The 71,820-nt window shown below is 44.6% G+C and overlaps 1 protein-coding gene and 2 long non-coding RNA genes across 5 annotated transcripts in view; 2 read left to right on the top strand and 1 right to left on the bottom strand.

The window, feature by feature from the left end:
• The first annotated feature begins 20,186 nt into the window (after positions 1–20,186).
• LOC310698105 lies at positions 20,187–45,207 on the top strand. Of its 2 annotated transcripts, XR_014521311.1 has the most exons (5): positions 20,187–20,305; positions 23,466–23,637; positions 41,352–41,573; positions 42,369–42,566; positions 44,810–45,207. It is a non-coding gene; the product is annotated as an uncharacterized lncRNA (long non-coding RNA). The 2 variants fall into 2 exon arrangements; XR_014521312.1 differs by lacking the exon at positions 44,810–45,207 and having other exon boundaries at positions 42,369–42,902.
• A 4,999-nt stretch (positions 45,208–50,206) lies between these two features.
• On the top strand, positions 50,207–61,282 carry LPAR4 (lysophosphatidic acid receptor 4). Of its 2 annotated transcripts, XM_083484798.1 has the most exons (3): positions 50,207–50,561; positions 54,750–54,767; positions 59,837–61,282. In XM_083484798.1, the coding sequence occupies exon 3, from the start codon at positions 59,977–59,979 to the stop codon at positions 61,021–61,023; it is 1,047 nt and encodes a 348-aa protein (XP_083340924.1). In that variant the 5' UTR covers positions 50,207–50,561; positions 54,750–54,767; positions 59,837–59,976; the 3' UTR covers positions 61,024–61,282. The 2 variants fall into 2 exon arrangements, with proteins under 2 accessions (XP_083340924.1, XP_083340923.1); XM_083484797.1 differs by lacking the exon at positions 54,750–54,767.
• Positions 61,283–67,713: 6,431 nt separating this feature from the next.
• LOC310698127 overlaps positions 67,714–71,820 on the bottom strand; it is an 8,411-nt gene continuing 4,304 nt past the window's right edge. Inside the window, exon 3 of the long non-coding RNA XR_014521346.1 lies at positions 67,714–68,446. This is a non-coding gene — a long non-coding RNA (uncharacterized lncRNA). The remainder of the gene's footprint in view (positions 68,447–71,820) is intronic.

Genomic DNA, 71,820 nt, shown 5'->3' with positions numbered 1-71,820 from the left:
AGGGAGACTGCAGGCGGACATCTGCTGCATTGCAAGTGATGGGGCAGTGGGGAGAGAGAAGAAAATGAGGGAGGGAACATTAGGCCACATTAGGTGCACCACTGAACTGCTATGAAGTCACTTTAAACAGGCATGGCTTCCCCTCAGGGATTCTGGGAACTGTAGGTGGTTAAGGGGACGGAGACTTGTTACAGTGGTTAAGTATTAGGATTAGGATTAGGGGTGGGGGTGGGGGTGGGGGTGTAGCTCTAGTTAAGGGTTAGGGTTAGGGTTAGCGTCAGGGGCAGGGGTAGGGTTGGGGTTCCCTTGGCAGGGAACTCTGGGAATTGTAGCTCTAGTTAGGGGGCAGGGTTAGGGTTAGGGTTCCCTTTTTGCCAGGGAACTCTGGGAATTGTAGCTCTAGTTAGGGGGCAGGGTTAGGGTTCCCTTCTTGCCAGGGAACTCTGGGAATTGTAGCTCTAGTTAGGGGGCAGGGTTAGGGTTAGGGTTAGGGTTCCCTTTTTGCCAGGGAACTCTGGGAATTGTAGCACTAGTTAAGGCTTAAGCATTAGCGTTAGAGTTAGGGTTATCGTCAGGGGTGGGGGTGGGGGTAGGGGTAGAGGTAGGGTTCCCTTCTTAGCAGGGAACGGGGTCCCCTAACAACTCTTGGCACCCTTTTCCAACTATAGCTCCCAGAGTCTTTGGGGGTGTTTAAGCCATGAGTGTTTAAAGCGGCTTCATAGCGCGTTAAATGGTGTGGATGTGGCCATGGCCCCCCTCACCCCACTGCCTCTTATTAATGAAGAATCGAAAGGATTTCCCAATTCAGATCTCTCGGAAACAGGATACAGAAATGGAATGGACAAGGCTGTGGCCAAACTTGAGAGAAGGAGCCTTGAAGGGAGACTGCAGGCGGACACCTGCTGCATTGCAAGTGATGGGGCAGTGGGAAAAAGAAGAAAATGAGGGAGGGAACATTAGGCAACATTAGGTGCACCACTGAACTGCTATGAAGTCACTTTAAACAGGCATGGCTTCCCCTCAGGGATTCTGGGAACTGTAGGTGGTTAAGGGGACGGAGACTTGTTACGGCGGTTAAGTATTAGGATTAGGATTAGGGGTAGGGTGGGGTGGGGGCAGGGTTAGGGTTCCCTTTTTGCCAGGGAACTCTGGGAATTGTAGCTGTAGTTAGGGGGCAGGGTTAGGGTTCCCTTTTTGCCAGGGAACTCTGGGAATTGTAGCTGTAGTTAGGGGGCAGGGTTAGGGTTCCCTTCATGCCAGGGAACTCTGGGAATTGTAGCTGTAGTTAGGGGGCAGGGTTAGGGTTCCCTTCTTGCCAGGGAACTCTGGGAATTGTAGCTCTAGTTAAGGCTTAAGGGTTAGCGTTAGGGTTAGGGTTAGCGTCAGGGGTAGGGGTGGGGGTGGGGGTAGGGGTAGAGGTAGGGTTCCCTTCTTGGCAGGGAACGGGGCCCCCTAACAACTCTTGGCACCCTTTTCCAACTATAGCTCCCAGAGTCTTTGGGGGTGTTTAAGCCATGAGTGTTTAAAGCGGCTTCATAGCGCATTAAATGGTGTGGATGTGGCCATGGCCTCCCTCACCCCACTGCCTCTTATTAATGAAGAATCGAAAGGATTTCCCAATTCAAATCTCTCGCAAACAGGAAACAGAAAGAAGAAAGACTTTGTATCTCAAGCCATTTTGGAAGGTCTTAACTTGAAATGCCAATAAACGTATTTTTATTGTATCGTGTTGTATAGTGTTGTGATTAACATGGGAGGAGGGTGGTAAAATGCGTTTGTCTTTCTGCATGCGTTTATAGTAGGCATTTTGCACTCACCTGAACCCTTGCAGGGAAAGGGACAGGGCACAATGGGAAAGGGTAGGGCAACCGGGCTGCTTAAACCACACCCCTTTTCCAAGGGAAGCACCATGGGGGTGGGCCGTCCGAGAGAGAACAACAGAACACAGAACAAAGAAGACGGAAGTGGCGCACAGTTCCTTCTGTTCCCTATCTTCCAAAGAATGGAACGTCAACACACAGAGTATGTGATCCAGTAGTCACACTCTGCAGCACGGGAAACACACACTCTGCAGCATGTTTTACTGGAAAACTTAAGGTCACTGTTAGCTGGTAGGCTTGGCCTTGGGGGGAAATCCCCCCCCCCTTGAATCTGACTTAGGATTTCAGCACTGCCACTACAGAGTAACAGTGTCATCATAATTTCACCATGGCAACCGGCTGCTTCATTTCCACTTACTTGAAAGGCAGGTCATTGAGTATTTATTTTATTTATTTATTTTTGTATGAAATATTTATTAAGTTTTTCCATAACTGAACACGTGGCCACTTTCTTTCCCTAGGAATTGCATCCCTAGCATTGCATCCTCCCCCCAGCCCCTCCCCAAAGCTTGCTGCACCCCAAGGCGTTTTGCACTCACCTGAACCCTTGCAGGGAAAGGAGCAGGGGGCAATGGGAAGGGGCGTGCTGACCAGGCTGTTTAAACCACACCCCTTTTCCAACAGAAGCGGCAGGGGGGGGGTCAGTATCCAGCACCCCCTGCTCTGCTTCTCTTGAATTCTTTGACTTTATGGGGACAAGCACAATTACTGGAAAGAGATTGTTGGTAAGACATGGCTCAAAGTAAGGCATTGGGCTGGCACTGAAGCCAGTTAGGCTGCTTTACACTGACATAATGCACACTTTAGAGTGAGTTCCAACAACAGTTTCCCTATTCTCATGAAGAAAAGATGCCCAAAGAGTTCAAATGATGCTTCTCCATAACAGGGCTGCGCATTGTTGGTTACATTTTGACAGCAATAATATGAAGATTTACAAAACATAAGAAAAGATCCCTGCCTGATCAGACTAGAGACCGATCTGGTTCAGTGTTCTGTTTCAACAACGGCCACCTAGATGCCTCTGGGAAGCCCACAAGTTGGGCATGCGCACAATAGTGCTCATTTCAATGCAGCCACTACATATGACTCCTCCACAGTATGTTAAAATTGTTACTAAAATCACCCCCTTACTGTACCTAAAGCAAAGTTGTGGAGGTGCACTTGTAAGTTCTGTGGGAGCGATTCCATTATTAAAGGAATATGTGTTCCTGAGTATGTTTGCCTGACTGAACGGTGTCCTGGAAGTCTGATTTAGGCCTCTTACTTGTCTGGATGGAGGACAGAGAAGGGTGAGTAAGCATGTGCAGAAATTAGCCTCCAATACACATTAAGATCTATGTTAGTAGTTCCACCCCCTTTTGCCTCGGCCCCACCCACTACTGTACAGGCATTTGTTTTGTGTTTTTATCTCTTATTTATATGCTATGAACCACCCTGAGAACTACAGATGAATACAGGTACACAAATTTGTTTGTTTGTTTGTTTGTTTGGTGGCTGTTTGAAGATTGCCTGAAAGGGAATGTGGCCCTGGTTTAAAACCAAAATAATATTAGGATCTGCAGTTAAAACAGAAGCAAATGTGGTCATTCGCTTGAGTGAAATAATCAAGAAACTTCAAACAATACCCCCTCCCTCTGAAATATTTCCATCTGTGCACTCCCTCTCTCTCTCTCTCTCTCTCTCTCATATGCACACACAAAGAAAGAGAGAGCGAGAGAGATGAAGGAAGGAAGGAAGGAAGGAAGGAAGGAAGGAAGGAAGGAAGGAAGGAAGGAAGGACCTACTCAAAAAGGTACCATCAAGCATATGAAAGCATAGGTGCCGACTCCATGGGGCCTGAGGGGGCCCGAGCCCCCTCAAAAATTCATTTGGGGGGGCTCTGCCCCCCCAATAATCTTGGGCGCCCCTCCAGCAGAGCGCCGCCGCCAGTTTGGACCACACCATGTTTCAGTGAAGGGGAGGAGGAAGAGGGAAAAAAGAGCTTTAGAAGGAGATCGCTCTGCACTCTCCCCCCCCATCATCATCATCATCATCATCATCACACCCCACGGCCATCCCCTTTTCTCCTCCTCCAGCCACTGTCTCTCCTCCCCTTCTGTTTCCATTCGAAACGTCAAAGAAGAAATTGCTAGGTGGAAAACACGCACCACCATCTGACCCGACCGTGCAGCCAATCAGGAAGCCGCTCGGCGTTTTTGTTTGTTTTAAACGGGGCTGCAGCTGAAGCCACTTCGCTTTCGGCCCGCTGCGCTGCCGGGGAACAGGCGCGCGTGGCGCAGAGGGAGCGGGCGGCTTCTTTTCGGCCCAAACCGGTCTCCGCCGGTGAAGGGGAGGGAAGGGAGGCGGGCCGAGAGTGGCCCTATCGGGGCAAGGCTGCGAGTAGCGGGCAGCCTGAACTGGAGAGCTCGCTTGCGCGTATCCGCTGCGCGCATTTCCGCGTTGAGGGCGGCGCTTGGAAGGGAGACGTTGCTGCTGTCAGGCGAGCGGCAGACGCGGCGCAACAGCCCCCCTTTCGCTTCCCCGGGTCGGATAAGAGTGAGATCTTCTCTTGGGGTGGGGGGCAGGGGTGCCAACTTGAATTAAACGTGGAGGGGGGGGAGAGCAGGAAAGTCCCGCTCCACATAACTGATCACAAGATGCAGTGCATGTACGCCATTTGAATGGCAATGCTCATCAACTTTGGGAGAGCCTCGCCACCTCAAATATGTTATGGGGGCGCAACAGGACTTCGGCCCCTAGAAGTTGGCTCCTTTGGTGGTGGGTGTGGAGAGCAGGAGCTGCGGAGGCGCTTGCCAAGCTGGGCTTGTCTAGCTTTCCGTTGGAAGCCGGCCTCCCCAGCCGTGTTTTCGTCACGGGGCGTTGTCAGCTTCTGCCCGCAGAGCCCGGAGGACGTCAGCATCCCACTAGCCGAAACGGAAAGCAAGGGAAGCTGGCCACGCTTTTTTCTGTTAAAAATAAACAAAAATAAAACGATTTTTACTTGGTGCTAAACTAGCAAGGAGCCCGAGAGAGATCTCTGGTCGCCTGAGGTTCAGCCTTCTTCACGGGAGACCTTACCTCGCCCGGGCTCCCCAAACCACACTGTCTCCTTGCACAGATCCGAAGGGGGATGCTGAAGGATCGCCAAGCCGTCTCGACTGCAACGTGAAGAAATCATTCCCCGCCTCCTCCCCACCTGCTCCCTCGCCAGCCAGCCAGCCAGCCAGCCAGCCGCGCGCCTTAGCCGGAGAGCCCCGGCCGTCCCCGTCGCACAATCGGCTGGATCTCCCTTCAGCAGGCCATGCTCACAACTCGGCCCAGGGACCCCCCAGCAGCGGATCTCCGGCCCAGCTGAAGAATCCGGCAACAAGCCCTCTCCTCCCCAATCGCTCCGCCAAAATACGCTCCAAAACCCCCCAGATAGGCCGCCGGCCGCCAAGTCTCGTGGCGCCCTTAGTGAGGGTCTCTCCCCAACACCGCCACCTCGAACTGCGTTCTCCCGGCTACCTGAGCGAACCAGCGGCAGGACCCCGGCATGGGCCCCCCCCAATATTTTTTATAAGTCGGCGCCCCTGAGGAAAACCCAATCTTTACAGCTAAATCAGAGCATACAGCAATCTAAGTTTTCTAAGGATTGCCCTTTGCTGCCATTCAGCAGTAATCAAGTTTTTTATGGACAAAGCAGCAAGGCAAAACAAAAACAAAAAACCAAAACCACAAAGCCCAGACCTGTGCCTAGAAATGCGGAGCAAAGCTAAGTGTGTATGAGCCTTACTGTGGCCTCCCAGATGTTGCTGGACTACAGCTCCAGTAGCCCCTGGCCATTAGCAATGGTAGCTGAGGCTGATGAAAGCTGAGAATCTGGAGGACTACAGGTTCCCCATCCCTGGAATATATATCTGAAGTCTCCCACGGTAGACATAAGGACCATAAATGTGCTTTCACTTCCACAAAGCAGTTGAAAATTGAGTGTGTGCCCATAACCACACATTGTGGTTTTCCTGCAATGACCCTTGATCTTAAAATACACCTAGTCAACAACAGTGCCTGAACAATCAGAAGTAAAGCCATGGCCAGTACTCCAGTGCTATAGAGCAGTGTACCAGGGGATATTTTATATTTGAGCCCAAAGGGGACAGGCCTTGCAGAGAAAGGATCTAGCACTTGACACAGGGCAAGCACAGGGATGTATTACACAAAACTTGAAGCAATGGGGAAGACTCAGAGATTTCCTTTCCTCACCCTCAGGGGAGGGAGCAGAATCACAATCGTAATACCTACTTTCTTGTTTTATGGCTCTAACAAGCCATTTGTAGCTTAATATACAAAACTGATGAAACTTACAGACCAATCTTAGGCATGTTTTCTCAGAAGTAACACATGCTCAGGGCTTGTCCACACTTTCTTTTACCCTGCTGCTTTACCCCTGGGAAAACACTCCTCAATCAGTGCAAATAGCCATTTGGGTTTTCTCCAGGTTGATGCTTGCAAGCGGGGAAACCACTCAGCCCCTTGCTTTCTAGGTACAGGACAAACAGAAGTATAGATGAGCCCTCTGTTGGGGAACTTACTCCCAGCTAAGCGTGCAAAGGATTGCAGCCCCAAACAGTTCTGGGCGTATAATTTTTGCTACAGGTGGCAAAAGTCTACACTGCCACTCCCCCTCTCCTTGGTTGTGAACTCCCCCTTTGTGAGCATTTCAGCCTCCAGTCTCCTGATTACCAAGACACCCCCTTCCCCAGTAATGGGCTTCCTTCCTAACGGGCACATGAAGACGTTTGCCTTCATCATGAGCCCCCCACCAACTTCAGGACAGGTGTTACTGCTTGCTGATCTGAACTGGATTCTCTTAAACATGGCCAAGCTGATGTGGCAGGAAAGAGGAAATGACACTGTAGGAAATGGGGCCAGGTAGTGATCCCCACTCCTGCAATTTTCTCAAGCTCTGTCTCCATAGCTCTGCTTCTTCCCCAAGCTCTGCCTCTTCAAGCTTGGTGCTAGAGCTGTTGGCATTAGTTAAATGCCCACCCACCCAGATGTTATATAGCAGATGGAGGCTCAACCCCTTCCTGGTCATGGCAGGTGATTCCATTCACTTCCCTCCTCCTCCTGGGTAACCTCATGATAGCTAGCTGAGCAGCTTGGTGGCATCTCTGAAACTCTAGCCTGGCTTAGCATCTTCACAGCTATTGTGGTCCTGAGAGAGATAGGAGGGTTGTGTGTGAGAGCCCAAGAGGAATCCAGGCAGCTGGTATGGGGACCTTCAGTTCTGGTGCAAAGATGTCTAGGTCTGATGACTTTTCAGGATCAGTGGGGATCTGTTGAAGGGACCTTCTGAAGAACCCTCAGGTTCAAAGTCTGGGCAGTACTGTATCCTGATGCAGAGTCAGGAGTCTTCAAGGGTTGGCCGTTGTCCTCCTGCAGGGGCGTGGGCCTTGGCAAGTGCCCAAGAAAACCTACCCCTGACGCCAGCCCTGCTGTTAAATAATAAATAATCTGAAGGCACGGGGAGAGGAGATCATTTGGAAATCAGCTCACCAAGCTTGAAAAGCATGACAGAACAAGGAAGATGAAACACCAAGAGGGTAATATTTGTTATATCTCTGGGTGGATACAGTGAGGGGATGAGATGAAAAACAGATGCTGGGTGCAGCTGTGAAAAGCAAACACTGGTCAGGCCACGAGCAGAAAGAAGAGATGATAAAGTAATGCCATATGCTTTCTGTCTTCACAGGATTGTTTAAGGTGTTCCATCAAAGTGAAAATTATGGACAAGGCTATAGCATACTCTTGCTGGGGAAGAGGATGTAAAATAAACACAAACAGAAAAGAATTACACGTTAATTTAATAACTCCGCAACCACATAACCCAAATGGATCAAATTATGCATGAATGAACGCATCTGCTTATGTTGGATAGTTCAGTTTGCATCTGCTTATTATGAGAAAGAGATAAAGAGAAGAACTCATTTAATACTATTTGTCCTTTTCTGACTATAAGAGCTGAGCCTTGAAGACAGTATGCAAGCATAGGTTCCTTGCCCCACCCTCTACTCCGCAAACTCTTGATCCCAGGTTTTGGGTATGCATTTCTGAACACACTGTTCCTGGAGCCACCACTGAATGCCGAAAGACAGACATCTGTAGGTTGAATAGTAAGCCCACTGTGAATCCAAACATTAGCAGGGACAAACCTGCTAACTGAACCTGTCTGCAGAGCAACTCGTTTCTCTTGCCTCCCAGAGAAGTCTGCTATGCAGAGAACTGATTTTCTGGTCCATGTGATGTGTAGTGATTATAAAGCTAGGTCCCTCCTACTACCCTACCTGTCTGTTCAGTGCTGGTTAGCTGGCTGTTGTGGCAGCCCCAAAGCTCACCCAGAGCCATGCTGCAAGTTTATTTTCAAATGTATTGGCTTAAAAAGAGAAGCCACCAAGCAGACATTTTAGATGAAAAGGGGTGACAAACTGGAGCATATAATAATAATAATAATAATAATAATAATAATAATAATATCTTTATTGTCATTGCCCCCTTCGGGGACAATGAAATTACTTGACTGCTCCATAAAAACACTAATTAAACAATACAGTATTATATAGCAAGAGAGATTAGATGACTTTCAAAGTCCGGGCTTCCCATTCAGGGCCGAGATCGCTCTGGAGAAGAAGCTGTTCTAAAGACGGCTCATTCTTGTCTTCATCGTCCTGTATCTCCGTCCCGACGGCAAGAGCTCAAAGAGACAGTGACCAGGATGCGATGGATCTTTTACTATGTCCAGTGCCTTCCTATGGCACCTTGTGGCATAAATCTGCTCTAAGGTGGAGAGTGGGCAGCCAACAATGCTCTCTGCTGCCTTAATAACCCTGCACAACCCCATCCTGTCCTGGGTAGTACAGCTTCCGTACCACACACATAAGCCATAAGTGAGCACGCTCTCAATGGCACAGTGATAGAAGGCAAGCAGCAGTTTCTGCGGAAGATGGTTTTTCCTTAGTATTCTCAAAAAGTACAGTCTCTGCTGTGCCTTCTTCACAAGCCCCCTTGTGTTGACACTCCAGGACAGATCCTCTTGTAATTCAATGCCCAAAAATCTGAACGTTGTTACCCTCTCCACACAGACCCCATCAATTAAAAGTGGCTGGACGTGGCTCTTCTGTCTCCTGAAGTCCACCACAAGCTCCTTTGTCTTCCTTGTATTTATGAGCAAGATGTTAGCTCTGCACCACTCTGTCAGCCGCTCCACCTCATCTCTATAATCCGTTTCACCCTCCGTTTCATGGATGAGCCCAATCACGGTTGTGTCATCTGCAAATTTAACAACCCTATTACTAGGGTGAGTAGCGACACAATCGTACGTGTAGAGAATATATCTAGAGGAAGATAATGAGAATGGCAGTGGAGTTTGGTAACCGAACCCTGTAAGGATTAACTGAACAAGCTGGGGTATGTTTAGCCTGAAAAAGAGTGGGGGGAGGCGAGATATGATAGTGACTGTCACTATCTAAAGAGATTTCATGGAGATGATGGTGACAAAGTTGTTCTCTGTTGCTCTAGGAGGAGAACTAGAACTGAATTTGTATAAATTGCGAACATGTAGACTTTGGCTAATCCAGGGATGGAGAGCCTCTAGCCTAGGGGGTGATTTTGGCCTTCCAAGCCCCTCTATCTGGCTCACAGGGCTCTCCCCACACCCTAACCGCAGCCTCCCCAGCTCTACTTTACACCTCCCCAAGTGTTTATTTGCCTAGCTTGAACGCGTCCATGAAATCAACCTCTTGCTTGCCAGGATAGAGGATACAGAAGGGTGTTTGAAGATACTAGCATAGTGTACAAAAGCTAGACAGCTAATGTACAGCCCCAGATTGCTCCAGGTTGGCCAGCACTCCCAGAGCGAATCCAGGATTGTCAAAATGTGGGGCAGTGTCAGGAGGGAAGGAAGAAGAAGAGGCAGGCAGGCAGGTAGGCAGCTGTCACAGGGCTTGCTTCTCCAGTGCTTCTCTACAGAAAATGTGCTGGGGACTGATCTCTCTGCCCATGCTGATGAGCTGATTTTCAGTCCTGCTTGTTTCCACCTTTCTCTTGCCCTCACCTTTTGTGAAGCAAAATATATCTTTCTGCTAACATCCCACAACTCTCTTTACCACAAACGTTCCAGTTTATTGTTTTATCCCACTTTTGTTGTGCTATAGTGCAACAGTGCCCCTCCTGACAACAATAATGTGGTAACATTGAGGTAGAATCACAGAACAACTAATAAAGCAGTATGATGTGTGGATGGCCCACCACTAAAGCACTATTACTGCATTAATGGCACATTGCACAATACACTTGCAAAAACAAAGAAACAAACACCAGTCTAGAGGGGCCCCAATATTCCTCTGAACTTGCAGATTCCATTTAACTATCATGGTTAAAAGCCGTGGACAAATCTGCAGTCCCTGTGGAACAGATTTATTTCCCCCTCTGAGCCAGCAGTACATGCAAACCTGTGCACAGAAACATTTTCCATCTAGTGAATTTCCATGCACCTATACTTGTGTGCATCCAGGGTAGGTCCAACATGTTGAGCAGTACAAAGAACAACCATGCAGCTCTAAGTTCTGGTGAGTTCCTTTGCTCTCCTTTTAAAAAAACCCAAAAAGTAAAAGCTTAAGAAAGCCCATCTAGTCAAGCATCTTGTATCAAATAGCAGTCAGTCAGATGCTTCCAGGAAGTCCACAAACAGGGCATGAACACTAGAGCCCTCCCTTGCTAGTGTCGTCTAGCAACTGGTATTGTAGCAATATGCGGAATAAACTGCACTACCCAGGATTTGTGTGCATGTGTGTGCTTCAAAAGTACGGTATGTACACAGCCTTTTGATGGAAGTCTTGTTGAGCACATCGTGGGGTTCTTAAAGAAGAGTGGGAACTAGCGAAAGCTGCAGAATGCAGATCATCAGAGAAATACATTGTAAAATGGAAGCAAGGACACTTAAAAAATAAGGTAAGTACTACACACAAACTCTCTCTCTCTCTCTCTCTCTCTCTCTCTCTCTCTCTCACACACACACACACACACCAATTAAAATTTCACCAAAGTTTTCTCTCCCCTTTGATAGTTTCTGAATTTCTTGGAAATATGTGGAAGGAATTTTCAGCATGACGTTAACTTAGATCTCTCATTTGCCATGAATTTGTCTACCAATGGTAAACCGGTAATCCTCTTCATATCTTGCAGCAGTGAACCCCATAGATTACTTGCACACTTTGTAAAGTATGCAGGTTTTCCCCATTTTCTCAAGGTTTACATTCCAGGCCCCTGGGTGCAGAAGTAAAATTGCATAAAGTGGAGAGAACTCTCTAAAAAGCCTCTAAATGCCTACCCCCCCCCCCCCGGTCTCCAGCCCTCTCTCCTGCTCTCTCTCTAGTCCAGATCAAAACGTCCAGAATCAAAGCTCTGGGGCCAGTTGAAGGCTGGAGGATGTGCAGGAAAGCAGTTGCTGCTGCTGTGCTACCCCTCATGTCAGCTGTTAGGTGGGGAGGATGAGCAGCCCAAACAAAGCTCTGCTGCACCTCAGTTCTCTTTGGGACTTCCTCCGCCCTCACTGACATCCTCTTTGGTCTCCAGGGAGGGTCTCTCCAGCTCTCTTCTGCCATTGCCTGATATGATTCTATTTATTTATTTCCTGGCACCATGCATACACACAGTCATGTGCTGGCAGAATGTGTGTAATAAACTTTATTTTATTTGGCTAAGTGACAAGAACCATATAACGCTTACAGTGACAAGCCGCCACTCAGCCCTGAAACTCACTGGGTGACCTTGGGCCAGTCACTGCATCTCAGCCTAACTTACCTCACAGAGTAGTTGTGGGGATAAATTGGGGGGAGGAGAGCTATGTACAGCACCTTGAGCTCCTTGGAGGAGAAGTGGGCTATACACATACCACACTCACAACTTATGCACATTTAACTTATGTGATATCAACTTTATGCAGTTGATGGCTGGCTGGTTATTTCTATGCAGTGTCTTCCTGGCACAGAAAGAGCTTTTAAGTTCTTTGCCTTGCTTACTGGGCTCTGGGAAGCTCTAGCAAGATCTCAGATAGCTTCACAAGATGTCGCGAGAGCCTTCCAATGCCCATGTGAAAGCCTCCCAGAGTTCTTTGCCTTGCAAGTAGAGGTAAGACCCATTCAGTGTGCGAGCTTGTGTAGGGGTGGTTCCAATGGGTCATTTTGACAACAGGCAACTCCCCATTTATGTGGGTGTTGTGTTCTGAGCATAGCTGTCAATGTTTTCCTTTTTTTAAGGGAAATTCCCTTATTCCGAATAGGATTCCTCGCAAGAAAAGGGAAAAGTTGACAGCTATGGTTCTGAGGCACCACACATGTCAATGGGAAATGCATAAGCCCACCCTGTTCCACCCCCACCCTGCTTCCTTGCAGTGCAGAAAATGGCATGTATGTCAACAGTTGTGTGCCTGCCAATCACATACAAATGGGGAGTTCCCTGTACAGTCATACCTCAGGTTACAGATGCTTCAGGTTGCACGTTTTCGGGTTGTGTACCGCACTGAACCCAGAAGTACCAGAACGGTTTACTTCTGGGTTTCGGCACTTACACGTGTGCAGAAGCACTAAATCATGCTTTGCACATGTGCAGAAGTGCTGAATCGTGACCCGCGCGTGTGCAGACGTGGCGCTGCAGGTTGCAAATGCTGCAAGTTGCGAACGTGCCTCCTGCATGGAGCATGTTCACAACCTAAGCGTCCACTGTATAAAGTATTTTGGCTTTACGCACTATCCCCAGAATGTTACTCTTGCGTAAGGTGCGAGTGATCTATATTTTTTATTATAATAATAGTCTTCATCCAGATCACTCTGCCTCTTTGCAAATATGCCAAGGGAGATGGTGAAGCAGAGTGTTTCCAAGGGAAAACAAATAGAAGGATTAGTGCTTTGCCCCTTCAGACACTAGCACAACCGCAAGTTATTAAAGGGGAAAGTATAAATCTGTTACAAAGAATATGAAGCTCTTGCAGAAAAACGAAAACCCAGACATCCATCCTCCCAACCAACCGCCCCCCCCCCCAATGATAACTTAAACTCGATTGTCACAGCGTTTCTGGAAACAATCTGGCATTTCACTCTGCCACAGATTGGAGACTTGTGGATGGCAGCCATTTGACCTATAAATGTTGGAGCCTTGACTTAGTGTGCACTTGTGTCTTGCTCATCAATCCTTTCCTCCAGGCTATAATGAAGTCTGGCAGCGACAGCTAACAGGTTTTGTTCTGTTGCTCAAGGAGGAGCTCAAGCAGATATGACAACACATCTGGATGCGCTCTGCTTCTAACAGCTCTCTGCGACACAGCACAGCATCCCGAGCAACCTTTGGCTAATGGCTCTGGAAGAGCGCATGGAGACGTCTGCAGATAATTTAATCGGAAATGACAAAGATCTTGAAATACGAGACAGCAGAGGTTAAGTAAAGCACCTTTCTGGGAGGGAGAACAAGGGATATTTCTGTAGCGGCATCAATCAGTTTAAAGGCCGTGACACCACCATGTAAAAACATATGCAGTGGTAAACACTGAGTCAGAGCAAAGGCCCATCTCATTCAGCATATTGATTTGACAAGGGCTGGGCAGGGGCTCAGCGGGGTATGAAGGCAAGGCTTTTGGGCAGACACCTAGAGCTCCATTCAGCAGGATGAGCAGGAGGCCCCCAAGCACAGCAATGCTGATTTATCACAGTTTGAAGCAAGTGACATAATACACATGGCCATAGGAGCCGAGGTCCCTTTGCCCTGCCCCATAAAACATGTGAGGGGGCTGCTCCCCACAAAGTTACTGAGCATTGCCACTCAAATGGAGTGTGTGAACCGGTCATATGATCAGTTGTGCGGGGTGGGGCGTGCCTCGCTCCCCCAATGTTTTATTCAATTTGGTACCCCTGCACATTGTCATCTAAAGAGGACTCCCCCCCCCAAAAAAAATCTGTTAAGTCCAGAGCAGGGCGGTCCAGCTTTTCATATCAATTGGGATGCAAGAGTACTTTGACATGGAACCTGTGGGACGCATACTGTCTTGGTGTATGTGTGTGTGGTGATGCCAAAATTTGACACACACCCCAGCCCTCTTAATGCCTGCCTAAAAAAAACAACAACAACAACAACTCCCCATTTATTTATTTATTTATTTATTTATTTATTTATTTATTTATTTATAATTTATTTATACCCCACCCATCTGGCTGCGTTTCCCCAGCCACTCTGGGCGGTGCCCAATCAGATATTAAAAACACAATACAGCATTAAACATTAAAAACTGCCCTAAACAGTGCTGCCTTCAGATGCCTTTTAAAAGTAAGAAGTTGCTTATTTCCCTGAAATCAGTTTGGGAGGGTGTTCCACAGGGCAGGCGCCACTACCAAGAAGGCCCTCTGCCTGGTTCCCTGTAACCAGATAAGTGAGGCAATGCCTTTGGGAAGGAGGTATAAGAGTCTGGCAGGTCCAGAAGCTGGAGAAGTGCTAAATAGGCTTTGGAAAGGAGACAGGAGAACCCTGTCAAAGCCCTCACACTTCCTTCCTAAAGCCTAGCACCTTGCTTACCCGGTAGTGTGGTCACTGTGGGGAGGTGGGGGGTGTCACCAAGGGCTGTCCAAAAAGGCCAGAGTGCTGCATGTTGGACCACCCTGGTCCAGATTCTAAAATCACCTGACTGCACTGGGGGAGTCTGATCCAGTAGGGCAGAGCTTTCCAAACTGTATGTCATGATACGTTAGTGAGTTGGCTGCAGTGTGTAGGTGTGTCGCGCGAACGCTCCCTGTGCTCCTCCTGGGGCTGGAAACAAGTTAGTTTAACCTCCAGTTTGCTAGTAAAACTGAATTATCATGTCGTGAAATGATGCATATCTAAAAATGTGCCACCAACAGGGAAGGTTTGGAAAGCTCTGCATTAGGGTCATTGGGGCACTGCTTCAGCAAGCTCAGTCTGCCCTCAGCCAGCTTCCCTGTCTGTCTTCTTTCTTGGGGCCAGACTAGAGAGTGGCATTGCCTGTCATGTCAGCTTCCTCTTCTTTAGTCTCAGTGTTGAATTTGTAGAACTCAGCAAAGAGGACAGGGGAAAAGCTAGAATTAGCTGACTCTTCCTGTTATTGGTGCTGACACCAGCAACCATTGGTCATTCTGCCTTCCACCCTACCACTCCCGATAGGCATCAGCTGTCACAGACTGCACCACAGCAGATGCCATCAGAAAACGGATAAGCTAATAAATTCATGCCCAATTTTTCATCCCCAATATCAGGCGATTCATGTTCTATTCTTTTACTTGTATCCATTAAAAAAAAGAAGATTTCATTTATGTGTAAAAGTTCTGTCTCACCTTTCAGTGTCAAGTGATCTCAGGGCAGATTGCAACAAGAAATGCACAAAACAATAAGAAAGCCTGAAAACAGCATTCTCATACCCTCCAACATTTCTCCGATGAAAATAGGGACGTCCCATTCCATAACGATAATTTTACTATTTATACCCCACACATCTTGCTGGGTTGCCCCAGGCACTCTGCCAGCTTCCAACATATATAAAAACATAATAAAGCATTAAACATTTTTAAAAATTCCCTATACAGGATTGCCTTCAGACAGCTCAGGGGTCAGATAACTCCATAACCTAAAGTATTTTTCCAATGAAAATAGGGACATCCTAAGGAAATTGGGAAATGGGATACTGGTGGTGATGTGGATTAAACCACTGAGCCTAGGGCTTGCTGATCAGAAGGTTGGCGGTTCGAATCCCTGTGACGGGGTGAGCGCCCATTGCTCGGTCCCTGCTCCTGCCAACCTAGCAGTTTGAAAGCATGCCAAAGTGCAAGTAGATAAATAGGTACCGCTCCAGCGGAAAGGTAAAGGGCGTTTACATGCGCTGCTCTGGTTCACCAGAAGTGGCTTAGTCATGCTGGCCACATGACCCAGACGCTGTACGCCGGCTCCCTCAGCCAATAAAGCGAGATGAGCGCTGCAACCCCAGAGTCAGTCAGGACTGGACCTAATGGTCAGGGGTCCCTTTACCTTTACCCTTAAGGAAATTGGGACATTCCAGGATCAAATCAGAAACCAGGATGGCTTCTCTAAATTAGGGACATCCCTGGTAAACAGGAACACTTGGAGGGTGTGCAATCCATATACAATGGTACCTCGGGTTAAGAACTTAATTCGTACTGGTGGTCCATTCTTAACCTGAAATTGTTCTTAACCTGAGGTACCACTTTAGCTAATGGGGCCTCCTGCTGCTGCCACACCACCACTGCACGGTTTCTGTTCTCATCCTGAAGCAAAGTTCTTAACCTGAGATACTATTTCTGGGTTAGCGGAGTCTGTAACCTGAAGCGTCTGTAACCTGAAGCATCTGTAACCCGAGGTACCAATGTATCAATTCAAACCTACAACAGCATTCTTCTAACAGCAGGCCGTGTCTCTAGATAACTAAATCCACCCCCACCCCCCAAAAAAGCTGGCGGAAGAGCAGATTTTTCCATTGCTTCTAAGTTTTCTCCAATGTAGTCAATTTTATCTAAGAAATATTAACATGATATTTACTAGAGACTTGGTGAATAACTTTAACATCTCAAGCAGGCGTGGCTGTAATGCTGAACAGGAACAACATTTTGTTGTGGGGGCACCTTACAATAAATGACATCACAACTATTCATGAATGTGGCCTAATATTAGACATATGACCTTCAAGAAAGAAGAAGGAGGAGGAGGTTTTCTGATTTTCTCATTGTGCAATCATGTATGCTTCCTCTTTGTTGGGGCAAATAAAGAAATGTAGCCAGACTGGCAGGGCCCCTAACCATTGTTTGGCATAATCTTTTTATTTCAGGCTGGATGCTGTTTTAAGTAATCCAGAATTTCTTACAGAAGAGATGACAATATGTGTAACATTGACTGTCCTCTTCTGTATTGCTTTTAAAAATGGTTCAGAAACTGCAGCTGGTGTAGAATTCAGAGGCCAAGGTGCTCATTATTGTTAGGCACTGGGCAAAAACTTTCCTTTTTAATCTGGCCTTTGGCTGTTAACTACCTTTGGCCTTTTCACATGGGTGGGATGTTTTAACATAGGTTTCATTTTAATGCTGGTTTTAATGTATGTAATTATGTGTGTGTGTGTTTGTTTTTCAAATATTGTAAGTCACTTTGAGTTGCCATGGCAAAAAAATGTGACTACTACATTTTAGTAATAGTAATAGTAATGACAACAACAACAACAACAACAATTTATTTTTCTTTTCCCACTCTTCTGACTGGGTTGCCCCAGCCACTCTGGCATAGTAAAACATTAAACCTTAAAGAGCTTTCCTATACAGGGCTGCCTTCAAATGTCTCCTGAAGGTAATATAGCTACTCATCTCCTTGCTATCTGATGGAAGGGCATTGCACAGGGTGGGCACCACTAATGAGAAGGCCCTGTACCTGGTTTCCTGTAGTTTCACTTATTGCAGTGAGGGAACCGGCCAAAGGCCCTCAGTGCTGGATCTGTGTCCGGGCTGGATGACGATGTAATTCTAATCCTCTTCCTAGAATTATAGAGCTGGAAGGGAATCCAAGGGCCATCATGTCCAAAACCCTGCAATGCAGGAATCCTGTCCATAGCCATCCCTAGTTGGGCTTGAAGTACCAACCTTCTGGTTAACAGCAGGATGCATTGACCCATTGCACCACAGAGGGTCCCAGACACATCACCTATTCCCTCTCACATGATTGTAACTGCATGTGGGTAGATAACAGGTGTGTATGTTCTGTAGGGATGGATGAATCCGTCAATTTCAGCTGCAGTCTGTTTCTCATTCCTCCAGTCTTAAATTCAATTCTCCACATTTCCATATAAGTTTGCATTAAAAAAAAATCCTCCTGAAAATTAAGCAGAATTTCAGTGCAAATTTCTCCTAATATATGCATTGTTGCATGCAACATTGCTTTGCAAACTTGCATCATTGCTTTGCAAACATGCATATGCTAGGCAATTTCCCTTAATTTGATTAATTTCCCATAATTTCCATTTTTTATATGCTGCTTTCACTAATATATTGCTATGCACACTTTACCCTTGTATATGCATTTTTGTGGACATTATTTGATTGGAGAACCATATTGCAAAACTTGGAAAAGTGCAAATTTCAAAGGGTGGCAGTGTTTCACCTTGTATATTGTTTTGGAAATTGTTGATTGGGTGAGTTCACCTTGAAAGGCAAACTGAATTGAGTTTCTAATCCATCTCTAACACTGTTCAGGGGCTATGCTGCCTCGATCACATTCCTGACAGCCCATCGCTGGAGTTGTCCATATATTTGAGCCAAACTTATGCAGCAGGAATCAACTCTACCTTTGTTGATTCCCCACACAATTAGAATCCTGAGCATGTATAACCTTCACCATTAAAGCACAATGCTTTCTTTCATTTTCTTTCTTTCTTTCTTTCTTTCTTTCTTTCTTTCTTTCTTTCTTTCTTTCTTTCTTTCTTTCCAGGCTCCCTATGCCCTTACAATACTATACCTGTACTGCACCAACATTGCCATTCCTCCAACTTCCCCCTTGCATTTTTACAGTGATCACATGCTACTGATACAGTGTGAGTTGGTTAACACCAAAGAATCACTATGGGGAAATCCCATTGCCCATCCCACCCATGTAATCTCATGCCTGCCCCTTTGCAATGGTCTGTGTAAGCCTTCACTGTTAACTATCTAGACTTTCCTTTCAGTGGGATTTAGGAGGTATATTGTTTATCACAGTAGGCTCAGTTCCACAGGAATTCCCCTAAACCGGTCAGATTGACATGGTCAAAGTAGAAATGAAGTTTTTCACATCTTCAGCCCTCGTGCTTCTTCTTAGAGGTTGCTAGGAATCACATGTGGAGAGAGTGCTGTGGAACTCAGTTTCTACTTGTGGGGAAAGGCTGTAGCTTTGGACTGGCTGTCCAAACTGAAGCAGGCTCTCTCTGGAGCACCCTAAATCAAAGCAGGGACCTTCAAAGTGATTCTGGGCAGCAACCAATCAGTCATGTTAGGTGTTATGTACTGAAGTTCTCACCCTGGGCCAGCAGGGGGATACTGTAGATAGTTATGCAAATAAGGGATCGAAAGTGACGTTCAGTGATTAGATAGTTTTAGAAAATTGTTACAGTTACGTTGTACTGGAGCTCTATAAAAGTAGGCTGACTGAACCCTTCAGTTCAGTTCTGTTCTGGCCTGTGAATAAACAAGAGCTGTTTGAAGAATCGCTGTGTCCTCTGATATGTTCACCCACAACTTAACATTAGGAAGCAAGATTTATAGAATGTCTCCTCACATGGAGGGGAGGAGGGGCTCCAGTCAGGTTTTTCTGTAACATAGTGTGAAAATAATGAAGAGCCTTGCAGTGTGTTAGAAAGAGTAACAAATTTTATAATGGCATACATATTTTTGTGGATGAGAGCCCATTTCATCAGATGCAGCAGTGAGATTATAGCAAGACTGGGTGACTTGTGGCCTCCAAATATTGGACTTCAGCATCTGTCAGCTCCAGCCAGCTTGGCCAGTGATCAAGGATGATGGGAAATGTTGTTCAGCCACATCTGGAAAGCTCCCTCAGCTCTGACTAAACTGAAGAATTAAACTTTAAAAAACAAAAACTAAAAAAAACCTACTGATGGAGATCACAGATGCTCAAAAAGTATAGGGGCTTGTTTATTTATTTTCATTGTTACCTTTGTTTCAAGTAAATAAGTAGTTTATCTGTTACTTGAAGAAGATGGGAAAACCTGTATTTTGGAGCAAATAATCAAGAGCAGCTTTAAAGGATCAGGGATGGAGTGTAAGAACTATGCCTTTTCTTTTTCACTTCTTTGCATCTAAAATGACAAACTACCAGACAATAAACTTATCTGGAAGTTTATTAATGGAAGGAAATGAAACAAGAAAAACAAAACTCTTATCTTTCAAAGTTTTGGGACAAAAAGAGAGAGAAAAACAAACAAACAAACAAACAAATAAAAGTACATTCTCTTGAATTGCTTTGGTATCAAAGCATTCTGAATACCCAAAGTCTTTGGACCGAGCATGAGGTTTTGTTATCTTCAGATGCAACACTCTAAAATAACATGACAGAACTGATCACGGTTCCCCTGACGGTTATGAAAACAGTATAATTGAATGAAATTTTCTTAGGCTGGCAAGCCCACTTATGTAAGAGATGCTGAAGACATTGGCTGCAGTGCTTTTAAAAAGAAGCACATGTCAGAGAGTGCACAAACAACAGGGAATGGCCATGCGCTCTTGAGCTAATAGGTTCCATGTGCTTATCATTAGGCTACGGGAGAGTTGGAAGGGACAAAGCTGACCAACTAGAAGACCATGATTGCAATCCTGTGCATGTCTACTCAGGAGCAATTCCTAGAGGTCAATGGGGCTTTATCACAGGTAAGACCTATGCTCATCTACCCCTAGAAGGAAGTCCCATCTAAGCCACTGAACAGGGTCACTGTGCAGTGGAGACTCGCTCATTGGGGGAAATGGCGTGTTTGCCCCATCAAGCTCAGTCTGCCCTCAGCCAGCCCCTACCTGTCTATCCTCTACTTATGGTCAGTCCAGGGGGTGGCCCTGGCTGTCAGCCTCTTCCTTAAGCTCATTGATGCCTTTGAAGAACTTGGGAAAGGAGACAGGAGCAAAATGAGATTGAGTTGGCTCTGTCTGATATTGGCTCTGTCTCCGTTGACCTTGGTTTCTGCTCTGAAAGTCCTAATGGGCAACAGCCTCCACAAGCCATATCCATATACTCCTCATTGGATTATTTTGGGGTGTTCCCCCCAATAAATAGATATGCCTTTGGGAAAGTTTGGGAATCGCTCAAACAGTCTGATACCATCTTCTTGTTTCTTGGTGACTCATTTGGTTCCAGTTCTGTTGGCACTTATCACCTGACTTTGCTGTTAGATAGAGTGCTATAAACCATAAGGATTACTGCTATTGGTCACGCCAATAGTAATAATTAGACCAAATGGCACACTAGTCCAGCATCCTGTTTGCTACAGTAGTCAAACAGATAGATGCCTTTGTGAAGTCCACAAGTAGGGCACAAGAGCAATAGCCTTGCTCTTTCTGTGGCCCCCCAGCAACTGGCAATTCAGAGGAACTAGCAATTCAAAGGAAAATGGTTCCATTCCAGTCTCTGGTCCAAAAGATTGTTATGGATCACAAGCCAGGCAGGAGGTATGCAAGCGTAGCCTATATATATATAGGGTCCCAGCCACACAGAAACATGAATGCAATTATATTGGATAACAGAAAACATTTTACGGAATTGCTGGAGCTGAGCAGCTCACTCTTTAAAACAGAAAACAGCCCCCCAGAGGTTTTCATATAGATGAAACTCTTCCAGGAATGCAGCTGCATGTTTGGCTACCCACTTCTAACTAAACATTTGTGTTTCCACTCTCCTACAAGAGGATTCTTAGGGATATTGTGAAGATATACATCCCTGCGTTTAAAGAGATAATTTATGGCCCCTCAACAGCTGCAACAGATTTGGACTGTCCAAGGGTAGTAAATCTAGAAATATTTAGAACAAGATGCAAAATATTGCTTCTGTCAACTAAGGCCTTTTCCCTGATAATAGCTTTGGTTTAGTTAATAAAATAAAATAAAAAACACCAGAAGATAAAATGGAGCAACTTTCCTACCACCTCAGACACTCCTGCATAATTTTTACATTACAGCTACTTCACATGGTTAATTAGTCAGTCTTTGGTTTGCTTCACATTAAAATCAGCCAACAGGTAAGCAGAATTATTCCATTTTGTCCTTGATAGGAACTGTTTGAAAACCAGAAACACAGGAAACACCCTAAGGCCAAAACATAACCATGTGAGTAGAAATTTGTGAATGCACCATGTTGGTTTAGTTACTCAACTTCAGCCTCTGGTTGATCTGGAAACAAACACTGCAATGCTGTACATGCCGATTCAGAAATAAGTCTCAAAAATTCACGAATAATTTTTCATTACTTGTGAAACACATGCATACCTCTTGAGGCTCATTGAATAGCTTAGGGCAGTAAATTATGGTTTGCTGTAGGTCTTGGTAGTCATCTTTCTGAGCTGAGGTCTATTGCATTTTGTAGGGTTCTTTTCTCTTTGAGGAAGATTGAATGGGATTGCAGCATGACATTTCCATGGAGCTGAGGAGGATGAAATGGAATAGTTGGTGTCTAGAGTGCAGGTAGCAGAAAACTCAGGATGGATATGACCAAGCACAGGTTAGTGCCCATTTTAGGGCCTACTCTGTGATGGTGGCAAAAATAAGCAGCTTATTTCTCCACCACCATTGTATTTGTCAGTGTTGGCAACAAGATCAAATAAGTGCTCTACATCACCGTTTCTCAACCATGGGTGATATGACCCACTGCCCCCCCCAATATTCTAAGGGGGCCACAGGTGAAAATTGCGTTAATGGGGGGCCATGGCACGAGACTAGGGAACGCTGCCTCAAACAAAATGGTAACTGTCAGCAACCAGCTATTATTGCTATGCACCAGATTTGGCTGAATACCGAATCTTGAATGGAATCAGGCCAAATAATGTCAACCTGGGATTTAGCCATGTCAGGTTGAGGCAGCCCTGGATTGGGCTGGGTTCACCTGGAAATATCTGACATTGTCAAAGTGGGGGCAGAAGGAGACATTCAGGTATCCTATGTATGTCCCTTTTCCCTCCTCAACCACATGCTAATCAGAGTTGTAAATGCACATCTCCCCTCCCCCTCCAAATAACACGTTTAATTGTGCAAGGTTCCCAGATTGGTTCAGAGCCCAGATCAGAGTCGGGTTAGCACCAAATTATTCTGGATCAGGTCAGAAAGAGCCATGAACTGGTTCAGGGGGCTTGTGCTTTCCTCTAATTGTTACTGAGGGGAATTATGGACTGCTTAAGTTACACACACACACTTATGAACGACTACAAATGGAGTAATTGGGGGGGGGAATCCCATTCCTACCCATTCATTAATGAACATGATACCACTTATTTAGTTCAATTTTCCTGTTGTTATGAAACAAATGAAGCTCATTGAAGGATCTGAACAGCCTAGAGTTGTGCCTTGCTGTAGTTCTTCCTGACCTGAAGCCTACTGCACTGCATTGTTGTGTTTTTTCTTCTTCTATTGGGGCATCAGCCAAGTCCAAAGGGATGAATAAAGGAAAGAACAGATGAATTAAGGAATGAATGATTGGTCCAATGAGCCCTAAGAAATGGCTTGTTTTGTGGCTTGTGGTCTTTGCCAATCTGCTTGTGTTCCACAGCAGGGAATGGATGGTTCCCCTCTCCAGGCATTTTGTGACAGCAAGCATGCTTTTCAATAGTCTTGGGAGATATCAAATATTACTTTCTGTATTTTAAAATTAGCAACAGATGACATGGTGCTATGTTTGTTCCAGTGTTTACATTGAGTTTTACTCTCCAGTTTTTGTATTTGTTTTTAAAAGAATGATAGTGAAAATATGTGAGCTATTCTACAGTTGTAAACGTATTGTATACCCATTTTTGTTATCATTATCAGACTGTCAACGACCCTTGTTTTCCAACAGGCTTCCAATTCTGCAAGGTACACCAAGTTAACCATCTGCTAAATTTATGTGAATTCAGGGACTTACAGTTACAATAAGAAATACTAATGGGAATCTAATGAATGGATTGTGTGAGTATCTGCAACATCAGAGGATGCATGGTCAGTTTAATTCTGACCATATTTACCAAGGAGTAAGTTGCTTTTATCTCTACTTAAATAATTCTGCTTGAGGGTGACTCCACACTAGGGATGGACGAATCTGTCAGTCTCTTGTTTTTCCAGTCTCAGATTTTGTCCGCCCTATTTCTATATGTTGTTGTTGTCATCCCCATGAAAATGTGTGCACCTAATTCATGTGCATTTCTCCAAAGGCATGCATTTTTGCCTGGTATATGCATGTTTGCAAGTTATTTTCCCTCTAACAATGCATTTATAGATGTTATTTTCACTAATGCAGGTTTTTGCTTGTATGCAATTTTTACGAATATACATATTTTTGTACACTTTTTTTGACAGGACAACTGCATTGTAAAATTTGGAGAGGTGCAGATTTTTAAGGACAGGTGGTGTTTTATTTTGTCTGTTGGTTTGGGAAGTGCAGATTTGATAAGTGTTGCCTAGCCCCCTCATCTATTTTGTAAGATTTCAACAGGACACCAAAAGCAGGGCCAAGACATTTTGCCGCCTCTTGGCAAGGGACAAGATGGTGCTCACCCCATTCCACTTATAGAAGCAGACCAGTTGAATTGTACTTCTAACACTGGTGATAGAATAGTATTTTCCACTGTAAAATACAGGCTTGCTTAGGATGCACAGGGCAGGCCAGTCTGCATACATAGCTGAGTCCTTCCGTAGAGTGGGACTCAGAAGAAAGATTGTCTGTCACCATTGTCCCAAACACTGTCCAGCAACTACAAGCTCATCTTGCCTATTAGTAGAGCTGGCCCTGAGGTACATATACTTCTCAGACTTACATTTGCAGCCTTCAGGCTAGAAATGTCCTCTTTTTCTTCCTTCTCTGAAAGTGGATTCTCATCGGGCTAAATAAGCTGGGATGTTTCTGCACTTTTATATAAGATCTCAGAACATGCTCACAGGCCTTTCTTACCCATTGAGGCTAGTGGTGCAGGGCACCGGGGTGCCATGTTCTGGAGGGCGCCAGGTGAGAGTCTGGGGAACACCGAACAAGTGCACTGAGTGAGCAAGGGTGCGTATGCAGCTCCGCCGAGTGTTGGCTCGGGTTTTTCCTTTTTAGCCTGCAGGTGCTGAATTCTGTGGGGTGCCAGAAGGCTAAAAGGGAAAAACCCGAACCGACGCTTGGCAGGAGCAGCGCACACACCCTAGCTCACACGGCACAGGCCCGCTCACTCAGTGTGCTGCCTGCCGTGGCCACCGTGGCACAAAGCAGCCAGCTGAGCCAGGAGGAGCCACATCCAGCCTCTTCCTCTTTCCCGTCGGAGGAGTCGCCCTCCAGCCTCTGCCCACCTCCTCCAGCCCCCCAAAAAGGTCAACTCTGGGAAAGGGGGTGGGGAACTGGAGGGGCACTCTTTGCACCACGGCGCTGGATATGCTTAAGACGGCCCTGTCTGCTCATTTAAGCCTTGGTGTGGGGATCTGGGTGGGGGAAGGCAGGAAATGTGCATGTTTTGGGTTTGTGTGCAAGGGAGATCTTCCTGCCCTGTTGGCATTTCTCATGGAGTGATTCAGACGTGTAGCCCTGGACACACATTTCCTTAGGAGTAAGTGTCACTTAAAGGGACTTACTTCTAAGTATTTATGCAAAGAATTTCACTTCCAATTAAAGAAAGGTAGGCTTGTCCAATTTTTTATTTTTTAAAAGCTCAGAACCAAATCCTTCTGATCTATTACAAATGTTGTTGACTTGCAGCTCTTCTGTGGGGTGGGTTGGGGAGATATCTTAAATGCTGTCAGTTGTGAAATGTCCTGCCTAGTTCTCACTGGGCTAATGGGGGCCTGTTGACATTGGGTATTTATACAGATGTGTGGCCAAACAGGACTCAGTGGAGTCTCAGTTCTGAATATAGCAACCTCCACCTGGAAATCCCTGTGCACCCAAAATAAACTCTGTTCAGGAAGAACCTCCCATGTGTATTTCAGAAGGAAAGAACCATAGAAGCTACATCACCGACTGCAAAGCCGACTGAGGGCTCATTAGTGTGGCATGGCAGAAGAAGATTCATGTTGTCACTATTTAGGTAGACAGAAACAGCAGTTACTCAGCCTCTAGTATCCTTGGAAAAATACTTTGTAGGACTGAGCTGAAATTTCTCAGAAAAGAGTTTTCTGTCAAATTTCTGAACAACTTCTTTTTCAAACCCTTCCTAAGCTGCCTTTTGTTTTGGAGGCAGGGCAGGGAATAAATCAGATTTATTTATTTATTTATTTTAAAAAAACTGTTGAAGAATTTCAGTCCTCTGGGGGAATATTTCTCTCAGAGGAGTGGCCCTCCTCCTTTAAAGGGGGTTTTGGAGTTTGGGGAAACTGTCCAGGGAAGGGATTGGGGCACACTGTGAGGAGACCAGGAAGTGATGGGTGAGGTGTAACTGGCAAAGGGTTTAGTTAGGTGCAAAAGGAGGATGTGCTGGCCTGGTATGGGGGCAAGGCAGTCGGCAAAAGGGCTGGTCAACAGAGGGTGGGTGGGCAGGTGGGGCTGGCAAGTGAAGCAAGCAGGGCCATCACCCCCTAGTAATTAAAACAGACATGCAAAGCATCTCACCATAGTAGGAAAGACTGAGACCAGGTGACCAGATCTGCTGTCCAGCTGCTAAATGTTGGCAGGCAATACCAAGACCTCCCTGGTCTCAGCAGAAATGACTGGCAGAATCCGAGACCAGGGAAAGGAGATGGCGGAAGAAGATTGGAAGAAATTTAAGAACTATCTTAAGAAACATTGTAAAATTAATGAGTGTTAGAATGATGCAGTTTTATAAATTAAATGGATTACAGCTGTAAAGATTAAGTTAAAAGAAAAGAAAGGTTAATAATTATATAAAAGTAAGGGTGAGGATTTGCTGAACTGAATATTTGAAATTGGAATGCAGAAAGGGAAGGTATGAGGAGGTCGGGGAAGTAAGTTTTAAGAAAATAAGGATTTGAAATTATGCTTGTTTTTTCTTGTATGTGTGTCTGTTTGAATTGTTGTGTTTGTTTATATAATTTGTGAAAATTTAATAAATATTTTATAAAAAAGACCTCCCTGGTCTCCCCTCTTTCAGTTCTTTATCTTTAGGCAGGATTTGGACCAGGCCAACTTTCAAATACAGGACTCCTTCAAATAGAGGACTGGCCTCCGACAGTCCTTTGAATTGGAGGGATGTCCTTTGTAAAATAGGACGCATGGCCACCCTGGATGTTTTGCATGTGAATGACCCCAAGTCTAGTCCTGTACTGTTTTTAACACTTGATTGGGAGCCGCCCAGAGTGGCTGGGGAAACTCAGCCAGATGGGCGGGGTATAAATAATGTTGTTGTTGTTGTTGTTGTTGTTGTTGTTGTTGTTGTTGTTATATTTCAAGTTCAAAAGGATCAGGTATTGGCTGGTGTGTGGCTAAGTCTTTGGTGGAAGAGCTGCTGCTTGTAAGAGCCAGCAACGGTGTGTTGGATGGACCATTATATTTCAACCTTCTCTAAAGGAACTTGCTATGCTCACCTGTAGTCTGTAAAACCTAAGTAAAAACCTAAGTAGAAAGGAGTGAGGTTGACCTTCAAATTGGGTGCCTTCTCCATTGATCTGTTAAACATAGTAAGCCTCTGAATACCAATTGCTGGGAATCACATGTATGGAAAGTGCTGTGGCTGCTGTGAGGGTAGGATGCTGGACTAGGTGGGACTTAGACCTGATCCAGCAGGACCCTTCCCGTGTTCTTATAACATTAGACCAATTCATGGAGGGTAAGGCTATCAATATCTGTTGGTTACAATATCTGTTGGTTACAATACCTCCATTGTGGGAGGTAATATGCCTCCGAATGCCAGTTGAATCACAAGTGATGAGAGTGCTCAGGTCATGTTTTCAGGTTTCCCACGGGCATCTGCTTGGCCACTGTGAAAACAGGATGGTGGGTTAGATGGATCATTGGCTTGATTCAGCATGGCTCTTCTGACATTCATATAACCCATGCTGCCACAATTTCCTGATATAACAGTTTGGCTTGTGTATGGCCAACACCTTTTCCTATTGGAGCAGACTGCTACATGTCCCAGCAAAGGCCTCAATTTGGCCAGAGCTCTCTTATTTAGCATACAAAGGATACTGGTTCCTCCAGCCTCATTGATGCACAGGCCTCCTGTTTATCTTGCTTTCTCTGTTCCTCTGTAGGTCTTGGATACTTCCCAGGTCTTTTTTGGATGAATGAGATGGCAGGCAGCATGTGTTTCCCCCAAGGTTCTGGATGAGTCTGTAGTGGTTTAGTAATTTGACAGTAAGATCTTTTCCTCCCTCTGCCCTTGCTGCTAATTTCACCTCATTGTATGCGAAGCTCTCTGCCAACCGTCTGCAGCTGTAATTTTGATATTTTACTAGAGAAAACACTTAACATTCTTTGGTGTAGGGTTTATGGAAAATCCTTGTCTTGGGTTATAAACAGCCCTAATGTTTCCCAGCTGTTGTTCTTCCATATCTCCAAACTCCCAGTGTTGACTACTCACTAGTGTATATTCACCTCCAGGGAAGCCTTGGGCAGCACACACCATCAGTCAGGAATCTAGGCAAGAACTTTGATTCATTCTCTCTGTCTCTCCCTGAAACAACAGCAAAGAACAGCAATAGGAAACTCCTGATTCCATCTGGATACAACTAAGTTCAGTGCCACCCAGCGACTAAGCTGTAAAATGACACTACTCTCTCTCACACACCAAACACAACTGGTGGATAAGCAAAGGCACAGGAAGACCAATATGTGCTTTTCCCCTTAGTATAAAAGGGGTTCAAAAATTCATGTGTGGGTGCAGCCAGACGTGAAATCATTTTAGCTGTAAGCTCACTTTGCAAATGAGCTCACCATATTTTGGTCAGATGTTCTGGTGTTCTTCTCCAGACAGAGAGCTCCTGTTGGCTGCATTAGCTGGCTCTGCACAGCACTGATTGGCTGGGAACCAACAAGGTCACTAACCCCACTTCCCTCTCCTCTCCAAAACAGTTTCTCAACACACACACAAAAACTGGTTCTGAATTTTTTTTTTTTTTAAGAGAGAGGGCATTAATGTAGATAATAATGCTTGAAAGCTTTTGAAAGACAGACACCACACTTGATGAATATAGAGAGGAGTGTTGTAGGCTATTAAATGCATGGTCAAACTACTGGCTGGTAATCTGTCTAACAGATTGCAAAAGTGGAAATTGCAAAAAACTAAGTTTGGGCAGCAAAGGAGAAAAAAAATTACAGAATTGCCCCAGTTTGTATATATGCCTGTGTGCACCCTCTGTCTACATTAAACATTTAAGCCAGTTTCAGACTTGTCTAATTTATGGTTGAAATTGAGGAGTACTACCAGGGCAGGAATTTGGGGGAGTCATCCAGAGCCCCACTCAGCAAAAGAGTAGACTTACCAAGTAATACTTATTACCACCCAAAGAACTCCCATTGTAAAGCCATTCTGTACAGAGTTAAAATTACACAACTGCACCTCTGCTCTAACTAAGGATGACGTCACACATTAGGTAGGTGGATATATACTGTACCCATCTCATCCCACACTTCTACCCAGAGACTCTTGTGACGGGTGAATTCATGCTTCTTCTCCATAGATAAAGGATTTTAAGTACAGGATCTCAGATTCCCTGGTCAGGAACCATGACATCACTGGAACTTTATACAACAGCCTTGTGTTAACAGGAGTCATTGCGGTAGTTTCCACAGGGGAAAAGTTATGTGCATGTGTGGGTCCAAACCAAACAATTCAAAAGGGAAAAGGAGACTAAGAAACCCTCTATTGCTTCTTCTCTATAATGTCGCAATCACCCTTATCATAAACTGTAAAGGAAATCCAGGAAGACAGAGTCACCAACAGGAACAAGGTAGAGTTAACATCTCCCTGCCCAGGAACACAGCAGCGGGTTAAACAAGGCAATAATTTCTTAATTACCAAAGAGGAAACATCAATAAACACTGGCAACCAGCAGCTGGAAAACCTATGCCCAGGAAAACAAATATAACCACGGGTTTTGATTGTGAACATTCACAGCAGAGGTTACTTATTTTGGCAGGCACAGATTTAAGCCTTACAACTAGCAACTCTTTTAGCTGGTGCCTAAGCAGAACCATGTGTCCCCTTGAAAACAAGGAGAAATTTAAACCCAACCCCACTTGTGGAAAAGAGGGGGGTAAGGGAGCTGGGGCTAACAGCTGAGGCTAAGGGCAGAACTTGACACTTCATAGAAGCACATGTAAGGAAAGCCATGGGAAAAACAGGTCTGGTGAGGGGGCAGTTTTTGTGGAGAAATGGCAGAAGTGCTTCAATCAGGGAGAGAGGGGCCACATGTGGCCCTCCAAAACTTTTTATCTGGCCATCAGGATTCTTCCCCTGACCACATTCCCTTCCCAGCCATGCATCCTCTCCCTAAGCCATAACATTCCCCAGCCCTGCAATGCACCCCCTTTGAGGGTGGCTGGAATGTGGCCTTTGTTGTACAGTTACTGACTCACATTTGCATGCATGAAAGAGTTGATCTGAGTTCATGCTGCAAGTGTGGCTGCAAGTGTGGCTCAGCAGCTTCTGCTCTCCGCTTCTCAGTTTTCTCTCTTTATGCTTACTGGAAGAAGTGAAAAAGGAGCCATGTGCCTTGGCTCCCAACTCAGCAAATGCCGCAAGTAAACTGAGTCTCCCTAAAATGAGCTGTTAAAGCCTGCATCTTTGCCAACTTGCAAATTGCACTATCCTTTTTGTAAGAAAACCAAGTACTTTCCTTTTTTGAGTTGTTTGTAACCTTTCTCATCTTTATTTTATTCCCATCCAATGGAGACTTATTTGGTGTAACTCTGTGAGTAAAATATTCACCTATCTACAAAGCTAAGTGTCTGTGATTTATTCTAGCCAAGGTGTTTTTGTGGGGAATGTTTGCTTAAAGGTGGATGAGGCCAGATGTAAAATCTAACCAGGTTTTAATGTGTGTGGAGCAATCACCATGGTACTTAGCTCTGTTACTAGAGAGTAGGATCTCTCTTCCAAACCCTTTCCCCAACAGTCTTGAATTCTAATAATGGCTCTTGCTTGCCTGGAAGGAGGATAGGGAGGGATGTGTGAGCATGCATAGAAACTGTACTACTGTACAAAGGTAAACTTTACACTCATTGCTCCATCAACTTTTTTCTCTGGCTCTGCCTGCCACTTGTATGTAGCCCCATGAAGCTTACCCATAAGGGCAGGAAAAAGCCCTCCCTCCAGTGCTTTAATACTTACTCCATTTATCATCTCTTTGCTCCAAACTGCCTCCCTCAATATGGTTTGCCTCCACAAAAACAGTAGGTGTGTGTGTTACTCTTGGAAACATGCTTTAATGTGAAATCCTTATGTTCAGATACAGGAGCATGGCCGACCCCCACCACAGCTTTTCAACAGATGTCAATAATTTCTATTTTTATACTTTTCTTCCTCTTGATGTGTCCTCTTTATAGTGGATCTCTGTACTCTATAATGGAAAGAAATAGAAAAGTTAATTTAAAATACTGAAAATACATTTGAAATAATATTCACCTGTAAAGATCCCAAAGTACATATCCTCTTCTATTTGTACCCAGTGTAGTCTTTTTTGTATTTTGTTGGAAGGTTTGATTGTGTTCATCTATTTTTATTCTGTTTTCTTCTGTGTAAGAAATGTAATAAGATTAAAATGATAAAAAGGTAATACCTGAATTTTCTGAAGGTCAATCTGCAAATTGTAATGCTCACTTATTTGTTATCACGCAAGGTCTGAGGCAACTGAGAGATGACCAGGAGAGGTGAGAAACTTGAGAAAGGGAAAATCAGAAACTGAAATTAACAGATTCATCCAGCCACATTCTCTGCCATCACCTACAATTTTGACAGAGATGGGGAGGGAAGCAGCGGGTTAAGGGAAGGGGTTGCTTAACTCCTTTCACTCCTTTTTCTCCGCTCCTAAGTCCTCTGTTTCACCAATCTGAAACAGGGCTTCAAACAGGGGTACAGGTAAAGGTAAAGGGACCCCTGACAATTAAGTGCAGTCACGAATGACTCAGGGGTTGCGGCGCTCATCTCGCTTTACAGGCCGAGGGAGCCGGCGTTTGTCTGCTCCGCAGACAGTTTTCCTGGGTCACGTGGCCCGCATGACTAAGCTGCTTCTGGAGCAACAGAACACCGACACCAGAGCAGCACACGGAAACGCCGTTTACCTTCCCACCAGAGCGGTACCTATTAATCTACTTGCACTTTTTGGTGTGCTTTTGAACTACAGCTTTTTCAAACCTTTGGGTGTGAGGAAGCTTCTAGGGGGTATTTCGGCATGGAGGAATGGAGACTGCTGTTGCAATTGGTTTGGAAGTCCTTCTGTGTGCTCATGAGGATGGCGTGAGAAGTGGATTGGCAACAGGCTCTCCATGAATATTTGAAAAAGGAGCAAGAGCACCAAAGGAGATGTTTCTGTATGGAGAAGGAGAAAAGGAGGGGGGAGGATAGCTGGCTAATATTGCAGTCCAATTCCTTAGTCACATGTTTGTTCCAGAAAACATTCACTTGGATCAAATAACATTTTTAGGAGGGTTTTCTTGTTCTTTTCCAATTGTGTTACTTCTCTCAGAACTCTTTCACACAAAAAACCCACTGCTTTAAATCCTGCTGTTGTCACCGAAAACGCAGCATCTGCTCATAAAGGGGCAGTAGTGTGGCTTAAACTCTTCAATGTGCTAATCACTCGTTTGAATATAAGCCCTGGAACCCCATTGCAAGCAAAATTGAAAACTCGGAAAAGGAGTTTAAGGGAAAAGGAACCTAAACTATGCACCAAAATTCTGTCTTGAGAAAAACTTCATTCCAAAGCCTGTCTTTAGATGTCAGTTTGCAAAAATGTGCTTGATTTGCATAATTTATTCTGCTTGTCCTACTTAGGAGGAGTGGCAAGGAGTTGAAGTGCACTCCCTGACCACTTCCCCCCAATGGTTTCAAAGAAGAGTAATATAGTCTTTGAAAATGGCAATTCTACTTCTGATTACAGTGTTTCTGACTTAACAAAACAATGTATTTATGGGAAATAAAAGGTCACATAATAATAAAAATGTATCAAAGGATTTAAATAATATACATGCTTTGCAATCTTCCTCTGAGTAGCACTAGAGCACCCAAATATAATTTAGAGGGCAATAAATATTTGGAACATTAAAATGTTACCTACATTGACTGCTATAGGCACATACTGGACTCGTAAACTACAACTAATCCAGAATGCAGTAGCTAGACTGGTGACTGGGAGCGGCCCCCAGAACCATATAACACTGGTCTTAAAGGATCTACATTGGCTCCCAGTACATTTCTGAACACAATTAAATGTGTTGGTGCTGACCTTTAAAGCCCTAAACAGCCTCGGCCCTGAAGGAGCATCTTCACCCGCATTGTTCAACCCAGACACTGAGGTCCAGCTCTGGGGTGGTGGCGCTTCTGACAGTTCCCTTACCGTGAGAAGTAAAGTTACAGGGAACCAGGCAGAAGGTCTTCTTGGAAGTGAAAAGCCTGGCATTTCCATGCGCTCTGGCACTTGTCACAGTGTCCTGTTGTGCCAGAAGTGGTTTTGTCATGCTGGTCACATGTCCTGCAAAGCTGTTTGTGAACAAACACTGGCTCCCTCACCCTGAAGCAAGGTGAGTGCTGCACCACATGGTCAAGTTTGACTGGACTTAACCATCCTGGGGGTCCTTTACCTTTACCTTCATAAATTATCATTATCATCATCATCATCATCATCAACATCATCATCATCTTCTATTTGGAACAGTTTTACTTGTTTTCTCATTGGAATGGCTTTATTATAACTGGATATTCTATTGCTGTAATCTGCCCTGGGACCTTATGGTGAAAGGCAGGTAAGAAATCTTATAAATAAATAAGCAAGCAAGCAAGCAAGCTGCCATATAAAGAATCAATCCATTTAGATCAGCATTATCTATACTGACTCACACTGGATCTTCAGCCCAACCCTATGTTTGGTGCTTTGGAAGCACTTAGCACAGGACTTGCAAATCAACTTCGCACAGCACTTCCCAACCACCTGCAAACCAGCTAGTTCCTGGGCACTTGGGGAGCACAGCACACCTTGAAAGGGGCCATCACCTGACATCATTCTGATGTGCATTGTCCAGCTAACCTGTCAAAGTTGGCCTATGGGGGTGAGGTGAGAGAAGGAATGGGTCCGCTGGGCCAAAAAAGGTTCCTAACCTCAGGATTACAGGGAAGAGCTTCCAGTCAGGTAGGCTACCTTCCAAGCAGTATGTTAGTTGCAATATCTCTTAACTTCTTTTATTTAAAGAAAGCACTGTGCAAATCAGTTTACAACTGGCACTCAGATATGAATAAGCTGTGAAGTTCCCAATTTGCAATTGTGTCTTTCTAACTGTAGTCTTGGCATTTTCGCTTTCCCCTCCTTGTGTAATGACCTAATGCATGATGAATGGATTATTGGATGAGTAGTGAATCTCCCTCACATTTTGTACTGAGAGTTAGGAATTTGCAGAAAATAGTTTCAACCTTAGATGGCAAATAAGAAACAGAAAACTCAGGCCAAACAATTTGATTTATCTGATGGGGCCAGTGTCAGCACCTCATATCCTTGAGCAGCTTCCTGTCGTATGACTCTGTTAAGGTTCCTCGTGGATTAAAAGGAGACTCCAACTATATTAGGAATTGAAAGTAAAGATTGATGCTAAAGATGTTCCAAAACACACTGAATTGCAATAAATCTTCTTGGCTAGCATTTTGTAGCACATTTTCTCCTTTTTACATGATTTCTGAGCCTGTTTCCAAGGTCCTTGTCCTCATATCAAAGTGGACAGTTGCAACCACCAAATAAAGTTCTGTGGGGATTTGGTAACCATTTGTGTGCTGAAATCTGTCCTTACATTTGCCCCCTCCACAAAAATTCATTCCACTGCAAGAGCAGAATCTGTTTTTCTGCCTCATTTATTTATTTAGATGATATATGCATTACTTAATTGCAATGGTCTACAAATTGCTGCAGAAATGTGGGGAACTGATTTTAAGCTCGGAAAAACGAGGAATGGACGTGGCAGAAATTGGCAGTTACTCCCATCCTTTTTTCCAAGGGATGATCCTTGCAATAGATTGTGTTGCTAAACCAAAGTAGTATTTACATATAATAGTGTGGGACACAGAGGTAGAAATGCAAATAAGAAAAAAAATATTGAAAAGGTTTTTTGGGGAGGATCCTAGAACTACTTAGTATTCTACGGGGGAAAGAGGCAGTATTTATCAAATAAATACACATTCTAAACTGATCAATGTTTGTAAATACGATTTCATAAATTCCAAGTCTTGCTCAGAAATAAAAGAGGTGGTTTTGAATAGGCTTGGACATTCTGTAGCCTGTAATGTTTTCTATGGAACAAGTTACTGGCTTAAGTTTTTCCATTGTTTCGTTTCCTATTAATTGTTCAGCTGCTTGGTGTAATTATCTAATAACCGTCAGGAATCTGGCATCACGATGACAGAGTTTGTTCCAATTTCACCTTGTAATTGGCTACTTAATTCAAAGTAAGGGGCATGCTAGTTCATGAAATTCAAGATACTGTCATATTGCAGTCAAATCAGTTTTTGGTTTCTCCCCCCCCCATTTTTTTCTTTTCACTTTCTTACATTTCCATTCCCCCCCTCTTTTTTGTACTTTTTTACTCCTCTTTGTCTTGACATGGAGGCACTGGAACCTTCAGAATTATGACTCTTTTCATAATTATACTGGCTTCATTCTCTTCCTAGAAACTGTAGCCCTGTGGATAGGTGCAGCCAGTAAGTAGCGAAGGCAAGTATCTGAGCAGTCAGGACTGGTTCCAACATTGTTGGCCTTTACAGCATACATTGCCCTATAGATGCACTCATGAAAGTAGTAGTAGAATAAGCTGCAAGGGTGTTGTTGTTGTTGTTTAGTCGTTTAGTTGTTTCCTACTCTTTGTGACCCCATGGACCAGAGCACGCCAGGCACTCCTGTCTACTGCTGCCTCCCGCAGTTTGGTCAGACTCATGTTTGTAGCTTCGAGAACACTGTCCAACCATCTCGTCCTCTGTCGTCCCCTTCTCCTTCTGCCATCCATCTTTCCCAACATCAGGGTCTTTTCCAGGGAGTCTTCTCTTCTCATGAGGTGGCCAAAGTATTGGAGCCTCAGCTTCATTACCTGTCCTTCCAGTGAGCACTAATTTCCTTAAGAATGGATGCATTTGATCTTCTTGCAGTTCATGGGACTCTCAAGAGTCTCCTCCAGCACCATAATTCAAAAGCATCATTTATTCGGCGATCAGCCTTCTTGATGGTCCAGCTCTCACTTCCATACATCACTACTGGGAAAACCATGGCTTTAACTATACGGACCTTCTGCAAGGGTGTATGCAGATGCAAATGAGCCACTCAGTTCCATACACAGCAAGACAACTTTGTGGCGAAGGCAGCAAGGTCAGCAGTGGAACAAGCTGATCAGGCACCTGGGGCAGTGCTTGTGCCCTGCGCCACCCACCCACCGGGGCACCATGAGGCCTCCGGAGTCTGCCTGCCTCCTCCCACTCAGCCACCCTACAGCTGAGGGGGAGGTGGTGGGAGGACCGTTTGGGGCCAGTATGGCACTTAAGCCTGCAGGCACTTAAGCCCCCGCATCACTCCCAGGAGAGATGCGTGGCTTGGGCGTGCTGCAGGCCCGCAGTGAGTGCCGCCCACAATTTTGTCACACCTCACCCCAGTGGGGACACCCGGGGCAGACTGCACCTACCGCACCCTGCTTGCTACGCTCCTGAGCAAGGTGCCTTCAGTTTCTGGATGCCAGACATCAGAAATAGAAAGTTTAAAACACTGAAAGAAGCCTATCTGAAAACAAAACAATCACTGCAGCAAAGGCCGTTTTGATTTATTTCTTCAGTTTTTTAGCATGTTTCTCAGATTTCTGATAATGCACACAGAGTTTTTTGGTGACAAAGCAATAAAATGCCAAGATGCTGGATGGAAAAATGCCGAAATTAGCAGCAGCAGTGACCCAGTCGAGTGAGTAGATGCAATTCTTTGTCCATGCAATATGTGTTGCTGTCTCATCTCCTTAGCTTTCTGAACAGAAGGGTTAGATGACCCCAGCAGGCAGGACAGAATCCAGAAACACTTGCAAAAGGTGATGGGACAGAGCTTTGTCCTGAACCTCCTGGCCATTGGTACATGATGGCCAAATATCAGTCCCCGCTCATGCTCTGATTCATCCCTCAACATGTTTCAGAACACATAATTATCCTGTTTACATTAAAAGGCGGAACAAACTAGCTACAGCAGATGCTTTAAAAAACAACAACACATTTTTTGTTGCTGAAAGTATGCAAGAGAGGTTTCTGTTGTGAAACTTACTCTCCCCCACCCCGTGAAATTTCTTTGCTTCCCTGCCTCCACACACTTAAACCTGAAATAGTGTTCCTGAACTGGATGGTTATGCTTGCATGTACTAATGCCCCAGGCTTCCCAGTTTATTGTGGTTTATTTGAAGGAGCAGCATGCTGAGTCATGCTGCCCATTCGCCCCTGCTTAGCTCCTCCCTTGGGATGAGCAAGTTAAACAGACCAGGAAACCTTGGCTTCCCATTATGTCTGAGCTGGAGATTTCAGCTTGTGAGGGAGCACCAGATCTAGGAACACAGGAAGTTGCTATATACCAGGTCATCTACGTCAGAATTGTTGATACTGACTCTCCAGGGTTTTAGGCAGGGGAAATTCCCAGCTCCAGCTGAAGATGCTGGGTATTGAATCTGGGACCTTTTCCATGCAAAACAAGTCCTGTACTGTTCAGCTATGGCCCTTTCCAACTACGGATCCCTAATTTGGGCATAATCACATTATGTGAAGAGAAAAGTGGGAGTAATCATAATGAACCATTATAAAACAGGTAAGCCCAGCTTACCATTATGTGCAAACTCAGCCATTGTGTAGTACCTGCAAGTTAGCTAGAAATATAGGACTGTATACAACATTCTGTCTGCTAGCAAAAGGGAGAGCTTTAAATGATGTATTTACAGAGGAATCCAGTGCAACAATTGTGCTTGTGGAAAGTCGTTGAGCAACAAATTGTGCTCTCTATTGTGCAGCAATGGTACCAGCAACCTGCTTATGCATTCTTTTAAGCAACAACATTGTCCTGGCTCAAAACATTTCACCAGCAGAACGAGTACACAGCTAAGTGGCTCTAACTTAGCACTACATAGGATGCAACCCATAGATATTAGCCTGAGTATGGACATTGTTATGAGGTGGCTCAGACCCCCTGTCTTTTTGTGCTGGACCCCAGATCTCCTGCCCCCTCCCTTTTAAGAACTTTTTTAAAAAATTGCATATAGGGTGACTAAGCTCACTGCAAACTATAGTCCTGTTTAGATCCCAGTCTCTGATTATCTTAATTTGCCCAGAGACAGCTATACTTATAAATTAGCACATACGGGTCTTATGCAAATGTGGGTATGGGGCAGTGCCCCATACACTCCTGCGCTCCTGAGAAATAATTACAAGTAGAATGAAGCAAGGGTATGGGGAAGATTCCTTCTCCTCTGAAATGGTGCCCCTGAAAATGAAGACCAAATCATCTGTGAATCGTGCCTGCATTAAATTGAATTGTGAAGCAAGGATCCAGTTGCATTTTCAACAATGGGCAATCTCTCTCAAAATCTCTCTTGTCCTATGTGCTGGGTAACCATCTGAAATCAATACACCTCGAGATTATTCACGGAGCTTATAAGAGACAACAGAGATTGGCCCATATAATACATGATGCAGGGCAATCATATTCATTGCCAGAGAAGAATTTGTGTCCGCTTGTGGGAAGTGCAGCACACAGTGTCTACTTTGTTGATGAATACCATTCTATTATATCTTGTATTATAAACAAAGATTTCTGGAATCTGCCTATACAATATTACTCTTGAGGATGGAGAGCCCTTGGGGAGCCACTGTGATCCTCATTATTAGACAGCCATCGTTCATATTATGGGGGTCATGTTCCCTGCTTTGGATTAGCAATTACTCTCTGGAACATATGGCCAATTACTTTGTCTAGCATCTTTTAGCTTACAGTGGTACCTCGGGTTAATAACTTAATTCGTTCTGGAGGTCCGTTCTTAACCTGAAACTGTTCTTAACCTGAAGCACCACTTTAGCTAATGGGGCCTCCTGCTGCCACTGCACCGCCTCTGCATGATTTCTGTTCTCATCCTGAAGTAAAGTTCTTAACCCAAGGTACTATTTCTGGGTTAGCGGAGTCTGTAACCTGAAGCATCTGTAACCCGAGGTACCACTGTACTCATGTACTCACTACTTCCTGGGACGGGGGCAGCGGGGGATTATTTCAACTAAGAAGATACCTTGTCACAAAAAACTTTTTGAGTCCTTGCTCCTTGTTTCCCAAATGTGTTTATTTATCTTTGTCTTATTTACCATAGAACTGCATTCTACCAAGCATCAATTTTAACCTCATTCACTTCATTCTGCATGCCACACTAGTGAGGTCTCCCCCACTCCTTCTTCCACTACACCAGGGTCAGAAAAACAAGTTTTTGTTTCCCAGAATTGTGTGCTTTGTTTTTTAATTGCCACCTATATTATTGTAGCCTTTTCATATGCTAGAGTAATTTCTTGAAAAGGTCAACCTGTAGACCCATTTTGCATTTTCATATATAGTTAACATGTTCTATATTATGTTAAGATAATTTCCCTAAGTTTCATTATCTAGCAACAATTTTTCAAAGTGGTATTTTATAATTGCATAAAACAACTAGAAAAGTGACATGCAAGATGTATCAGAATTTCTCTATTTTTTTTTCTGGAGTTCCATTAAGAGACATTTCCAAGAAAATAAAGAATAAGTTAGTGATCCTTTATTGCATTGATAGTTTTGCTTTTCCATTTGTTGAACTGGCAAAAAAAAAAAAAAAATCAGGAAGGAAGAAGAAGAAGAGGAGTTTGGATTTGATATCCCACTTTATCACTACCCTAGGGAGTCTCAAAGCAGCTCACAATCTCCATTTCCCCTTCCTCCCCCACAACAAACACTCTGTGAGGTGAGTGGAGCTGAGAGACTTCAAAGAAGTGTGACTAGCCCAAGGTCACCCAGCAGCTGCATGTGGAGGAGCAGAGACGCAAACCCCGTTCCCCAGATTACGAGACTACAGCTCTTAACCACTTCACCACACTGATTCTCTCAGTGGAAGGAACAAAATCAGATGAGCTTAGTACAATAAAAACTTGGTTGAGCACTTTCCATTGGTCACAACCAGAGCTTTTTTTCAGCTGGAACTCGCTGGAACTCTGTTCCAGCACCTCTCAAGTGGGCGCCATTGCCATTATAAGAGAACAAGGGAGGCGTTCATGGTGAGTTCCAGCCCCTCTTTTTCTACAAAAAAATAGCCCTGGTCACAACACACTTTTTTCCCACCTCAGCAAAGGAAAAGGAAAATTTAAATGTTTTATATCTATTCTCTTATTTGAGGTTCTTAGTATTTTTAAAAAATAACAAAATTGTAACTGAAATGTGTTTAACATGCAACATTTCTTGTGACCAATGTAATGCCACAATGGTGCAACTCACATAGCATAAATTGGTTGTCCTAAACCTCTTTTTGGGACTGTTGTATTTTCTTCCCTGATAATTTAATAATTATTAGGGGAGCAATCCTATGCACAAGAAACTGGCATAAAGCAAGCCAGTGTAAATTAAGAGTCAAGTTACACCAGATCCAAACTCTGTTCAGAAGTGAGGCTACTGCTGCTGCTCTGCCTTAGCCTGACAGGGGGGAAACAAGCCTTAAATAGATGTTCTGCGCTAGGTTGCCAGGTTACATGAGTGAGCTCATGACCTGCCTCTCTGGCCCTAACCCTGCAAGACCTCCAGAATACCCTCAGAAAACCATCCAGGAGGAGCAAGTTATGCCAACATATTTTTGGCTAAGCCAGGCTCTTAACGGGCCAGTTCTGGATTGTGGCGATGCACGTGTGCACAGTCGCACACATATTGCATAAGTGTAAAATGGTTGCTGCCTGTATTCACCCATTCCTACCCACACAGCTGTAGTTTGCTATCCTTCAAAAAGACCCCACCATGGAGCTCATCCTTTCCCCCCAATTTTTTTAATTAGTTTTCCAATTTTATAATAAACACAAAAGAAAAACATTACAATATTAAATAGACAAACAAACAAACATATATCCTAACTGTTAAAATCCCAGTTTAAATATCATTGTTAAGTGACTTCCCCAAATCCCCCCCCAATGTTTCCATAATAGCAGTTTTCCAATATCCACTTTCAAATACAATTAACTTATTCCATTAACATCTTTCTTTTGTTTCATATTGTTCTCAATCCATAATGTTATACAATTCAACCTATTTTACTCCTAGGCCAATTTGGTACCATGGAGCTCATCCTGTTTGGCCTCAGGGAAAAGTCTAAATTATTTCTTGTCATAGCCCCCCAACTTTCCTTCCAGGCTTTGTAAATATAACACAAGAGAGGGGACTACGGTTGCCTTTTTCTTCCACCCCAAGCCAGCTCCCATTTGCTCGTGTTTCCCTGCCTTAAAAGGAACAGAATGCCATCCAGGATGTTATCTCATTTAGCAGGATATATTAGTAAGCTCAGCAAAAATAAGTAGACACTGGCTTGCTTTGAAATCTCTTCTGAATTGTGTGTGTCTTTTGTAAACAGGCTTCCTTCTCCTCTGCAAAGAACAATGGACAACATTTGAGCATCTCCTAGGTGAATGGAGGACAATGTGTACACAAGCATACCACAACAGAACCAGTGCCGAGTGTTAGGATCAAGCTACTAGCTTACTTGCCAAGGTTAACAGCAACTCTCAAGCACAGCTTTGCAGGAAAATACCTGCTCTGTTTATCCAAAGAATGGGGCCTCTTTATCATAACCATGGTATGCGCTACACAGACTTGTTCAAGGATGATTTCTGAAAAGCATGTTATCTTTTTTATATTAAAAAACCCTCTGCATGGGAAAGGATATCACTGCACGTTACAATGCAAACACGTGCGATAGAACTCTTAGTTATATCTCTTGTTCATTTAAAATTATTCCTGAAATTTTATTTTGAATAATTAGACATGCATGAAAAAGCCTACAACATGTAAGTATATTTATCATATTAAAAACTATTACACACACACACACACACACACACACACACACACCCCTTAGTATCTTTGTATCTGACATTGCTTGTGCATTCTGAGAAATGAAAGTTTTGTTCTATTTTTGAAATAAGTGGCTAAAATCAATTTTGAAAGCTCCAGCCCACTATGCTTGATTCAAAAAGCAACACAACTGTACTACTACTACTACCACTACTACTATTTATTAAATTTGTATGCTGTATCCAAACATAGTCTTATGAACCATCGTGCAAAATTTGGTTAGTGGTATCTGGAGAGGTATCCAAATAAAGAGCAAAAAGTCAAATTTCCCAAATTTCCACATATATTTCCAAAATATATTTCAAAAATATATAGTACTTTGTGTTCCTTCAGTTTTATACAAATACATTTTATGAGAAATCTGCAACAAATCACTTTAAACAAATAAATATTTAAAATCTTTTCTAAAACCTATACAGTAATAGATATCATTTGTATTAATGATGTATTGTCTTAGCAGCTATAATGTGTCAATCTCAAATCAAATCTTTTCCTCATATTACCATTCTTTTTTCAGTCTTCTGTCTCTAGGGCCAACCCAAGACATTTTGGCACCGGAGGTGAACTACAAAGTGGGACCTCCTTACCTGAAGGGGAAAGTGAAGACCTACATGGGGATCTTCTGCCCCTGTGGATCTTGTTGACTGAAGTAGTCGCCTCACCTTGCCTCAAGGGTGGGCCGGCCCTGACCGTCTCCTCTAAGTGTATTAGCTCTGTAAGTTTTGCCATCTTCACAGCAAGCAGCAGGTAGGGGGTTTGCTGTTTGACCTTTCTCTGCTGTCGCCCTCACACTCATTCTTTCCACCAAATGTCTTAGGGCCATGGGTCCACATCCATTTGTCACAGAAACACAGCATCTAAGGTCTGGAGTTCAGGGGGTTCAGAGGGTTGCAGCAAAGGAGAGAACCTTTTTGGTGGTACCCCCCACAATCTGTGGAATGCTTTCTTCAGTGAAGTCCACCTGGCAGCAACATTAACTTATTTCTGATCACAGACACTTGACAGCTTATGACAAGCTTCGTGAGTCATGCACAGCTTTTGGGCCCAGATCCAGGATGAAAGACTTTGACAGAAGAGAAGGAGGAATAAGAAGGGGAGGCCAGAACACTGAAGCAGAGTAAGGCAGATGGAGGTTCTCCCCCAAACCTGGCAGGCTTCAGTGCAATTGTTGTCCCCACTGCCCACCCCTGCTATGGGGGAAGAGAGCATTGTTGGAGTCTGAGAAGGGAGGTGATCTGCTGCTTGGGGTGACTGAACAGGATTTGTAGGGAGAGATAGGGTTAGGGTTAAATAGCTCTCTCCCAAGACAAGACAATGCCTTCAACAAAGGGAAGAGACACCCTTTCCTCTCAATGTAGAATATTTTCAGGTGAGATGTTCCCACAAGGCTTGGGATTCTCATGAGTGAAGCTTGGTGGTATGCAAGGGAATTTGCTAGAACAACTTTGCAGCTCTGCTGCAGTCTTGTCCCTGATCCCAGACCCTCCAAGTGTTCCATATTTTCCAGGAACAGTTGTGGAATTGCAGAAGCTGTCCCAGTTTCTTATTTGATCCCAGAATGTCTCACTTTTCCTTAGGACAACACTAATTTCATAGGAGAAATGTTGGAAAGTAACATTGGCCTGGGGAGAGCATTCCATTAAAGACCTGTTCCTATGTTGCCACCCTCTGCTCCTCCCTTTGAGTGAACACACAAAGAACATCACCAATGATGGTCTGGGTTGGTTCATGTGAGGAGAGGTGATCCTTGAATTATTGGGGTCCTGAGCCGCAAATAGCTCTATAGGCTTTATATTATGCCTTCTTGGCTCTTGATTTTCATGTAAGTTGCTTAGAGACTTTCCTGGATCAAATCTGAAACTGGGATGGCTTCTCTAAATCAGGGACATCCCTGGAAAATAGGGACACTTGGAGGGTCTGTAAGCTGCAGTGATTCTGCTGCCAGGGTGCCAGTTGTGAATAGGTGCCCCTCATCACTGCCCACTTCTGACACTTAGGGCAGAGGTAAGCAACGTAGTGCCTTGCAGATTTTGTTGGACTGGAGCTTATGGTAGTTAACAGCTGAGCAATATCTGTAGCGGCAGGCTCCTGCGGCTGGGTCCCCCCCCCCCCATTTAATGGGCAATTCAAATGGTGTGCCTTCATAGCATCTTGTGATCAATTATGTTGGGCCGCGCTTACCTGGGTCTCCCCAATATTTTATTCAAGTTGGCAACCCTTGTAGGGCAGTGTGTTAGCTACCCCAACCTAGACTGTAGCATTGGCAGGGGAGAGTAGCAAGTACCAGTATCTGATTTGAGGTCACCTGATGTAGTCAACTTGTTGAAGCTAAGCAGGTCCAGGTTTGCTCAGTTCCTGGGTGTACATCACCTTGAGTTCCATGATGGATGATGAAGGGTAACATATAAAAGTACCAAATCAGCTAATAAATAGGGGTTAGTTCAGTATTTGTTATGACCCGTCCTTTCATCTCACTGGTTCCAGGGCAGGATACCATCTTTGCCAATTCCAATACGAACTGACCTGATAACACCTCCCAGACTAATGTGAGATTCAGGAAGTTGCTTGCTAACCACTGGGGTTTTTCACTTCTCCGAATGTGGCAATGCAGTTCTTGGCTTTAAAAAAAGTATTAAAATACTTTCAAAATTGAATTAAAATACATTTTAAAAATTCAGATGTTAAGAGAAAATACCTTGTTAAATATATATTTCCATGCAAATTTTTGTGCAGATTTTTAAAATATTTATATATATATCACTGATCAGCATGGAAACGGCTTATGAGTGAAAGCATGCAAAAATGGCACTGATTGGAAATAAATAGTTCTATTCATTCCTAATAATCAAAATGGAAAAGGCAAAGCACTTCTCCTGTTTAGTGCTGCTTAGATTGCTGGCTTGAACCAAGTGCGTGGGATCCTAGTCTAAGCACTTTTTCTGTATTGCTATTTCGCAGGCTGTTTCTTCCACGCAACTACGTGCTTGCTCTTATCTTTGGTTTGCTTGATCTGCAGCATCACAGAGTGCAGCTTGGAACATAGCTTGAATGCTAGCTTTGAAGCAAAAATCTTCATTCTCCTTTGCCAGGCTTTTGAATGTACAAGACTACAAGGTTGTTCTGACCTAAGCCAGGTTCTTACAATCTAAACTTCAGGCGCAACCCAAGATATTTTGCTGTCTGAGATAAATGACCAGATGGTGCCTTTGCTGGTGGCAAGGAATAGGAGAATTACTGAATGCCAAGATCCAAATTTGGGGGAAGTACTCTTTGGTGAGAGAATCCCAGCAGAGATTTGAAATCACAAATTATGCAGCAAAGTACAGTGGTACCTCAGGTTACAGACGCTTCAGGTTACAGACTCCGCTAACCCAGAAACAGTACCTCGGGTTAAGAACTTTAATTCAGGACAAGAACAGAAATCGTGCTGCAGTGGCGCAGTGGCAGCGGGAGGCCCCATTGGCTAAAAGTGGTACCTCAGGTTAAGAACAGTTTCAGGTTAAGAACGGACCTCCAGAAAGAATTAAGTTTTTAACCCGAGGTACCACTGTAAAAATGTTGGGGACGCAGGTGGCGCTGTGGGTTAAACCACAGAGACTAGGACTTGCCGATCAGAAGGTCAGCGGTTTGAATCCCCATGACGGGGTGAGCTCCCGTTTCTCGGTCCCTGCTCCTGCCAACCTAGCAGTTCAAAAGCACATCAAAGTGTAAGTAGACAAAGAGGTACCACTCTGGCAGGAAGGTAAACGCCATTTCCGTGTGCTGCTCTGGTTTGCCAGAAGCAGCTTAGTCATGCTGGCCACATGACCCAGAAGCTATACACCGGCTCCCTCGGCCAATAAAGCAAGATGAGTGCCGCAACCCCAGAGTCGGCCATGACTGGACCTAATGGTCAGAGGTCCCTTTACCTTTACCACTGTAAAGGAAATACAGTGGTACCTCAGGTTACTTAATTCGTTCTGGAGGTCTGTTCTTAACCTGGGTTAGCAGAGTCTGTAACCTGAAGCGTCTGTAACCCAAGGTACCACTGTATAGGATGTTAGGCCTTTAAAATATGCCCTTGTGGGTTTCACAACTTCTGTCTTCCCTTAAGATAGAAAGAGACCACATGAATATAATTTATTAAAAAAAATATTCTAAACAATTAAATTCATTAGCAGGATTGATTTAAAACTTGTATTTAAAATTTTGAAATAAGGAATATTTAAGGATTTATTAAAAATTGGAATTCCAAAGGAGATGCAGGGGGTGGGGAATTATAACATAAGGACCCACAAAAGGGGGGTGTCAAACAATACATGTATTGTTTTCTGATTGATGCTTGATTATCATCTTCCAAAGCGACTACTCTATTCCCAACCTAAGAACGGAAAGTGAAATACTGGTGGGCAACAAGAAATTTAAAGATGCTCTCAAGGCACATCTTTTAAAAAATGTAGTATAAGCACTGATAACTCGGAAACAACTGGAGGAAGGCACGTTTGGCAAGCCCTCACTGTGATCAACTCCCGCCCAGAGGAGGCCATCCTCTCATGCCCTTCGCCGGATCTCCCACCCACCTCGCCCTCTTTTTCTGCTTTGACGAGTTACGACCTTGCTATGGACTAATCATCAGTCGCCATATTGTTGGGACCAGGCAGGAATTTTTCCACTTGGCAAATTGGCACCATCCATTTGGTTTTCGCCTACATTGTAGCAATCATCACAACTTTTGTGAGGTTAGGCATTGGGTAAGCTTTTGTTTGGATGGAGGGGAGGTTGTAGTCTTCGCCTGCCCCTCCTCAGTAAGGGTATCCTGTTAAAGGGACCCGGGGGTGTGGATTCTGTCCGATGCCTGGATATGGGCTAGGGCCATGCCACTACCCCAACGGGAACCCCTCGGGATGCTCCTATTTGATGGAAGTCTTAGGGCTCCCCCTATTGGTGGCTTAGCCATAGTTGGACTCCCAGCAGCTGGGAGGGGGTTGAGATATAGTCTGGCTTCACCCAGTGCCTAAGCCAAACTGCTCATATCTGTAACCAATAAAGTGGCCTATTTGAACTCATAAATCAAAAATTTGCTTGTTCGTCTGTTTTATTTATCCATTAGGGGACTGCAGGTCACGGGGCCTTGGCACACAACACTTCGTACTGGGCACAGTAACTTAGCAAGAAAAGCTTTCTCGGTGTTTTATCTCCATGCCAGCAAACAGGGGCTATTCTGTATGTTAAAGACAGGGCAGAGTCAGGTGTTGTTTGTTTTTTATATAAAAAAGTGACTAGCCTTAAGATCCAGTGTGGCAAGATGGTTAAAGTATCCTTGTCCTACATGATCTCCATATGTTTTGAACTCCAACTCTCATCACTCCCAGCCAGCATGGGAGCTGTAATCCAAAACATCTGGAAGGTACCAGGTTGGGAAAACTGGCTGAATGTCAGACTAAAACTGGGGAAACCTAGATTCCCTGGTCCTGAATGGGGTAACTGTGCCCCTGAAGGACCAGGTGCGCAGCCTGGGAGTCATTTTGGACTCACACCGGTCCATGGAGGCGCAGGTTAACTCTGCGTCCAGGGCAGCTGTCTACCAGCTCCACCTGGTACGCAGGCTAAGACCCTACCTGCCCATGGACTGTCTCGCCAGAGTGGTGCATGCTCTAGTTATCTCCCACTTGGACTACTGCAACGCGCTCTACGTGGGGCTACCTTTGAAGGTGACCCGGAAACTGTAATTAATCCAGAATGCGGCAGCTAGACTGGTGACTGGGAGTGGCTGCCGGGACCACATAACACCAGTTCTGAGAGATCTGCATTGGCTCCCAGTACGTTTCCAAGCACGATTCAAAGTGTTGGTGCTGACCTTTAAAGCCCTAAACGGCCTCGGTCCTGTATACCTGAAGGAGCGTCTCCACCCCCATCGTTCAGCCTGGACACTGAGATCCAGCGCCGAGGGCCTTCTGGCGGTTCCCTCATTGCGAGAAGTGAGGCTACAGGGAACTAGACAGAGGGCCTTCTCGGTAGTGGTGCCCGCCCTGTGGAACGCCCTCCCATCAGATATCAAAGAGATAAACAACTACCTGACATTCAGAAGACATCTTAAGGCAGCCCTGTTCAGGGAAGTTTTTAATATTTAATGCTATATTGTTTTTAACACTTTATTGGGAGCCGCCCAGATTGGCTGGGGAAACTCAGCCAGATGGGCGGGGTATAAATAATAAATTTATTATTATTATTATTATTATTATTATTATTATTATTATTATTATTATTATTTTATTATAGTGAATGGGCTGCTCCCCCACCAACCTCACTGTGCCCTCAGCTAGAGCCCACCTGTCTGGCTCTCATACTTGCAACAACCCGAAGGAATAGTGCTGCCTGTTGGCTTTCTCCTTCGCATTCTTTCATTATTCCCTAGCAGAGCTCAGCAGGGGGGAGAATGGGGAGAAAGCTAGAATTATTTCCCCTGCTGGTTATTGGCTCTGGCTCTCTGGCTCCATCTACTGTCAGTCTCCTTGCTTTCTGACCTAGCAGACCCAACAGGCACCAGCCGCTACTCACAGGCAAAAGAAGCAGCTGGAAATGATCTCACCAACATGCCACATTTTAGGTATTTTCAGAACCCACTTGAGATATGCAACTCCCTTCGAGCAGTCTGGAGTGGTATATCCAATACTTCTGCATAGGTGGATTCAGCCTCCTGGGTGTGAACGCAGCTAGTTCACTCAGCCATCTAAAAGGGAAATGGGTCTGGAGAGGTTAAATGCCATGCAGCTCAAATTATTGTCCCTAGCTGTGGCAGTCACAGCAAAGTCGCCATTCATAACTTGCCAGAAAACGTACGCCTCCCCATGCTCATGATGCCATGTGAATAGGCTATGTTCTTGAGCCATGTATTCAAAATCTCACCAAACCTCCACTATAAATTGGAAAGCTCAGGAGAACTTCTTTGCAGGCTATCAATGAATGATTAATACAGTTTATAGAAAATGATGTTCATTTACGGGATTGAGACACAGGGGACGAGCCAATCTATGTGGGGTTGTGTTTTTCCCTTCTTTCTTTCTTTCTTTTTACAAGTGAGCTAATGCTGCTGTTAGATTCAGGAAACTGCTTGAGTCCACTGGATAGGAGCCACTGGGCTGCAGCTAGGCGCTGCATGGCAAGGGCACACAGAGCCTGTAGAAGAGAAACAGAAAGGGCTGTTTGTTTGCTTGTGTGGTGCTCCTGCTCCCCCCCCCCTCCTGCCCCCACAGTGGAAGGAACTGAGTAATCTTCAGTGGGTTGTTTACATTCTGGGGTGAGGGGTGACAGCTGTAGGGAGAAGAAAAGCGTTCCTTTTCCTATTAAAATTTGACCCCATTGGCTAAAATTCACCCCTTCAGGATAATGGAAGTTTCAGTTGATTAAACCACAGATTCAGCTGATTATAGCACACAGCCCACGTTTTTTCATTCATTCTCTGTAGTCTGTGGGTTGACCCATTTGCAACGGGTTGGGAATGACAAAAGGTGTATAAGTAGCCAGACAGAAAGAAAGTTTTCTTTGCCTTTCATAATACTAGAACCTGGTATTATCCAATGAATCTCCTACAGTGGGAAGATCCAGGACAGACAAAAGGAAGTATTCCCCCCCCCCACAGCACATAGTTAAGCTATGTAACTTGCTGTGACAAGATGCAGTGACTTCAGAATATTAGAAGAGCTTTCCTGAATCAGACCAAAGGCCCATCTAGTCCAGCTATCATGTTATCATGTTAAGTTGGTCAAGAGAAATCCGAAAGCAGGACTTGAGCGCACGCCACAGCACTCTTTCCCACTCGCAATTCTCCACTGGGATTCAGAACGACCATGGTTAGTTGCCACTGATAGGCTTAACCTCCATTAATTTGTCCAAACCTGCTGAATCCGTCTAATCCTCTTCTAAACGCAGAATTACAATATCTAACTGCATGGCTCTTTCATTCTGCTCTTATCTAAGTTTCCTACAACCCGTTCCTTCCACATTCGCATAATCAAACTCGATGCGACTCTTTTGTTATTCAAGTCTCTAGCAAGGACTCCCCTGCCAGCAGCCCCTCTCTCCGACTGCATCGCCCACCACCCTTTCGCACAGGAAGCGACCCCTCCTCCATTGTCAAAATCGGACCTTTTGAAACTCAGCTCGTCCTTGCCTGGGAAAGCAGAACCCCCTCCTTTCTCTGACCAAAAAGGCTTTCCGAAAGAGAGAGCTCCCACCCGCTTGCAGCCATTGGCCACCTCATGGGAACCCAAAGGACGGGGCGGAGTTCTGGGCTGCTTAGAACTGCTCGCCATCCAATCAGAAATGCCTTCTATTGGGAGATTGTTCCCCCCCCGCCCTCCCCCTGCTTCTCCGCGCGCACGACGCTCACAACTCCGGCTCAGGGATTGGAAGCGGGGCGCAAAAGCCCATCTCCAAAGAGGAGGTTTCGCCGCCCGCCGCCAGCCCTTTAAACAAAGGCTTGGAGGGTTTGCTCAGCGAGCGCCTCTGCCTGCTTCTCTGTTTTTGAGGAAATTTCTGTGCGTTTTTGGAAGGCGCAAATAGTTTTGTTTTGGGGATCCAGCTCCAAAGTGTCACCGAAACAACATGGAACAGATCTGTGTATTGCAACGCCGGGCGGCAGGAAGCTTCTAACTCGGACCTACAGCCTGGCTGGATCTGGAAGTAGTCAGTGGCGCTAATCACCCCACCTTGGGAAGGTGGTCTTTGCTGTGTAAGTTGACTTTTCCGTTTGTTTCTTTGAATTCATTGCTAATTTCGCCTTTTAAAAAAACGTGACCAGATTTCTAGTACGTCGCCTAGAGAGGTGAAGAAGCGCCTATAAAGAACAGACGAATAAAATCTCTGCTCACCACCACTGTCCTTTCCCTATGATTTCAAACATTTCCTAGTGAGGCCTGATCCGGTGTGTGCCACACAGCGTGATCCTAGGCATATCTACTCAGAAGTAAGTTCTGTTGAGTTCAGTGGGGTGTGCAATAAGGTACGATAAGTGCGGCATCAGACGATCACTTTCAGCCACACCTTTCTGGCGATAAGCCCCTCTGATCTCGGCGGTACTTACTTCTGAGTAGACATGCCAAGGGTTCTGATCTAAGGCTCCTGAAACCGATAAGACGACTAATTTATTTCGGCAGGGGTCGCGGTGGGTGTAATCTTTCTGCTTTCATGTCTGAGACTTTTAAGCAACAGTTTTTATAAGAGGCCCACGAATCTTCTCACCTTGATGTAGCAATACAAAACTTCCTTTCTTTTTTTCTTTTGAGAGTGCTTTTAGTTCCAAAGTTTCTGCAAATCTGTGTTTGCTCGCAATAAAAAGATACCACAGTGCACATTTTCTGATTGTGATCACTGAATGGGGCTTCAGTCATCACACCACACCCCCATAGCCTCCTTCTCTTTAAATCCCATTAAATATTCTTTTTCTGTTTTTTAAAAATGGAAGTTTGGTATTGCCCCCCACACTTGTTGACTGCTTTACATTTCTGCATTTTTAGTGTAAGTTGGAACAAACACATACATTTACATAGTGCTTTGGCCATCTTCTCTGCAGCTAAAGTGCTAAATCCTTTTAGAAAAGTACAGATTTTAGTTTTAACTCTATGGGTCAACATTAAACAGTAGTTTGGGGTGTCTACGTTTTTACATTTTACATTTCAGCACTCAAAAGACATTCCTGTTATTGTAAAACTTATCTTGTTTTAAATCATATCTTTATTTCTGTGTAAAGTATGATTAAACAGGCAATAGATCTGGACACTTGATTTTTCTTTCATCTGTGTGATTCCACTTAGGTGCATGATAACAACTGCTATCCAGTGAGTTGTTGTCATTCCAATGGTCAGATAAAATCAGAGTATCATAAAGCACAACTGAAGCAAAAACAAGAGAAATAAAATGTAATAAATGTTTTGAAATGTAATGCTCCTTTATTCCCTAGTAAATTATTTAGGACTGCTTAACTTAGGATCTAGCCAGAGTTCTGCCCATTTCTTCATTCATTTCTGGGATTTGTATCTTTCCATGTTTGTATTATGAGTGGATTACAGTATTTTATTGTATTACACTGATAATACGAATATTGATAGATACAAACCCCAGAAATGAATGAATGAATGAATGGCTGGATTGTGAGTAAATGTAGCATACAGTAATTATGTATGAAGCCTGAAACTACAGAGCTACAGTTCTCAGCACCCTTAACAAACTACAGTTCCCAGGATTCTTTGGGGAAAACCATGTGCTTTAAAGGTATGGTGTGAGTTCAACCCAAGTGCAAGACTACCTCCATCAGTTCACTGTTAAGCAATGAGGTGCCAAGTATATTAGCAGCAGGTTATATCTAACCAAGTTCTGCTCAGAACGGACCCATTGAAATTAACTGGCCTAAGCTAGTCAGGTCTACTAATTTCAATTTGTCCACTCTATAACTAACATAGAATACAACCCAGAATCTCAAATCTGTCCTGAGTGCCTGATACAAGGAACAAAGATGTGTCCCATCTTGAACTGCTATGTGGTCTCAAAGCACCTCACCATGTGCACAAAGCCTTGATAGATCAAACCAAAGGTTCATCAGGCCCAGAAGTCATATGGTCACAGAAGCCAACCAGATGTTGGATCAGACACCCACAAGGAGGTCGTGTTGAGAGCAATAGCTCTCTCCCCACTGTTGACCCACAGTACCTGGTATTCGGAAGCATGGATCTTAAAGGCTATATTTAACCACTGTGACTAGTGGTCATTGATAGCCTCATTGCCTGGCTCCCGTTCCCAAAACACAACAACATGCACACAGGTTTCCATCTGTTTTTGGGTGCTGTTGGGTGATGAATTTGAATAAAGATGGCAGACTGAACCTTTCCAAACAGCACTGATTTTTTGTTTTTGAATTCCTGAGCGACACCAACTTGTCATCTATAATGCTGTCAAACTACTGAGCATCAGAAGGGTTATTTCTGCTCAAAGTATGTTGTGTTTAATATAAATAATTTCTCATTGTATATAAATACAATGGATGGTGGAACTAGAAGGATGGGGAAGTTCAGAGTTCAAAATCTGCTCAGGATATCCTCATGTCTCGGTATTCTTCATTGCTTTTCTCCTTAGTTAGTGAACTGCAGGGAATAAAGCAGGAAGCTAACTGGATTGCTCTGGATTGATTTCAGAGTTTGCAGAAATAGCCAAAAACGAGCAAGAAACCCAGATTGATTTCAGAGAATATCTTGGTTTCCTCTTCTGCTTCTAAAGCAAACCTCTTTCCTAGGGGAAGGGCCATAGTGCAGTGGTAGATCTTTTGCATGCAGAGGGTCCCAAGTTTAACCCCAGGCATCTCCAGGTAGTTCTGGGTATGTCCCTTGACTGAAGCCTTAGAGAACAGCTGTCATTCTGTCTATAGAATACTGAGCTAGATGGACTTGGTACAAGGTAGCTTTCCTGTGTTCCTAGTTTTAAGTTACTTGGTAAACTCAATTGCTTGCCTTTCAGGTGGAGGAATCAAATGCTTTTTCTCTCCTTTTCCTTTAAGAAAAAAAGGGGGGTATTACCATTGCAATAGTCATATTGTATTGAATTTCTATGAACATTCAGTTTTGCTAGTGAGTAGTTGAGCAAGGAGAAATGGTGGAAGATGGATAAGGTTACTTGGCTGTTGTAACTGTCTTTAATTCAGAAGGGTTTAAGGACATAGAATTTACTATCTGGATGGTTACCAATTCCAGATTACCTTAATCTTCAACACACAGAATTCATAGGATAGCTGTGAGTGGCATTAATATTAGACTGTTTGTTTTGGAATTGTTGGCCTTAATGAATGGTTTTGAGAACTATGATGCAGCTTGTAATGGGCAGACCAGACATGAATTTTATCTTGTATTCTAGTGCTGCATAGTTATTTTCTCCCCTAGCTATCTGGAAATGAGTGGGTGGGGGTGGGGCGAAAGAAGCAAGCTGCATCAGAATTGTGGGAAGAAGAGAGATACTTGTTCCCTGATTACTGCTGCCTCCACTTACCTCCCTGTAAGTTCCTTGGGGCAGAAGTCTGCTGTTCTTGTATTATGTAAAGCACCATGTATCGTACATTGATGATGTGTGTGTGTGTTTATATAGTGTGTTTTATATAGTGTGTTTTATATAGTGTGTGGGTGTGGGTGTAGGGGGGAAGGTTTGGGAAATCGTCAGCCATCTGAAGGATTCATGGGGTATCAGTGTCAATAATGAATTGCATTTTGTTTACCAACTATGTTAAATCGTATTTTAAAAATATACACATTTTCTATGTGCGTAACAATGCAAATGGCATAATTACCGTAGCAAAGAAACGATTCCTTAGTTTAAAGAAATCCCTTTAAAACATAAGAAAAGTCCTGCTGGATGAGACCAAAGAATCATCTAGTACTCCTGCATTATGTTCTCGCAGGAGCCAGCCAGTTAGAAATGGTATAATACTGCTTTAAATGTATAGTGCAGATGTGACCTCTGACTCCCCTTCTGGTGTCACTCAACTACTTGAGTTTGGTATTTGAAGGAGTGATTGGACATTTGGAAATCTCCTGTTTGTGTCTCTGTCCTATCTGAAACTGGGGGTGGGAGATGTGGGCTAGGAGAGTTATGTTTGATTTGGTAGGTCACAAACTGTGCATTTCCAGCTTACCAAATCTGCAAATTTTTCTTGGCAAAAGTTTTCCAATCACTCATTGGAACAACAAGGAAATAAAAACAAGTGCAGGTAATTCCTTAACAAAAGTAGTACAAATGGAATAAGGGGCCTTTTTCATCAGTGCTCTTGCGGGTAAAAGAGTCCAGATGAGAGTTGTGTGTGGCAGATCTAAGGATGATTTGTCAGCAAGTCTTTTGAGAGCCAGCTTTTGAATGTAATATTTATTTCCTTTCAAATGCACAGCCTGCAGAAACCAAAAAGGTAAGAGCTGTAGGGCAGCTGGGGTTTGTTTTATATAACTAATGCACATATTTATTCAACTGGACATATGCAAATTTATGTTTTGAGTCTGCATAAATGCAAGTACTCATAAAGCTGAGCCCAAATTTAGATGCATAACCAGAAAGATTGGGAATCCCCCCCTTTTTTTAAATGAAGCTGTTAAAAAGAAAGAAATAGGCTTATGCATAAAAAGGTTTCTTTTTCTTTTATTAAAAATTGCAAGTTCCGCGAACTGTCTCGCCAGAGTGGTGCATGCTCTAGTTATCTCACGCTTGGACTACTGCAACGCGCTCTACGTGGGGCTACCTTTGAAGGTGACCCGGAAACTGCAATTAATCCAGAATGCGGCAGCTAGACTGGTGACTGGGAGTGGCCGCCGGGACCACATAACACCGGTTCTGAGAGATCTGCATTGGCTCCCAGTACGTTTCCGAGCACGATTCAAAGTGTTGGTGCTGACCTTTAAAGCCCTAAACGGCCTCGGTCCTGTATACCTGAAGGAGCGTCTCCACCCCCATCGTTCAGCCCGGACACTGAGATCCAGCACTGAGGGCCTTCTGGCAGTTCCCTCATTGCGAGAAGTGAGGCTACAGGGAACCAGACAGAGGGCCTTCTCGGTAGTGGCGCCCGCCCTGTGTAACGCCCTCCCATCAGATGTCAAAGAGATAAATAATTACCTGACATTCAGAAGACATCTTAAGGCAGTCCTGTTCAGGGAAGTTTTTAATATGTAACGCTGTACTGTTTTTAACACTCGATTGGGAGCCTCCAGAGTGGCTGGGGAAACTCAGCCAGATGGGCGGGGTATAAATAAATTATTATTATTATTATTATTATTATTATAATATAAGTTCCTGCATTGATCCATTGGGTGAATATACATGCACACAAAAGCAACAGTACTTTTTAAAGGATTTACTGAAAGGTCACAAGGAAATGAGTGAGCATCTTGAGATCATCAGAACACAAGTTTGATTAATCAAAAAAATGTGATTATTTTTTTTATCCCAATAAGCTATATTCCTCACTGTTGCAGTGTTGCTTTATGGATTTTTGGAGAAATAAAGGCCCCATATGCAGCATGTATGATAACACAGTTACATTAAACGGTAGGTGCAAAGAACTGCAGTTTTTTAAGGGTGAAGAAAGTGGTTAGATGAGATCCCTATTCCCACCACAGAGCTACAGTTTCCAGAGTAGTTTTACCACCCCCTAAAAAAATGCTTATGGGTGCTCTCATTTTCCTATTCATATTGAAATAAGGCCAAAGTTAGATTCACAAAATGTTTAGGGGTATGCGTCCCCCTGTGTCCCCCCAGAGAAAAGCACTGAGTTTAACAGTCAATCCCTCTTCCTAGGGAACTCTGTGAATTGCAACTCTTTGAGGTGAAGACAGATCTCCTAACAACTCTCAGCACCCTTAAGAAATATAGGTCCCAGGATTTGGTGGGGTGCGGAGGAGCCACGGCCGTTTAAAGGGATATAATAGTGCTTTAAATGTATACAGCAGATGGGACCACGGTCAACAATGGAGGGGGGGTCTTATGATAGAAGGGAACTTGGGTTATATTGAGAGATACATTGCAAGATAGCTTAGTTGGTAGAGCACGAGACTCTTAATCTCAGGGTTGTGGGTCCAAGCCCCACGTTGGGTGAAAGTTTCCTGCATTGTAGGGAAGGACTAGATGATCCCTGTGGTCCCTTCCAATTGTGTGATCCTATGAATTATCTGATCACTCAGCTTATTGGCTAAGATGATTCCCTGAGGTCACCCAGTAAGCTTCATGGCTGGCTTGAGCTGGAACCCAGTTCTTTCCAGGTCTTCTCCAATACTGTAATACTATACCATATTGCTGTTAATATCATCATTCCTGTATAGTGCTATCACCTCTCCACTGACATGTACAATGAATATTTTACAGGTCTGTGGAGCTCAACACCTATAACACCTGACAATTGGCCATTCTGACAAGGACTGATGGGAGTTGTAGTCCAAAACATCTGATAGCCAAAGGTTGGAGGATGCAGATCAGGCATAGGCAAACTTGGCCCTCCAAATGTTTTGGGACTACAACTCCCATCATCCCTGACCACTGGTCCCGTTAGCTTGGGATGATGGGAGTTGTAGTCCCAAAACAGCTGGAGGGCCGAGTTTGCCTATGCCTGATGCAGATGTACACTGTGCATATCATACATATCATTACAGTAATGTGCACTCTGTACGGTTGGCTGGTGTTCTTGATGCAGGGATGGGAAACCTGTGTCTTACCAACATTTCTGACCATTGGGGCTGCTGGGTCACCAGTTCCCCAACCCTTAATGACAATGAGGCCGAAGTGAGGAGCAGCTTCATAGTTTACAACCCGTACTCATGCAGCGCGATGCTGTGTGTTTTTACACAGAGGTATGTCCCTCTGAGTCCATTGGATTGTATCCCAACTCTAGCTCTATTTAGAGTAAATCCATTGAAATTAAGGGGCATGCCTAATTGAAGTCTGGGTAGGACTTAGTTAAGATTTCCTTCCAAATCAGCATGTTTAAGATTGTAGCAATCTTACACAAACTGATTAGGAAATAAATTCCATTGGATTTAGTGGGGCTTACTTCTGAGTAAACACATAGAGGACCAAACTGCATACTGTTATTCTATCAGATTTAGCTTGTTCTTGAATTTTAAAGAGGGGGAAGGACGTTAAGTGCAAGATAAGTACAGTGGTACCTTGGTTTTCGGATGTCTCAAAAGTCGAATGTTTCGGCTTTTAAATGCCGAAAACCTGGAGGTAACTGCTTCGTTTTTTGAATGCTTTTTGGAAGCTGAACATGCCATGTGGCTTTCGTATTGAGTTTTCCAGACATAAATGCTTCTGGAAATGCCTGCTTCAGTTTTCAAATGTTTTGGAAATTGAATGGTCTTCCAGAACGGATTGCGTTCAAAAACCAAGGTTTCACTGTATTTGTTATTTCCTGGCTCCGCATATAAGTTTAATACAGATTGTACCTTGAAAACTTGTTGGATCTGAATTACAGAAGCAAAATAAGCTATTGGGCAGAGTGAGATGCAGTGGATGCTGTGAGACAGGGAACAGCAGCAAGGTGTCAGAGTGCAAGTGTGTGCCTTTCCTTTTATATGCCTCCTACCTCAGAACTGAGGGACGCAGGTGGCGCTGTGGGTTAAACCACAGAGCCTAGGACTTGCTGATCAGAAGGTCGGCGGTTCGAATCCCCGCAGCGGGGTGAGCTCCCGTTGCTTGGTCCCTGCTCCTGCCAACCTAGCAGTTCAAAAGCACGTCAAAGTGCAAGTAGATATTTATCTACTTTATAGATTCATCTACTTTATATTTATAGGTACTGCTCCGGCGGGAAGGTAAACGGCGTTTCCGTGCGCTGCTCTGGTTCGCCAGAAGCGGCTTAGTCATGCTGGCCACATGACCTGGAAGCTGGACGCCGGCTCCCTCGGCCAATAAAGCGAGATGAGCGCTACAACCCCAGAGTCGGTCACGACTGGACCTAATGGTCAGGGGTCCCTTTACCTTACCTTACCTCAGAACTGAAGCAAAATGGTGTGAATTTTTCCAGAGAACTCTTGAAATTGCCTAAGATTTGCTATTTCTGAAGCCATACGAAAAGAGGAGGAATTTGTCATTTGATGTGGTTCCAGGCTCGTGACTAATGGTTCCTTTTGTCAAAAGCATCCTGGCTCAGATGTTAGATCATGTATTACAACAGGACACAAACCACTGGAATGTCTTCTGTTTCTCCCACTGCAGATGTTTGCCTCCTGTAGCCATTCTGCAGGGCCCCAAACCACTTCTGCCAGTGTTGCCTTTTGCGTGCTTTATCTGCATGTGACTTACCTGCCCACTCCAGGGACAAAGATCAAGCTCTGCATCCTTGGATACTTTCATTTGCCAAAACTGAAGTTTCCATAAGTCCCCTGCTTTCTTTAAGCTGACTCCTTTCAGCGTAATATTCCCAGCACTGTCAGACAGTGTCAGACAGCACGACATGGAGATGACTTTAACCTACAAAACATGCTCTTTCCGGCTCGCTGTGGTCCTTCCCCAAATAGAACCAAGTACTATGTCGGACACCAAATATAATAGAACCTAGAAATGTTCTTTGAAAAGACAACTGCTTTAGAAGGCAAAGAACACACAGGTGAAACAGGAAATACCTGTGGGTTTTTTTAAATGCACACATACTATACAGCACAAGGGCCATATTCCCTTCAGGGCAACTTCCCAGGAGTCAGCCGTGGGCAAGGCCAGAGGGAAAAGTGACTGGAGCAACAAATGCAAATTTCACCTTTGTACAATAGGCTAACTCACATTCCCCTCTCCATCCTCTATGCAGGCAAGCAAGAGGCATTATCAGAGTTCAAGGATACATTCCAGCCAAGAGCATGTGAAAAACAACATTGAAGGACTGGGTGATTAGGAGTGGTTTGTTGAGGTGATGTGGTTGGAAGACTTCTGAGGGCCAGAGAAAGAGACCAGAAATGTTGATTAGGTTCCCTGCCCAAGGTTCCCGTCTCCTGGAATACAGCATCATTCCCCACACTGTTGTTTCCAGATATCGCTGGGCTACAACACCTGTTGGCCCCAGTCAGCATGTATGCTTGAATCCAACTCATACACAGAGAAAACCCATTGAAATCAATAGACACGACTAATGTAAGTCCATGGATTTCATTGGGTCTATTCTGAGTATTACTTAGTTGGATTCAGTCCAGAGAGTCTGGCCCCCATCTGCACAATATCATGCCACTTTAAACAACCATATCTTCGTCACAAAGAATCCTGGGAGGTGTTGTTTGCTAAGGGTGCTGTGAGTTGTGAGGAGACCTCTATTCCCCTCACAAAATCAGATCCCAGAGTGGTTTAGCAGTCAATCCCTCTTACCAGGGAACTCTTTGAGGAGAAGAAGAGTCTCCTTAGCACCTGTAACTAACTTCCCACAATTATTTGGGGGATGTTTTATATAAATTGGGAGGTACTAAGACTAAGTATTTGAGAACTGATTGCTTTTTCCTTTCTGGTTTCCCCCAGGAGAATGGCACCCATCACACCTGTGTGGCAACAAGCATTCAGTCAATATCACTGGAATATGCTCCTTAAGGCGAGCAGGGCTTCCTGACTTTCATTGCATGGATTCCACTTAATTTGGCTTTGCAAAGTGCAGAGCTGTAATGGGGAATCACAGCAACAACCACACATGCATGACGGATGATTCCTTCAAGTACAACCTCTATGGAGCTGTCTACAGCATGGTGTTCATCCTTGGCTTGATCACCAACTGTGCTTCCTTGTTCGTATTCTGCTGCCGCATCAATATGCGATCTGAGACCACCATTTTCATGACCAACCTGGTGGTCTCTGACTTACTCTTCGTCTTCACCCTTCCATTCAAGATTTTCTACAACTTCAACAGGCACTGGCCCTTTGGAGACCTTTTGTGCAGGATCTCAGGGACAGCCTTCCTGACCAACATCTACGGGAGTATGCTGTTCCTCACATGCATCAGTGTTGACCGTTTCCTCGCCATCGTATACCCGTTCCGATCTCGCACCATTAGGACAAGGAAGAATACAGCGATCGTGTGCATGGGTGTGTGGATTCTCGTCCTCAGCGGAGGGATCTCAGCATCCTTGTTCTCCACCACCAACACTTACAACACTAGTACAACGTGTTTTGAAGGCTTTTCCAAAAGCATATGGAAGACCTACTTGTCCAAAATTACAATATTTATTGAAGTGGTTGGCTTTCTTATTCCCTTGCTGCTCAACCTCATTTGTTCATCACTGGTCCTGAGGACCCTCCGGAAACCTGCCACGCTTTCCCAGATTGGCACCAACAAAGAGAAAGTGCTGAAGATGATTGTAGTACATTTGGCCATCTTCCTGGTGTGTTTTGTGCCTTACAACTCCATCCTTTTCTTGTATGCCCTTGTGCGTTCTCAGGCCATAGCAAATTGTTTCTTGGAGAGATTTGCGAGGACATTCTATCCAATCACGCTGTGCATCGCCACTCTGAACTGCTGCTTTGACCCTTTCATCTACTACTTCACATCAGAGTCTTTCCAGAAATCTTTCTACATAACCCCCCACCTCAAAACTGACTCTCTTTTCAAAACTGAAACTCCCTTAACAAAGATTGCCCTACCGGTGATGCAGGATGAGATGAGCGACCAAGCCATTACAAAGGGGGGAGAGTTGACATCAGAATCGAATTTCTGAGTCTGAGATTTTTGCACTGACAGGAGGCTGAGAATTGGACTTCAGAGGAAACTCTACATAACTCACTGTCTGGGAGAAGGGAATGGGGATGAGAGTTGAGAACCACAGGGAAGCGTTTTACATATGTGTGTATGTACGCAGCCAGTTGGGTGCTCATTCTGCCTTCGGCAAACCTTATCATCATATCTTAACTCAAATAACACTGTCCTTTTGTATGATTTGCTTTTGAAGCTATGAAATAATAAAATATTTCACTTTGCCTTGGGGTTGTTTTTTTAAAAACTACAGCTGATTATTGTTATTTGGGGTTCATGCACAATTTCCAACATTTGGCATTCTAGTAAGTTATTTTTCTATGTATTTCTTGCCTTCCAAGGAGTCTTGCTTTGAATCTCCACTAATTTTGCCTCTAGTGAAAGGGCTCTGAAGCATCCTCTGGTGGCATCAAAGGGCAGCATGAAATATATGGGGGAAGGTGTTCTTTCAGGTTCTCCCAGCAACGCCAGTTGGTTGGAGGAACTGGTCATTACTCCGCATCGGAATGGTATAGGAAAGGACCCAAATAGGTTTCTTGGTGGTTTGCAAGTATTAAACACAAGTACACAAGCATTAAAATTGAAGGTACATCTGTATATTATTACCTCCACATTAATTAATATGCTACTATCCTGCCCTTTTTTCAGTCTGGAGCACAATTTCATGAAGAGCAACAATAAAAGACAACCATATACCAGTAAAAGACATAATTAAACCAGATAATCAAATAATATACCATAAGCAGCAACAACAGTATCTGCTACTCAAAAAATAATTACAGTGGTACCTCGCAAGACGAATGCCTCGCAAGACGGAAAACTCGCAAGACGAAAGGGTTTTCCGTTTTTGAGTTGCTTCGCAAGACGATTTTCCCTATGGGCTTGCTTCGCAAGACAGAAACGTCTTGCAAGTTTGTTTCCTTTTTCTTAAAACCGTTAATACAGTTGCGACTTGACTTTGAGGAGCAACTCATAGCACGCGGTGTGCGTCTCCGTAGGGGCAAGAACGCGTGAAGGCGGGTTCTGAGGGAGAAGGAGCTTTGTTTCGGCGAAAAATAGCAAGGCGCGCACACTTCCCTCCCCACAACTCCCAGTTAGGGAGGCCAGGCTCCAGGGCTCTTCGGACGGGGCTCCTTCCTTCTCCCCCCCCCCCCCAGCGCCCCGGCGGTGACAAGAGCACCTGCCCGGGTCCTCCGGTGCTCAGCCTGTGAGGGGCGCCCCCTACCTGCATCTTCGCGCTTTCCAACCCCGCAATGGCTGCGGCAAGTTTGCCTCTCGGGGTGTGTGTGCGAGTGTGTGTTCTCCTCGCCCCGCTTGAGTTAGTCCCGGCGCAGCGCAGGCAGCAGGTGAGTCGCCCTTTGGCAACGCGGAAGGCGCCGGGCCAGGCAAGGTCAGCTCGGGAGCCACTGGGGACGCGCCCCCGCGCTCCTCTGCAATGGGCTGGATGCACTCCTCTCCGCTCACGCGCTTCTGGCTGGCTGGCCGGCTGCAGCAGCAACAGGGGCAATAGGCATCCACCGTCGCCGACGCTCCCTCCCTCCCTCCTGCCCGCGGTGGGCGGCTGGCTGGCTGGCGCTCTCACTTTCTTTCGGGCTGCTGCTGCAGAAGGGATTTTGCACCAGACAACTTTTAGGCCGGTAGGAGTTTTGACTACCGCGGCGACAGCAGCAGCAGCAGCAAGATGGCGCCGACTGTAGTGCAAAGGGTCGGAGCAAGGCGAGCCGAACCGATCCCGGGGGCTCAGGCAGCAACCTCCGCCCCGCCTCCCCCCACGCCCCGCACCCGCCTCTCCCTCCCTCCCAAGCACCCCCCTTTTTTGAGGTTTTTGAAGACTTTGGTGATTTTTGAAGCTTTTCCAAAACTTTCCCGACACCATGCTTCGCAAGACGAAAAAAATCGCAAGACGAAAAAAATCGCAGAACGAATTAATTTCGTCTTGCGAGGCACCACTGTATAGCAGGATAAGTGAGCTCATGGTGCCTTTGAATCGGGGTCTTCTTGCACTGCAGGTGCAAGAATATACCGATATCCCCAGGATGGGCATGTCCCAACAGCAATTCTTCCCTCTGCTCACATTACTCAAATTCTTACAATTATCTCTTTGTTTGTTTTACTCAAACCTGAACATTTCACATTCGACCTACAGAGGTTAAATCTGAGGGTGCTTGGGAGGAATGTGAGAACATATTCCTGTGATTTTTGAAACCTTACCCCTCTCACTTTCTCTGACTGAGTTTGGTTGGGGACATACTGGTCATAAAGTTTTAAATCCCAAAAGTAAATTATTGTGAAATAATTTTGCAATTTAATATACTTTTCTATTTTTCTAGAAAAAGAGGTGCCGGAACTCACCATGAACACCTCCCTCGTTCTCTTAGGATGGCAATGGCACTCACCTGAGAGGTGCTAGTGCCAAGGTCTGGTGAGTTCCAGCTGAAAAAAAGCCCTGAATAACAGTACTAAATTTTGGATGAATTGTGCTTAGTTTCTTCTTCTTTTCTAAGGCGGTAAGGTCAAAGGGAAGGAACTAGACAAAGAATGATCCAAGAAGTCTTCAATGGCAGAACAGGCAGATGATAACTAGCGGTATGTTACAACTGCCTAGTTTACAAGAGGAAAGGCCCAAGAAGATATTTTGCACAGAGTTAGGTCAAGGACCCATTTGTTTTTGGTGCTGCCCCTTCTAGAAAGCCAATGCTTCTCCAGAGCCCAGGCTGAGAACTGACTCAGCCCTGCTCCATAGAGCAGTGGGGGTGGGGAACCTGTGGCTTTGCAAATGTTCTTGGACTCCAGCTCCCATGAGCCCCAGCCTGTATGGCCAATAGTTAGGGGTGGTGTGAATTCCTAGTCCAATGACACCTGGATGGCTGGATTCCTGTCTTAAAGGATACCGACAACTTACACAGGAGCTATGTTCCGGGGCCTTGCATGTGTAAGTGGAATTGCACAAAATGGAGAACACCCTCTAAATAGCCTTTAAACACCCTTTCTGATGTGCTCTCTCCAAACCAGACCAAAAATATTGTATCAAAAAATATCCATGACTAGAGTTGAAACTCTAAGACTGGCAGAAGGCTGGAGGATGTGCAGCAAAGCAGTGGCGGCGGCAGCTGCTATGCTACCCTGCAAATCAGCTGTTAGGCGGAGAGGCTGAGCAGCCTAAAGAAAGCTCCACTGTGCCTCAGGTCTCTTCAGGGCTTCCTCTACCCTTTCTGATGTCCTCTTTGGGTTCCAGGGAGGGCCTCCTTGTGAGCCCCAAGGACTCTCCAGCTCTCCTGACATTTCTGGATTTGAAATGAATTATTTAATTATCTCCCAGCACCACACATGTACACAGTCAAAACTGAGTCGACTATGCGTAAGTGGGGGAGGGATGCCTGCATACAGGAAGCAGGGCTGGAGCAGATCTCTGCCTGGGACAACGGAGAACCACAAATAAAAATTTTAACTGGAGGTATCTGAGACTTTATTTGGGAAAATTTGTACATGGAAAGCATGTGTTCTCATCACTGAGCTATGCCTGTCACCTCAAAGGCAGGGAGCTGGGACTCTGGGTGCACATATGATACCCGTTGTCATTACAGTCTTTGAAGTTACAAAGGAATCCTTGCCGGGAGCAAAGAGCTCTGTGTTCGCACCGAAGTGTACTACCCTGCCTTGCCAGCACAGCTGGTTTAGTAAGCAGTATAATAATGCAGTTGTTGTTAAATGTTGTGTTTACTTCGTTGCAAACCAACCTGAAAATTATTATAGGGCAGCACGGTAATACTTTTAATTAAAATATGTAAATGAACAACATAGAAAGCATACTGCCACAGAATTTTATTTTAAATAGCATGCATTTCATTTTATCCACACCACTGTTTGCCCGGCTGCTTTTCCCTGGGAAAAAGAGACTCTTTCCCCCAGCTGGAAAAGCTGTGCATGTTATGTGAATGTGTTCATATGATGATGCATCTTTAGCCATGCTTATGCTTTAAATAGGTTCTAAGTCACTTGGAGAGTCACAAGTGAGGGACAAGTTCATTCATTAATAATGACCATAGTAGTAGTAGTAGTAGTAGTAGAAGTAGTAGTAGTAGTAAGGCAACTTCCCCCACCCCATCCAGCTGATTGGAATTGTAACCTAAAACAGCTGAAGGGTGTCAGGTTGGAGGAGGACGACAAAACCCTACTGCCTCTCAGGCTACATTTGCACCATACTTTTAGAGCATTCTTGTGGCCCTTTAAGCAATCATGGCTTCCCCCAAAGGATTCTGGGAGTTCCTAGAAACTCTCAGCACCCTTAACAAACTACAGCTCCCAGAATTCTTTGGGGGAGCCATGCCTGTTTAAAGCAGTATTGTAGTGCTTTAAATGTTTGCTGTGAATGTCACCTCAGCAAATTTTAAACTCTCATTCCTAGAACTGAACAAGTTCAGCAGCCTGGAAGCAGGAGTCAATTGCTCCCAGTCTCAATTGCCTTGAAAGTGTTCGGCAGCAGTGAAGCCTATAGATTTACTGTAGGGAGGGAAAGTTTGAGAATTATCCCTGGTGGTTTTATCACAGGCAAAACCTAAATGGAAACTGCAGTTCAACCCTGAATGGGAGGAAACAAAAAGACCTAGGATTTCACCCAGCTAAGTCCTCCTCAGGGTAGACCAGTTTAAATCAGTGGGTCTACTTAATTGCAGTGGGTCTGCTCTGAGTAGGGCTTGGTTGGATGCATCCCTGATGCCACCGCTCTCTGTGTATAAATCCCACTGTTAAATAGCCTTTCCACACACACCCCTCTCTTCTTTTCATGCATATGTGATTCTTGAGTTACATGCCAAAGCTTGAGCTCTTCTGGTGCCAAAACCCTGTTCTGAGTTAATGAAAGTAGCAAAGCTGCTCTAAATGTACAGAAAAAGCAGAGCGCCTAGTAGGCCAAAGTTGAAAGTAAAGAAGAGGGAGGGAGGGAGGGACGGAGGGGTGTCTGCATTGCACATGATTCCAGAGAGTTTCATGTTCTCCTAGCAGACACCTTGACAGGTTTGGGGGTGTTTTTTGTGTGTTTTTTTTAAAGGGGTGTGTTTCTTTCATGCCCTTGGAACAAACCACAGTCTAGTCTTCTTAATGGAAAGTTGAAAGTAAGGAAGGAAAATTGGTTTGCAACTGGATCGTCTCCAGGATGCTCATACATAAGCTGTCTCTAACCTGAGCATAATGCTTCCTCTTTCTCCCTCTCTCTCTTTTGGAGGGCAACTCACTGCCAAAGCTTACAACCTTTCTGTTTGCAGTTTGGCAAGCCAAGAGCTGTGGTCAGTTTTCTCACGTAAAATGCAAGGCTGTCATTGTTTGCCAAAAGCTGTAAACCTAGATGGTGGGGGTTTTTTGTTTTTTGTTTTTTTTTAAAAAAAGGTAATTTAACACCTTTGCTCTATAGATTTATCTAGAGATCATTTGCTAAGATGGAGATTTACAGTACACATGGCAAGACGTGTGTGTGTGTGTGTGTGTGTTCAGAGGAATGCATATGCATGTTTGCTCTGCATGTGTTTGTGTGTGTACAAATAACCAATTATGCATTCATAGCAAGAGGGGGAAAGCTTAGGAAAATGGATTCACAGTTTGGGCAGCTTACAGAAAACTGGGTCCCCCCACTTTCTCTAACAAAGAACCATTGTTAGCAAAATGGGCAAAACCAGAAACATTAGTTTAAGTGCACAAGTGCGCAGTGAGAGTGATGTGTTTATATAGTTCTGCTGTAACTGCTGAGAAGAGAAAATTGAGAGAAAAGGCTCAGGGAGATTCGGAACATTCTGTTTGCTTTATACTTTTATTCATTAAGGTTTTACATAATTTTATTCAGATTTGCATAAATTCATTTTATTGCATTCCATTTCACTTTATTTTAATATTTGCTAAAATAAGAACTTTCCTCCCCCCCCTTTTTATAGGGACATGTCTGCCAAGAAAATTGACATCTTAAACTTAAGATGTTTCTGAGATAACTATTGATGCCACCCTGTGTAGCTTTCACACTGTTACAAGCTTTTCTTTTATGATGGTCTGATGAATCTGTTAATGAATCTGTTAATGAATCTGTTTCTGTGTAGCTGAATCCTGAAAGAGGCAGGACATCAAGAAAAAACAAGTTCTGATGTGGTCTCCTTGGTTGACCCGAATCAGCCCAGTTTGACTCAGGAGCTGAGATTTAGCTGGATCCAGAACACCCACCCCAGACTATTGTCTATCCAAAATGGAACCGTTTGTGCACAAAAGAGGTGTATCAGCAAGCTCAGGGAAATCTCAAGGTTCACAGGGGTACAACTGTGCAGTGGGAAGCCTGGCAAGCCAATGCCCTGCTTTGAGGGGTACATTAACGGCGCCCTGCAATCCCAGCACCACTTTGCAAGCCTTGAAAAGCGGTGTGGCGTTGGCAGGGTGCATGTCTGCTGTGTCCAATCAGCACCAGCTGGAGGGTGGCTGAGAAGGATGCAACAGCTCATGGCACCCTGCCAGCTTTGCAGGGTTGGCAGGGCATTGTGAGGAATGCACCCTCCTAAAAAAAAAAAAAAGCCTCCAGGGCACCACCCCCAGCCCCCCCCCCCCACACACTATACCTCTGGCTGGAGGGGAATGACAAACTGAGAAGGTGGGGGTGGGAGGGATGACGTTCAATGAAGAATTCTGAAAAAGGACATGTCTGGCTGGAACCCTGAACAGGAGCACTCCATACTGCAACATTTTGTTGCAGGTCATACCCATGGAATTTGGTGGCTAAGCAAGGCCAGATTTGTGTTTTGCTGAAGGATATGAAAGGTGGTATGTAGTAAATGGAGGAAGTCACCACTCTCGTAATATACAAACTGGGTCTTAGTCATGTATGGCATTTAGCTGTTACTCAGAAGTTACATATATGTATATTATAGAATTGGAACAGAATCTCCGGACAAAGAACTGTGTCAGTATGAATTGAAAGCTTCATTTTAAACTGAATCAAAAGGAGGATGTTAGTCAGAATGGCTGGCCCTGAACTTGTTCTGTTGATAGTTTCCAAAACAGCAGCATAAACAATGCAAGCAAGACACACCACACACAAGCAACCCCCCCTCCATTTGCGTGAGTAGCATTTCCTGGAAAGCATGGGTGCAATTTCTTTCTTGTTCCATTTTCTGAAAACACTTCATTAACATCACACCAGAGGTCTCCAGGATCACATAACTCTTTCCTTTGAAGTTGTTCGTATGCAGTAGACCACTTCTGACAGTCTGAGGCATCATAAGACCACAGCAGTCAGATGACTGTTTTGATATTCACCCTGGTCAGGAGGCTGAGAACATGTTCCACACCACCCGGGTCTCCGTTTACTCTCAGTTTGCTTGTTGACAGGGGCAGGAAGACAGAATTTCTTCTGAGTGAGCCTGATTTCAAAGGTACATAGGTAAGGCAAAGTGGTTTAGTCATGCTGGCCACATGACCCAGAAAGCTGTCTGTGGACAAACGCCGGCTCCCTCAACCTGAAAGTGAGATGAGCACCACACCCCTTGGTCAAGTTTGACTGGACTTAACCATCCTGGGGGTCCTTTACCTTTACCTTACCATCTACTTCAGAACTGTGAACACTGACAGGCAGCTGTTCTCTAGGGTTCCAGGGAAGATTATTTCCCAGCCTTTCGTGGAGATGACAGGGATCAATCCTGAATTTTTTATATATTCTGAGTCGTACGGTATGTCAGGAGCTAAATACTAATGTCTTTAGAGTGGATTTCTTGAGGCAGGTGCTGCACACTGATGTCATATGCTGGCCCACAATTTGGTAAAGGGGATGAATTAAGCATCCTTATCTGTGCAGGAGTTAGTTCATGGGTAGGCAGACTAAGGCCCGGGGGCTGGATCTGGCCCAATCTCAATCTGGCCCGCGGACGGTCCAGGAATCTGTGTGTTTTTACATGAGTAGAATGTGTCCCTTTATTTAAGATGCATCTCTGGGTTATTTGTGGGGCCTGCCTGGTGTTTTTACATGAGTAGCATGTGTGCTTTTATTTAAACTGCACCTCTGGGTTATTTGTAGGGCATAGGAATTCATCCCCCCCAATATAGTCTGGCCTCCCCACAAGGTCTGAAGGACAGTGGCCCCCTGCTGAAAAAGTTTGCTGACCCCTGAGTTAGTTGATATAAATCGGGGATTCTGAAGTCGCCTGACACAGGGTGGGAAATGTGCCTGGATGGAGGACAGAGTGTATGTGACAGCTAGCCTACTATTCAGTGGTAAAATTAGCATCATTTCTCTGCTAACATTTGCTTCTGGCCCCACCCACCCCTGGCAGGTGGCCCCTAGAAGGTTGCCCAGATGGACATTAGGTCCATAGGCCTCCATATAAGGTCCCTTACCCCTGTATCAAAGGGAAGTTATTAATTTTAAAGTTTACATTTATGCCATTCAAAGCCCTGTTTACTTCAAACAGTACCTGCAGAAGCAAATATCAGCCAGGGAGGTGGTGCTTTTCAGCAGAAAAACAGCATGGGACTACTGTCCAGACCCAGAGAACATTCTAGATTAGGGCACTGTGAATGCTTCTCCTCCAAAATAACATACCCTTCCTTGGAAAAAAAATGGATTAACAAAAGTCGCATGTAACTCGATTTGCTCTTGGTTTGTCTTTGTTCATGTGAAAGTCACAGCATATCACTCTGTTGCAAAACTGAGAGTTTCATCACAGCAACACATACTTTTTATTCCTGGCTCAGATAAAGCAGAAAATGCAGCTGTAATACACTGTGAAATCCATTCTGAGCATGAGCTAGCCAGTGCTTTAATTGATTAGGATTTGGAGCTGAGGAGAGAATGTATTTACCTCCCCATCCTTTTTTTTAAAAAAGTATATTTTACAGGGAAAATATGAGCAAGAGTCTGCTGTGCTGTGAGGACCATTTTACCACTTCAAAAGATATGCAAATCCCATTTGGCAGGCAAATATCTCCAACGCCAGACAGTTGCTTTGTTTATCATGAATATGTGCTTGAATGACCTGACCCCTGAGATGGTTATGAATATCTTAGCAGACTGATTCATTTTTGCATCAGATTCATAGATGAATTCTCAGTTTGTAATACAGTGGTACCTTGGTTTAAGACCAGCCCTGTTTACGAACTATTCGGTATACGAACTCCGCAAAACCAGAAGTAGTATTCCAGTTAGAGAACTTTACCTTGGTCTACGAACGGGAGCCAAACAGTGGAAGGGCACCGGTGGCGGGAGGCCTCATTAAGGAAAGCGCGCCTTGGTTTAAGAACGGCTTTGGTTTAAGAATTAAGTTCATAAACCGAGGTACCACTGTACATATATAATTATATTTGCAAAGGAAGACACTACAGCTCAAAACTCTAGCAACCCACCACGGGGGTTATCTGTAAATAGGGGGTTGGCAGAGAATGAAACCACTCCGGGATTCATTAATATAATATGCCAAGCATTAATGGAAGGGGAAGGAAGAGGCATAATGTTGTGATAATGCAGGGAGGAAGCTACTGATCAAAACATATTACAATAATTTAGTACATTGTTTTATGAGAAAATAAGGAACATTTGCTTGCTTTTCATAACCACCCCTGCTCCTTTCATGTGACATCCCTTTAAACTTACACTCCAAGTTTTGCTGTAAAGAAGCTGATGGTTTCTAAAAACAAAAGAAGCTGAGAATCTTCAGATGAGACTGGGAAAGATGTGTGTCTGAGACCTTGGAGAGCAGCTGCCAGGCAGAACAGAGCTAGGTGGACCAATGGACTGGTTTGGTTTAAGGCAGCAGTGGGCCTAAGGAAGGGCCACATACTATAGCTCAGTGGTAGAGCAACTGCTTTGAATGCAGAAGGTCCCAAGTTTAATCAGGGCTGGCTCAAGACATTTTGACACCTGTGGCAAATCACAAAATGATGCCCCCACCTCCTGCCAGGGAAGAAAGGATGAGTGAAGATCTACATCAGGAACAAAGGTGGGAGAGGAGACCAGCAGTGCCTCTTATTGAGGGTAATGCTGAGGAGATGGCAAATCCAATCTCCAAGGAGTGCATTGCAGCTACCGCTGCCACTATAGCAGCAGCAGGCAGGCAATGCGTTCATTGGAGACCATATCTGCTGCCCCTGTGGATCTTGCAGCCCAAGGCACATTTTGCCTCACCTTTCCTCATGGGTGGGCTGGCCCTGATATCTTCAAGTAGGGTTTGGAAAGACTCCCAACCTGAAATCCTGGATAGCTGCTGCCTGTCAGTATTCACAATACTGAACTAGATGGACCAATGGTCTGAGTTTGGTCACATCTGAACCGTATATTTAAAGCAGTATGGTATACCACTTTAAACAATCATGTCTTCCCTCAAAGACTTATGGGAGCTGTAGTTTGTTGCAAGTGCTGAGTGTTGTTAGGAGACCCCTATTCCTCTAACAGAGCTACAATTCCAAAAGTGGTTTAACAATTCATTCTTCTTCAGGGGAAACTCTGGGCACTGTACTTCTGTGAAGGAATAGGGGTCTCCTAACAACTCTCTAAGGGACGCAGGTGGCGCTGTGGGTTAAACCACAGAGACTAGGACTTGCCGATCAGAAGGTCAGCGGTTTGAATCCCCGCGACGGGGTGAGCTCCCGTTGCTCGGTCCCTGCTCCTGCCAACCTAGCAGTTTGAAAGCACGTCAAAGTGCAAGTAGATAAATAGGTACCGCTCCAGCGGGAAGGTAAATGGCGTTTCTGTGCGCTGTTCTGGTTCGCCAGAAGCGGCTTAGTCATGCTGGCCACATGACCCGGA

The sequence above is a fragment of the Podarcis liolepis genome, assembly GCF_965112155.1.
Source record: "Podarcis liolepis genome assembly, chromosome: Z".
Lineage (NCBI taxonomy): Eukaryota > Metazoa > Chordata > Lepidosauria > Squamata > Lacertidae > Podarcis > Podarcis liolepis.
Note: the sequence above shows the minus strand (reverse complement) of the source record. Positions and strands in the feature narration are given on the sequence as shown.

Coding starts and splice junctions, on each gene's coding strand:
- LPAR4 (XM_083484797.1), top strand. CDS start 59,977: ATGGGGAATCACAGCAACAACCACACATGCATGACGGATGATTCCTTC.